A 72,089-nucleotide genomic window follows, 5' to 3' on the forward strand; every position below is an offset into this window, starting at 1 on the left:
CTTCTACTCTCACTGGCAGCAATTTATATCGCCTCCTTAGCTCAGAGGCAGAGCACTGGTCTTGTAAACCAGGGGTCGTGAGTTCGATTCTCACAGGGGGCAAATTTTTTATAGCTATGGATACTTAAGAATGAATTTTTGTTGTGGGAACTGAAGTAAATAAATTTTTTGTAAATGTATAATACCGTCCAATGGGCTATAGCCTAAGTGTGTCCTTCATGAACAGCCAATATAAGCTAGCCTAGCCCAACCATAATACCGCCCACAGGAATGCTCAATTTGATTTATATATAAAAAAAGTGTGTTCATGATTGTTCAGTATTAATTAAGTAGCAATATTGAACTCAGTTATGACTTATTAGTCTTATCAATGAATGCTTTTACTCCTAAGTCCTCAATAACAGCTCCGATTTTGATGATTTTTTTTCTAAATGACTCTTTTTATATATTACTAGCAGAAACCCGCCCGCTCTGCGGGGCAATTTCTACTTTTTAAAACAAAGACTATCACGTTATAGCCCTTACTTATCCTCCATTTGTTCACAATTTTATGAATTTTAATTTTTCGGTGGGAAACTTTTTTGAAAATTTTACAAAAAATCGAAAAAATTTTTATATCTCCAATTTCGATAAAACTCAGTATATAGGGAAAATTTGACCCAAAAAGTACAAAAATCGGGTGCATTTGTTGACTGGTCGAATAGTTTTTGAGATACGGACTAAAATCGATCCAAATATTGCGATATCTCAGAAACTCTGCATCCAATCATTAAATTAACCCGATTTTTATAATTTTAGGGTCAAAATTAAGCCTTCCACCGAGTTTCATCAAAATCCAAAACGAAATTTTTTTTTCGATTTTCTCGATTTTTTCAAAGGGGTTAAACCCCTTAAAAAATTGCAAAAAATCGAAAAGAATTTTTTTTCCAATTTCGATAAAACTCAGTATATAAGGTAATTTTGACCCAAAAAGTACGAAACTCGGCATGCTTGGGTAAGCTCATGAAATCATAATTACATTTCAAAAAAATAAGTTTCGCAATCTTCCACAAGTGCGACTGTAAATTGACCAAAATAAAGCTTTTTGCACTGACCACAATTTACGTATTGTTGGGCACTCAAATTCAACTTAAATAAATGAAAATATCCCCGTCAAAAATATATTTTATAATCGTAGTATAGCAAAGTAGTGCTACAAATTTTATGTTTTGAGTCTTATTAGGGGAGAGCGCTTGCTGGTCGAATATACAGTTTAATTCCAAAGAAAGTGATTTCTTGCTCTTTAGGCTTTTACATAAGCATGCTTCCCCTGAACTGATTTTCTGAGTAATTTAACAAAAGGTATCATTCTTTTAATCTTTTTTAATAAATATATTCACAAAATTCCAAAATTGACGCTTTTCCCATAGCACCTAAATTAAAGTTTTCCCAGAGAATGATTCTGTACTTCTAGTTTTAATATTTAATATTATAAATAATTTTAAAATTAATGAAAATTTTACTATATTATAAAAAAATATAATTTATTCTTATTTAAAATTAAATTTTTTAAATGAAAATTTAATTATAAATTAACGATCATTTTTACTTTTTACTACTTGTTATATAACAAATCCCATAAATATAATATTATCTTTCTCATTTACTTAGGCAAGTCCTTGTTTTCTGTAATATGTTAACTGATAAATGTAAGTTGACTGGCTGCTTGCTTCAAGCTCTATTCCAATTAATAGAGAGCTTATCTGTGTACTCGACTAGATAGCTGCTCTTCTCCTAGTTAACTCTTGTGCCGCTCAATGAACATTGTACCGCTGCCAATGAGGCTACTTTATGTCGACTATAACTAGGCCTCAGTCTATATAATAAATATTATTGTCTGACATTTGGTATCATTTTATGTTATAGAGAAATGTGAAGTAAGGATTTCGTATTTTAATTTCAACTTTTAATTATCATAGTTTATAAAACATTTTGAATTTATTCCAAAATTATTTGAATAATGCATTTTTAATTTCTAAATCAAAGAAATGCACGCGAAATTGGCGATTTCGTTGTTAGAAGTAAAACTTGCAGATTTCAGTTTTTATTAATCTCGATATATTATCGAAAATAAAAATGATTTTTCAAAATATAAAACCGACTTAACAAAATACACAAACAAGTGAAATTTACAAAATTTGAAAAACTCCCAAGAAATTGTTCGAGTACGAAAACCTAAACTCACACTTGTACGTATCTAAAAACTCTCTCCATTAAATTTCCTTTTTCTTTAGAGCCTTCTCCAAACTGAACCGATTTTTTAGCTAAGAACACTCCCCATTAAATTACCTTCCAAAAGAAACAAAAACAATCCAAATCAGTTCAACCGTTTACGCACTACGATGCCACAAACAGACACACATAGCGTTCAAATTTATAACACCCCCTTTTTTGGTTCGGGGGTTAAAAAGGACAAAATAATTTTAAAATAAATTGATCTATCAAAAATTTTCTGGTAAGCAATTACTTTTGTAAATCGATGCCAATTGGCAATTTATGAATGCCATGTCATTAATGAATCAATCTAAGCAGCTCACAAGAAAATGATTTCAGAAATTTGTATTTTTTTTTATCTTGAACCCCTAAGGAGAAAAATTTATAGTTCAGCAAAAAATTTCATCTCTAAATTTTGGAATCCGCTTCCCATTGGTTTTTCAAATTTAAATATGGATGAACTGGAGTCCTTCATGTACGTAAAAGAGAGCACTTTGGAAGTATAACCTATCTAATTAAAAATGAATCGTCGAAATCAAAAATAAAATCACTCTGCCGAATCCCGTTTGAACTCGAAGTAGGATTTAAAATAACATCTAACTCGAATCTATAGGTAACTACCATGCAACCGTGTTTTTCATTAAATTTGATCAAAACGATTTTATGATTTTTGATCAAGGAAGTTCCAATTGAATCAGAAATTCTAAAAATTCAGAAAACCTCAAAAAATTTTTAAATCATAAAATCTCAGAAACATTTGCCTCAGTAAATTATGTCTGCTACATTAATTACAAAAAAGTAACACGGCTACTCCTCTAAATCTAATAATGACGTGGTGTATGGTTCTGCTATTGACAACTGAAACATTTTTTTCGAAAAATTATGTATAATCCATGGGTAACGTTAAATTTACTAATATTAGTTGATTTGATAATAATTGTATCCACAAAGTTTTGCAATATATTCACAATTAATGGATGTCAAATAAATATGATAAACCATTATTTAAAATATAATATTTTTCATATATTTATTTATAATAATAGTGTTTTAAATTAGAAAATATTGCTAATCCTGTGTGTCATAACAAAGTAAAGAATCTACACCCCTGGTGTTACAAACATTTATAAGTAGGTGATTCGTATGCAAGTGAAGATTTTCCATCTGAGCATGCCAGGATCTGTCAGTCAAAATGGCTTCTCACTCACAACAGATTTCTCTCCAGGGAGCTACATAGACAAGTTGAGAAGTGTATAATATATACCATTCCAGTGACTATCTCTTTATAGAAAGATATTACGTAGATACATACATACATATTATGTATACAGAGTGGACCATTTTAATCTATACACCTAAATATCTCGTTTTGTAGTTAACCAACCAAAAAACAAACAAAAGTTGCAGAGTTTGACGGGAGACATCATGTTCTGACATCAGAGTAGACCTAGTTCTTCGAGCTTCTTTAATAGCCAATTTAGATCAGAATAGCCAATTTTTGTTTAAAACATTTTTTCCAAAAACATAAGCTTTCTGAGGAAGTGCGACTTAATAATATGTCATTATTGCATAATCGAAAGAAAATCCACATCAAATTTATCGATAATTGTCGTTCAAAGTCATGGACACAGGCGAATGTCCTCTATTGCCCTTGTCAACTTTTGGCTAAAGCATTTTTCCGTAGTAAGCGTGTTTTCTTTCGATTAAATGCAATAATTATATATTTTTAAGTAGCATTTCCTTCGAAAGCTAACGTTTTTTGAAAAAATGATTTAAACAAAAATTGTTAGTTTCTTTATGAGGATCAACTTTCTAATTTAAAGTGTTATTCTACCTCTTACCGTTTAGAATATAAATTAGCTAATAAGGAAACCCGAAGTCCTAACATTAAGGCCCAATCTGATATCAAAACGGGATATTTAGGTGTATATATCAAAATGGTCTACCTTGTATATATACATGCAGTGTTTTACCGTCCGTTTGCTTCATACATATAAAAGCAGTGTAGGTTTCCCATTGTTTTATATGCATTATGTCGTTTTGCGCTTACCAAACACAATGTAGTTAAGATGTGTTATCCTGTTGAAATATTATAGTCCGTGTTGTGTTATTCTTTCAAGGGAACACATAATTATTATTATTCCTGTTTTAATTAGAAATTATTATCCTATTATCACATTAAGTAAAATTGAGTAGACAACTTTGTTATAAATTTTAAAAATAAATGCATATTACAGACATTTTCATTATAAATTATTCGAAAATATCAAAGATTATATTTTAACCTACCCACTTACCTACCTATCATCAAAAAATCTAACGTGGACACCATATGACTTATATTTGACTCACTTGGATTCACGGATAGTCAAAATGATTATTTGAGGTATATAACATTCGTATTCGTACGTATCAACAAAATTATATCAGTTCTTCATTTATTACGCAGGTAGCAGAACTTTTTTTGCTTGCAAAACATATTTCCACACTTCTTTTAAGGTGTCTAAATAACATACCAAAAAAGCAGCTTTACATCAGGTTTGGCATCTTTAATTTCAGCCACCAAATTCTTGGCCACTATCTCCCTTTGAACTTGAAAACTTTACCCAATTATTTTCTAACAAGTATTCAACTGAAAAAAGACCCAACATTTTCCTTGTAAAAAAATGCTTTTGGTCTAACTTTTTAAAATTATGAATTCTAGTAGTCGTCTTTGATAGGTATTTATCAAATATCAAAAGTTTCTACAAAGTACGAAACATTCGGCTTTTTGGATATGGTACACGTGGCATAATATTCGCCTGAATAGAAAAGTTATTGGAAGATTTATATAATTTTGAAGTAACATGTCCAACGCAAAGAGCATAGGATAGAGGAGAAGCAGCCCATATGAGCTAATGTAAAATCGTAGTATACGAGTTTCAGCGCCTCTACCGAGTCAGGCTTTCAAACTTAATAGTTAATAGTCACCCCCGCAAAGTAGTCAAACTTAATAGTCATACCCGCAAAGGCCTACAAACTTAATAGTTGATCGCCTCAGACTCCAGATGTCACTTACAATTACTCTTCTGCTTCTTGTCTATCCTATAGTCTTTGGTCCAACGAAACTTCATACAATTACTTATGCCAAAAAAACGACTTTTCCATTTGTCCCAAAATTTTTAGGGTTTTGTGTCTACAGTATACCATCACCAAACCATAAAACTTTTCAATATTTCTAACTGAAATTAACAACTTTGTTCAAAAACACAAATCTTTAAAATGATTTAACTTAGGTAAAATAAATAATACACATAAGTTTTCTGAACATCAATTTATTGTTGAATATCCTAGACAAAAATTAATTCAGCTGCGGCCGAAGTTTTGGACATATATTACCTAAGTTATAAGGTCATCTCAAAGAATATGATCAAATACAATCAATAATACATTTAAAGACGGAAAATTAATAAATAAATAAAAAACCACCTCAAAATAAAATTGCTTCCTCAACCTACCAAAACAGTACTTGAGCTTGAGCTGCAAGTGTCTTCAAGATACGAGATACATTTATAAACTGTTCGATCTTGAATTTCATTCATTGCTGACAGGAAAATTCAGATCATATTCTTTTACAAATTTGCTAAAAGCTTGAATATTCTCTTTCTTGAGACGCAAAAAAATTGTGGAATAAAATTTCATTTGTTCTATTTTTGAATTTTCATCCATTATCTCTTCTTTTAAAACCTTTTTAAACAAACGAAAATACATTAGAATTCTATTTTTTATTTGTTTTTTCTTTTCTTCTTACTTAAAATATACAAATTAATTAAAAATTCATGTCTACGTAAATACAACTGCATATGCAAATTTTAAGTATTAAATTAAATCGGTAACTTATATTTTAAAATTTTTTATTGAAATTTGGTAAATTCCAGGGGGCATTTAAATTTTATTTGCAAAATATTCAAGTATTGAAATAAACCAAATTAATCAATAAAATAACAGGAGTATTCTGTTATTATGATTTGTTTATAAATAGCCTAAAAATTATTTAATTCACATAATTTAATTTTAAATCAAAAACAGAGTAATCCTGTGTTTTAACAAAGAAGTATGCTGAAGTTTAAAAGTTTGTGTTTTGGGCCGTTGAATTGAAGCCCATGAATGAACGGTTCCGGATCTGTCACTTAATAACGACCTGAAATTATGAGGATAACAAAAGAAACCAATTAACATTAAATTTTATAAATATTTAAAAAACATAAATTATTATTCAACTCGAAAATAACATCAAAAAATGATTGTGCATGAAGTGTTAAAATAATCGAAAGCAACTCGTTTCAATTAAGTTATGAAATAAAAAACGATGATAGAGATCTTCTTAATATATCCCAACATTATTCAAAATAAGTTGGAAAAAATTTCTAGAAAGCTTAAAATTAGAAAAAAAAAGATAATGAATTTTTTCCAATATATAAAACACGCTTGTCTGCGATCTTTCTACATTTTGATTGCAAAGCTGAAGCTCACCGGGTAGGATTTATATGAAATTATTATTTTGCTAATAAAAGTGTACTGTTTAAAACGGAGAAGGATGTATTTTGACATCGCCACAAAGCTCTACATCGTTAAATTAAATCATTAAATCTACGTCCATTTTCATTTATTACACTGTTATATTTTCATTACAGTTTCTTACTTAATTTACTCAAAATTATTGTAAAACAAATTAAAAATATATTCTTCGTAAATCGTAACCACATCAATAATTTCGATAATAAAACACATTTATTTTCGAAAAATTCACACTGAAACGTACACAACAGTGTTGATTTTATTCGAAGAATCTATGAGGTAAAATCATAACTAAAATTTACATTCTAAATAGCACCTCTCTCCATTTTAATCAGGAAAAAATGTATAGATATACTTTGTAGATTCATCAGCAAAATGAATTCTTTCATTTTCACCTAATTTTATTATAAGCTTATGGAGTAGAATTATGCATCTGCGCTAAAAGTTCACTGACAATTCATGGATTAAAAATATTTTTTGAACGATTTCATGATGAAATATCTATAAATATCTCAGCTAAATAACATTAAAATTATTTAAAAAAAAATACTAACGGTACTTGTGTGGAGAATAAGATCGAGAACGTGATCTTTCATAGCGCCGACTTTTGTGTTTAGGTGACGGTGAACGTCTATCTCTATACGACCCTCTTTCTCTGTAACGATCGCTGTAGTAATCACTGTAAATAAACAAATTTATTTAAAAAACTTGCTATATGTTCATTTTATTTCAATATTAAAAACGAAATTTTAAACAGTTATTCATGTAAAATGAAGTATTATCAATGCGTTTCGTTGTTTATTTACAATTTAAAAATACTTACTCGCCCTTGTCTCTTCCACGTCTATCGTTGTGCCGATCATGGACATAAACGCTAAAAAATTTCAATGATTTTGAGTTCAAAATTTGGAAATCGTATTCAAACACGTTTATCATAGACGAAAAATTTATAAAATGGTTCGAAATTACTCACTATGTTGGTTTTCCCATATAAATTCCAGGTGTTGGTGTATGAGCTCTTTGTGTAATTGAAAAATCAACTCTAATAAATTTTCCATCAATTTCCATACCAGAGCATGTTTCTTTAGCTACTTTCGCATCATCACTATTTTTATAATATACAAATCCGAAACCTCTAGATCGTCCAGTCTAGTAAAAAGAAAATAAATTCAATGAATTTAAAATTCGATAAGAAAATAATTTTAGCAATTTATTCACTAGACAACAATTGACTTGCGACGAAGCTCATATGAACCCAGCATAATCAGCGAAGGCGAGAAACTTATATTTAACAACGTTGCCTGCCTCTTAATTATACCTTGGTTTGTAATTTTGATATATAGACCGAACAAGACTCGTAAAAAGAAAAATTAGATGACTGAACAATTTTGGTACCAGAAATTTTTTTTTTAAAAGGCTTAAATAAGGGGGATTGATGGGGACTTTTCACAATTCATTTATAATAGTATTCTAAACATTCATACCAATTTTTAGCTCTATGGGAATTTTTGTAACCTTCAAAGTGTAATTTGATTGGATAAGGGCTTAATTTCAGAAAGCAGAAGATATAGACAGAATTTAGAAGTTATAATCTATATTTAAATTGACTAGGAATCATTCTTTAAGATAAAATTTTATTTTTCGATTAATCCTCAGTTTAAACATCTATTATAAAAATTTTATATCGATTCTGCGTACGGTTAATGAGAAATTAACTATCAAAATAAAAGCTCTTTCGTTTATTATATATGAAAGCTTATAATATAATTGTTATAAACAAAACATTATACCTTTTTGTCAATAACAACCTGCACCGTGTCAATTGGTCCATATTTAGCAAATAGATTATACAACTGATTTTCTGAAGTAGATGTACTTAATCCAAAAACTCCCACACATCTTGATTCTTTAGGATTCTCTCGAGTTCCAATATGTCTCCTCCGTGAAGACATCGGGCTATGAGATCTAGATCTACCATAACGTCCTCGTGAGTGGGATCTTGAACGGCTATATGAGTATCGAGCTCTACGCCTAGAAGAACGAGATCTACTACGGGATCTATACCTTGGCCTCTCTCCTCGTCTTTCGCTATGTTCTCTCTCAGACCTCTCTCTATCACGATACGAAACTTTTCTTGAATGTCTACTTGGGCTCCTATAATTAAGAATTGAATAAACATGACATTTATTATTACATTTAACAATCCAAAATGAAAATAATAAATGTTTACCTTGAATAACTTTTTTTAACTCTATGATCTGTGGGTGATCGACTTCTACTATGTCCTCTTGGATGGTTGCTTGGAGACAAAGACTCTTCTCGTTTTACGGAACCTTCCTTCTTTATATCACTGTCTACATTTGATGGAGATGCGCTCCTTGACCTCGCATTCGTCTATAAACAATATTTACAGTCACCGGCAATGAGTTATATCTCTTTTATCATAATTATTGGTTAAAAAATACATTTTTTTAATAAAATTAATACTTACATCCCTATCACTCATTTTGAAGAAATAGTATTTTAAAGTTGTGAATACTTGAAATACATAAAGTATGCTTTGCTCAAGTTATAAAAATAGAAACTAGTGAATACTTATGTTTGTGTATGAGTTTCAATGGTAAAAAAATATCTTTAATAAATACGTATTTTTATTTTTTATACAACTGCGACACTGCTGGACACCACTAAAACTTAACATGTACTTCCTATGTAGAATAATCTCTATTAAATATAATAATTTCAACTACTGAGAAACCAGGTAGGTATATATCACTGATTCAAAAGTCTATTAAGATCCAAACTCTAAAGATGCATATTTACTTTGTCCGCCTGTCAATGGCCGCGCCCAGCAGAAAATACGAGGTGTAAAAAAGCTGTCAATTTAATAATTTAAACAGCCGTTCAGGGGAATTGAATACGAAATATACCAAAGAATATGGTAAAATAAGATAATGAGCAGGCGGAAATGTGTAAATGTTAGTATAAAATTAATCTTAGTATGGATGCTACTGATAAAAAAACCCTATGTCAAGGTTGGTGATCTAATAGCAACCAAAAGGGGTGTCGAAAATTTATGTCTAACAGCACTTAGATCAAGGAATCCTCTGTGTCTCTTAAAAAATATTCGAAAACTTTTGCAAAAAAATGATAGATTGTAGGAATGTTATAAAATTTCCTGGTTTTAAATGTTTTATATGGTCTTTAAAGCGGTTCCTCCATGTTTTTTTCACAAAAACTATTGAACATTAAGAATATAATTATCTCTCTTCTCTGCCTGAATTACTGATGTGTAGCGATGGCACAAAGACTTTTTAAACAGTCATATATACTAATATTGTACGTCGTATTTATTCCTTTTAGATTTTGAGCGGTAAATAAAAATACATCGTCCGTCGTGCATGTGCTGTTAACAAGCTGTTAACCATTTCTTTTTATTTCGTCAATTCATTTCAAACAATTCACACGTGTGGTACTGGTTTTATAGATCTAGTAAAGATCGTGGAAGATTAAGATTTAAGAAAAAATTTTAATCATTCAACATCCACTTCTTCCTACGTAAGTATTGAATTATTTATTGAAATTATAATTTCTACATGTTAACTTAAAAATAATTCAAATTAATTTTTTTGTTTCAAATAAGTTATGATGACAATTTTCACCGTGGATGAGCTCTTGATGATTAATAAACTTACATGCACTTCCAACTGAATCAAAAACATTATCCTGTTTTTATACTAATTATTTATGTAATAGCTAAATATAATTTTTTTTAAAATTTCAGTTAAATGTTCATTATGCCGAATCAATATCAATCACTCGCTAAAATGATTTGCAGTTATCACATTCATCTGTTTACAAGTAAGCTTTAATTTTAGTGTAATAACTTCTGTAAAATAAATTACATATTTTATAAACATTTGCTATTTAAATTTATTATATGATGACAATTTTCACCAAGGATGAGCTCTTTATGATTAATAAACTTACATGCACTTCCAACTGAATTCTTTACATTTTTCAAGCTTTTAATTTGATTATTCTAATAGCTATTTTCATATGGGATTTTTATTTTAGCGAAAACGGACCTGAAACAGCTAGATTCGTGGACGCTGAAATAAAGTAAAACGAAGTTGGAGCAATCTGGAATTTGAATCATGTACGTATAATTTCAATTTATGTTTTACTTATTACGAAATTCATTTTATGATGAATATTACACCGTGTATGAGCTCCTTATGATTAACAAACTTACATGCACTTCCAACTGAACAAAATTTTAATATTATTTTTTTATTTTATTTAAATACCCATCTAAAGATATTTATTTTTTATTTTAGTTAATATGAAAATGGAATGGTCAAAATTAGTCCACGTAATTCTTGAAGAAAAAACAATTTGAAGAAAAAGATCACTGTATTAATAACGTACGTATAATTTACATATTAAAATCCTTTTTCATTTCAAAATTACGATTCATTTTTCTTTCGGGATAAATTATTGATACCCATTACGATATAAAAAAAATATCTTCTTAGCCTTATTCTTCCGAAATAACAAGGGCCACAGATTATAATTTATTGCATAAATAGATAGGCAACTCTACTGTACATGAAATGTTGTCCATAAAGCCCACTGGAGTAAGGCACTTAAGTGTACTACTAAAAAAAAAAAATGGCGGAATAAGGTACTATTTGAATTATTTCTATTCAGTTTATCTTCTTTTTTTTTAAATTTTTTTGTCTTCTAATGAATAAAATAAAGTGAAGTTTTTTAAATAAAATAACAAAACACACCTACAACGACTAAATTACACTAATTAGTAAAAATTTTACAGGGAGTTGCAGATCTGTTTTAAAAAATTAAAACCTATAATCTGTGACAAGGACCTAAGTCTCGATTACTTTTATTTTGGTAACATTTACAATTAAGATAAGAAATTTTATGATGACAATTTTCACCGTGGATGAGCTCTTTATGATTAATAAACTTACATGCACTTCCAACTGAATTCATAATATTTTATTAGTTTTGAATTTAATTATTTTAATGGTATTTTTCATATGAATTTTTTATTCCAGCTTAAATTAATTTTGAAGAATGGTGGCATGGTAATATCTTAATTTAAATGAAGAAATTTTCTGTTATTTATATATTTATACTTAGACTGGATTATCCAGTCATAAAGAACCTAAATATATGCATATCGACTTACTTGGATCGAAATTTCAATATTTTTTATAGTCATGGCACTCTTGATGGGAAATCACAAATTTAAAAAAAAAAAAAATTTCTAAAAAAAATTTGATCGTTTTTGGCTTATTAATACTTAATCCAGCCACAAAGGACCTAAATATATGCATATCGAAGAGTTCCACATGGTTTCTTAATGGAAACGCTAAAAAATTAGCGTAAGCGTATTTATCATGTATGTATAATTTTAATTCACTGAATTAATAAAATAATTTTATGATGTTTATTCTGACACCTCTTGGATGAACTTTTTGTGATTAAGAGCTAACATGCACTACCAACTGAAATTAAACTATCTTAATTATGTCTTTATTTAACTATTATCACTAGTTATTTTCATGTTTGTATTTATTTATTTCAGTTAACACGTCGTGTCTGCCGGCAGAAAAAATCTAACGCCAAAATGTTACAATGTTCATAAGAATGTGAAAAATTCCCGGATATTCTGGAACTCTACTGGTTTAAATCTGGTAATATCTCATTCCACGTGGCCTTAAACAAAAGCATCAAGGGGACAAACGAGAATGTCGTTTTAATAATCATGTACGTATAATTTCAATTTATCTTTTACTTATTATATCCTATATAAAAAATGAAATGAAAGCTGATTTCCCTTTTGTAACGCTTAGAAATATTGATGGCACACACAAACTTTGATACAGGTGTTCATAAAATCATCTAATTAGTCTATTTCTGTGTCGTTCCGCCCGTGTCTCACAACGATTACTCAAAAACGAATAGAGGTATCCAGCTGAAATTATTATATCTTGCTCAGGATGAGCAATTTTTTATAATTATTTTAATAATTTAACTATTACTGTTACAAATATTAATTATATCGACAGTCGCTATTAGCGATATGTACATTTTTATATTTAAATTAAAAAATAGTTTATTTTGAAATCCTTGGCCGTTATTGCTGGTAAATCATTGTGACGACAATTGATCCTTATAACCAATATGCCGTTTTAGTTGTGCTGTTGTCAGTACACTGAAATGTGAAGATGAACCTTCCGTTCCTAAATCGCGTTGGTTTAATGAGCATGTTATGAACAGCACTTTTAATAAAATTAGAATTACGTTCAAGTGATACCATACTTTGTATGTTCCTTTAAAATAAATTAATGATGAATATTTTCACCATGGATGAGCTTTTGTGATTAATAAACTTACATGCACTTCCAACTGAACTTTCATTTTTCTATTATTTTTTATTTGATTATTTAAATATTTAGCTGATAATATTTATCTTTTATTTTAGTTAAGTTAACAAAGAAGTTGTGGTCCAAGTAATTCTTAATGAGAAGTCGTTTATTTGAAAAAAAATATCACCAAATTTATCACGTATGTATAATTTGAATATCAATATTAAACCTTTTCGTTTTAAAATTACGATTAATTTATATTCTTGATTACCTTTATTTTGGTTAAATTTACTTTATTTTTTACATAGAAGGCGGTTTTTGGTAGTTTTTACAAATCTATCAAAATTATCCGATACTTGAATTTTTTCAAACAAATGCAACAATAAAACTTTAAAAAAAATCATTTTTTTCATGAAATTTGAGTCAAAATACTTATGATATATAATTTTATGATGACTATTTACACCGTGAATGAGCTCTTTATGATTATTGAACTTACATGCACTTCCAACTGATCTTTTAATTTTCTTTTATAATTTTAAATTATTTAAATATTTAAATAATAATAACTTTTTTTAAATTTCAGTGAATATATTATATACATAAATGATTATGGACCGGTCACAATATATCACGCTGTTCGATGGGAATGATTAATAACAATATCGGAGTAATAGCGGCATAAATTATCATGTGAGTATTCAACTCCAATTCATTCCTTACCTATACTAGTGTATTAAATTTAGTACGGCCCAATTGTATTTGCTACAGATGAGCTCAGAAATTCCCAAAGAGAGTTTGAATTAAATACAAGTGATTACAAAAGTAAACTCCAATTTTTAATCGTGCTCTCAGTAGGCTTACTATCTGGGCAGCAGCTACGATCAACAAATCTTTTAGTATTGCAAACTTTATGATGACATAAATTCACCGGTGTATGAAACATATGATTAAATTTAACATGCACTACCAACTGATTTTTTATGATTATTTGAATAAAATTTTTAAAATTAATTTTGTTTACTAATTTTTCAATATTTTTCTGTATATTTTCTTTAGAAGACGGAAGACCATATACGTTCCTGAATTATTTAATGGAGCAACATGGCATCAACTGTTGGATAATATGTTTGGCATCAATAAACATTCAATATCAAATAGAATCTCTCATGGCACCCTAATTGTGAAATCGTAATTTTTCAAAAATTTTTTGTTTGTTTATAAGTATAATGACAAATTTTTATTATTTTTGGCTATTTCTTTCATTTATAAGTTTTTAAATATGGACCATGGAACAAGCAAATATTTTTGTTCTCAGACAGTGTGTTGTTGTTATTCATTATGTATTTGTAAACAAAGCTAAATAAATTCTATTCAATTGTATTTTTTCAGTTATTCACATTCCAACTGTACAGACATGATATATTAACCCTTAAAAATTTATACAGTCATGTGTATTCCAAAACACTCTTAGATCGATCATTCAATAGATTATACTTTGTTTGTTTATAATGTGCTAATTTTTGGACAAAGTAGAAGGGGATAATGAAACAATTTGAGTAACCAAATAGAATATTTCGCGGAAATACAAGTGTTGTAAATTAAAAAAGTCTAGTCTCCCATTATTTTACCGAGCATTCATAAGGTCAGCATTTTATATTTATACACGACAGGGTTAAAAAAATAACTTGATTGTATGTAATACCATGGCAAAGAATAAAATCATGGACACTATACAAGGATACTCCAACGATGGAATTGAGAAAATTTGTTTACTAAAAACAGGAATTATAGCGTCGCTGGTGTTCCTTTTGCACCGAAGTGCATTGCACGAAATAAATGCGTCATATTTTAAAAATCAAACTCGCACCTTACTCTCGCTCCTATATCACGGTACAAAAGGAATCATTGACATTACATTACATTTATAATTAATAGCTACAAAATTTACATATATATTTTATACGTTTAGTGTTTGTGGAATTTCTGGCGACCACAATTTTACTAAACAACCAACAATTAAAGCAAGAAAACTTTTTATTATCTGACTTTTTTTGATTATTAATATAATGGATTCATCTACTAACGGGAGGACAGTTCAAAATTTGTTCTTGAAAGAAATTCATTTTTGTAGATCATGTAGCCTTATTTTTCGAGAAAAAAATTATAAAAAATCGGATTATTTCGTATTAAATGTTCCGTGTATAATTTTATAGACTAAATTGTGTGTAATTTTATCTATCAAGTGTCATTCATGAAGGTTATAAAGAAGGAGAACGATCACTATGTACTAAAGCATTAGCGCACCTTGTCCCTGAAAATTTGTAGAATTTATAGTTCATTTTCAGCCACCAGCCGCGCTGTCGTCGGTAAGTAGTATATTAGCGCACAACAGCCCGCATTTAATGATACAACTTAGCGATCCCAGCGCCTCACTTATTTTTTCAAAATATTGGGGACAATATTTTCTATTGCGATCGTTCTCCTTCTTTATAACCTTCATGGTGTCATTAGTCAGAGGCGTTATGAGTATCAGAAATAATAGCTGAAAAACTCAGATTAAAAGATGTTCAAGGTTTAAATCAAATAATTAAACATAATTTCAAACTAATGTATAATGTATAAAGTTTAATATTTATATAATGGTTTAATATACATATAAGACAAAAAATATTAGGCTACAATGTTTTCTTTACGTTAAGGCAGGTACAACTCAGAAACAAAAAATAAACTAACATAATAATCTAAAAATGGACTACTTTTAATACGCTTTGAACCAAATGTTAATTTGATGTCAACGGTATTAAGTTCTTATCCATCTTTAACAATTTTTTATAAAATATGTATTTTATTAGAAATATATTTCAAGCCTTTGTAAATTGGTATTAAGTAATAATCTTTTTGAAATATTTCGTTAGACACAAATATGCTAAGCACAAAGACCATACAATTATATAGTATCGATTAGGAAGCCAATCTTAAATGAAGCATGCGCTTCTTTTTAAACACCTGCGAAGTTTTCATATTGTATGCAGTTTATGAGTAACAAAGAACGGGCTTCGTGTACAAAAATATAATTTTTTAGAAGATACCAAAATGATTTTTCAAAACAATGAATGAAAACACTTCATGATTTTTATTTGTTAAGTTCTTCACAATTGAATTTAGAAAATTCTCATACTTTCAAACAATATCAAGAGTATTTATTAAAACAGTAATTATTTTAATTCAAAAAAATATCCAATGATTTATATCCAATGATATAAATATCCAATGATATATATATCCAATAAATTTAGTATTATAAATTTTCGTTATTTCCTTCTTTTACATAATAAATACAAACCCTAAATAAATATTACCTGCAACTTGCAGGTATAATAATTAACATATAAAAAATAGTTCTTAGAGTTACAAAGTTAACTTAAATTAATATTTCAGGCGATGGTAACTTTACAATCAAAACTATATTCAATAGTTACTAAACATAAATGCCTGTGAAAATTCATATAATAACCATGTATTTTAATGGCAGTACTACAACTAATGAATTCGAGTAAATTTACTAAAAAAAATTCTTACGTATACCACTGTTTACCTACGCATTTTGTAAATGTATTCGAAAATAACCTAGAAATTTGGATCCAATTCAGTGGATTCAATTTTAAAAGAGTCTGTTTTTCACTAATTTTAAATATCTGTAAACATAAAATTTTAAATATCACAGATTATGTTGATGTAAAAGAATTTTTAAGAAACGAATTTTTTCTATTATTATATTAGAGAGAATCATTTAATACAACCAAAGATATTTCTATCTCAAAATTATTATTGAAAACTTAAAACTGGAAATATTTATTCGGGCCATTTATTACTTGTCTCTTCTTCAATTTTAATATTTACAAAAAAGTGAAATAAAAATTAAATAGGCTATAAATACGTCAGTTGGAGATTCACTGATCAACTTATTCTCTTAAAATATATATTACATTAGTTTTGTAAATACGAATAAAATAATTTTTTACATTTAGTATTATAAATTCGCTATTGGATTGATGCAGTATATTATAGTTAAAATAACTTTAGCAGGCAATTTCATTATAAAGTATGATCCAAAATAATTGACGCAGCTACTTCTACATCCCAGTTTGATTGTTTTAGTACAGTTTCACATCTTTCACGTGTGTCAAGTCCCAATCTGCAAACAAACATTAATCAATATTTAATTATAAATAAAAAAAGTGTTTTTAAAATTAAAGAATAATAATTTAAGTGGCTAGATAAAACTTACTTGACAAGTTTATTTATTTTTAGATTTTTTAAAGCTGCACCATAATCCCACGATGTTGTTTGCAACGCGGAAACACATTCATCATGTAAAGCATCAGGCATTTCTTTTTGAAGCTGTGAAATGATTACTAATTTACTTTGTTGTGTATTTGCAGCACTACCAGCCATTGCTTGGTTTAATTTTCGTTGAAGTTGTTGAGCTGATTGAGGACGACTAAATAATCCATCAATAAGTGGCGACGGCGGTGCTGGTCTATGAGGTCTTAATACTGTTTCTTGAGGCACTTCTGAATATAAATTAGAGTCGGCTACATCACTATATATATTAGTGGGAGCAGGCAACACAGGGACGGGATTTCCATGTTGGGATAAATTATACGTTGAATTTGGAATATAAAGAGATTCATTTGTATAAGTATTGATATTAGTATTCAAATTTTTATTTAAATTAACTAATAAAAGATCACTTGAAGTATTTAATTTGGAATCGAAATCTGTATGGTTTAAATTTTTTTGTACAGTAATTGGTCTATTTGAAATTGCGACGAAATTATGACTTTGTTCCGGCGATTGTATCCAACTTGAATTTCCTTGATTTTTTAAATTTGTATTACTTTTTACGGCTGTATCATACCATATTTTGTTAAAAACTACTTGTGTATCTAATATATTTTGTTTTAAATTATCACTTTCACTTAATTGTCTAATATTGTCATGTATTGAACTTGTAGATCGAACACTTGTATTCGATTTTGTTTCATACGTTTGAGATTCTAAATTCACAGTTTTTGTTTGCCATGAATTCTGTACTTTAGTTGGTAATGTCGACACGTTGCACTTTTTAGGGCTTAACTTCGTTTTTGTTGATGGTGGCGGAGGGCTTATCATAGGAATATTTACAGGAGGGGGAGAATTTGTATTTAATAAAAGTGAATTATTAGTGTTAGGCGCATTGGGAAGGGTATTTGAGTTTGGATTTTTCACTATTTTCTTTTCTAATTCTGCTAAAAAATTCATATCTAATACACTAGGCCTTAAAATATTTATATCTTTCACAGCACAATTGAGATTCATTTTTTCCATGTCTGAAACTATATTTTGCGTTAAACTACTATCAGAAATTGAGGCATCTTGAGATAAATTAATGATAGCAGAAGTATTTAAAGAACCATCTGAAATTGTTGATAAATCTAATTGACTATGTGTTTGCCAGTGTGTTAACGAATTTCCTTGCAAATTTGGAGAGGGTATCTCGCTATAATGATCTTCAGAAATATCATTTACATTCAAATATGTGTTCCCCGGTGAGACTTGTGAATAATATCTGTGCTGATTACTTTGTTGTGGTGAATATACTTTAGACGTATCAAAGGGATCGTTTGTAGTTGTTGGTTCGTATTCGTTGTAAATTGATGCACTATATACAGGTGGCTGTTGATAAGGAGGTGGTTGAGCTGGAAGTTGTTTTGGAACATTTTCTATCATTTCTGGAGTCCATGCTATAACAAATAGTATTTTTCATTACACATTTGCACACCATTACACATTACAGATCAGGGTGTCCCAAAACTATTGCATTAGAGGAGCAGAGAAGTATAGAGGATAAAACCTAAAATTAATATCTAAAATACAAAATTTGATTATTTGTCGTTTACATCGGATCTCAAAGTAACTTTCTTCTTCAAATTTCATCCCGAAAATTATTCTGATTTTCTATTACGATTGTTTTGGGATACCTCATATGCATTGAAATGAATTATTGAGTTACTTACTTGGTACATCAATTGGCTCGTCCAATAATGATAAGCTCTTTGAGTCACGTTCATCAGATTCCAGATTTTTGTTTCGTAAAATTACAAAGTTTGAAGCTTCATTATTTTCTGGTGAAAAATCAATTAACGAACCTTCTGAAGGAGCTTGTGAAAGATTTAAACTTTCACCACTTGGTTGAGGTGGTCGTAGAGGTTTGGATTTTATGGGACTTACAAGATTGCCATTTTCATTTTTTAATTTATGATAATTATATTGTTTAGCTTGTGTATGCTTTTTTACTACGGAACTATAATGAGCAGGCTTTTTTCTGCGATCAGGTAGTTTTTGAGGAGACACAGATTCTGCTAAGTTAATTCCGATTACATCAGGAGGTTCCATTGGATTTTTTAAATACATTTCATCAATGTGAGAAGGACTACCCCATGATTTTCCAAACGCCGACCCATGGCCGGTATGAATAAATGAATGTTGAAGTGGCTTACTAATATCTTCACTAACTTTGGGTCTCATTGGATCCACAATACATCTAGGAAATTGACCAACAGCAAAAGTTCTTTGATTTTGACCTTTCCACCAATACAATTCTGCTCTTCCGTCAATTACTGCTATATGATCTCCTTCATCAATTTGCAGTTTATTGGGTTCATCATAACTTAATAGAGCTCGCATTACTGGAGGTGAGTTATTTTTTAAAAAGTCAACTATGGCTGCGAATGTTGGTCGGTCAGACGGTTCTTTGGACCAACATTGCAACAGTAATTGATAAATTGACATTGGACAAACGTCAGGATGATGTAAGCGTTCTCCATCTCTATCAATTTTCCTTAAAATTTGAGAACCATTCAATCCCATCCAAGGATCTTCACCAAAGGTAAGCATTTCCCAAACCGTTACACCATACATCCATGTATCAGATGCGTGACTAAATTGTCGACTACGTAACGATTCAGGCGCACACCATGGAAACGGAACTTTTTTATGCTCAGTCATTACATAACAATCTTCTTGTTGTGGAAGTGCACGCATTAAACCAAAATCGCCAATTTTTACCTATAATACACAGAAGTTAACGTATTTATTTTGAAGTTTTCCATAAAATACGTCATGAGAACAGATCATGATGCAAGGATATTGCTTAGCGTGACGAAGTGGGGCGTAAGATAAGGTTATAGCTTCAAGAAAACGTGATGTTTGTTACCGATTTCATTTTTAATTTTTGTCCTCGCATGTTCGTTTTTTGAAAATTCTTAATTATTTATAGAAAATGCGGCGAATGGAGAGTGAGGGGTTCAAAAATATGAAATTTTTCGAGAGGTATTTTATGGATAGCCCTTTTAAGACTAAAGATAACTTTACAATTAAAGCAGCATATAATCAGATGGTGGATGTTGGATGCATAGGAATCCTTTTCTATAATTAAAGCTGTTTATTATTTTATTTGCGTTTGCGCCTGCCATTCGCCATTTGGTATTATCATGTACGATTTTAATTGTAGAACATGCTAAAAAATTTAAAAAGTTTACCTTATCCTGTGACGTCAGCAATACATTTCGACAAGCTAGATCTCTATGTAAGAAGCGTTTTGATTCTAAATATGCCATTCCAGTAGCTACTTGATAAGCAAAAAGCCATAATGTTGAAACGGGAGTACGTTGGCATTGTTTTCGAAGCCAGTCTAAAAGAGATCCTAAAGGAGCTAATTCTGTAACCATCATTAAAGGCTGTGACAACACGACACCATATAGTCTAAAAATATCATTGTGATGTTTTATTATATATTGTAGACAAAAATTATTATCATAAAATTATAAATACCTTATTAAATTGTGATGATCTAAAACATGCATTGCTTGTACTTCCTTAATAAAATCTTCAAACACACCCGGTTGATTCAATGCTTCGGCTTTTAATACTTTAACTGCAACCGGTAATGTTCGTCCTGTTGGAGTGCTCCATTCTCCCCTACGAACCACTCCAAAAGAACCATCTCCAAGTTTTACAGATAGACTAACATCCTTTTCTTGTATTAAACAAGTTAAACTTAGTGCTACAGTATCACCAACTGTATTTGAATTTGATATACTTTTTTTCTGCGAGGAACTAGGCTTTGTTGATGTTCCTGATTTTAATTTGGTTAATATTTGTTTTTTCCATTGATGTGATTTTCGTTTCTTTACGGCATCCAATAATCGCCGAGCTGCTGGTTTACCGAGTCCGATTTTTTCTAAATCTTCAGCTTGTACATAATCAAAATGATGAAATCGAGTAATTTGTAGATCATCTCTAATGCGTGCTAGAAACTGCGTTAATTGAACATCCTCAAGAAGTTCAAATAACCATTCTAGACCTTCTTCTTCGGCCATAATTACATTTTACTGTTAAACCTAGAACAATAAATTTAATTTTTACTATCAACTTTAGGATGGCTAAAAAGTACTTAGTTTAGTGTTAAAATATAAAAATGGTCCCCACATCGATAGAATGGAGTATTTCTATTGACAATGTAATTAATAAACAAGATTCACTTTTTCTAGCCATTCTGTAATATTTACATGTATACGTGTTTTACAAACGATGGTGATAACAACAAACGATACGATTAAAAAAAAAATATATATATCTTGTGAAGCATGACTTTAATAAGGTGAAAACACTTAATTGAAATTCTTGAATCACGCTTATTGATTATAAATTTTATTAATGAATAATATTCTAATTAGTATATTAATTAATTTTTTTTAAATAGTTTATAAGTATATTATATAGGGTGCTCTAAAATAAAATTCTAAGAACGCTGATGTTTATCATTCATGGGTACTAACATGGACACTATACGTGTCCATGGGTACTAAAAAGAATTGACTTTTAAATACCTCTGAAAGTTATAGTGCAAGTATTTACCACAACGAAAGTTCAACCGAAGTAGCATATCGTTGACTTTTCAACTAGTTTTCAATATAAGACTCATTACATGAATAATATTAATAGTAATGGATAATATTGAAATAAAAATTATAATAAATAAAATTGATTAGCAATTAATTGTATTTTTTATTAATTACATTAATAATATTCTTTATTTAATTTTAGATAAGCGAGTTTGGTATTGCAGTCGTTACAAAGGGTCAACATTAATAATTTCAATGACATCGCCGATGGCCTTACTTAGAATTACAATGACTGAAACATGTTTTTAAATTTTACAAAATTTCCAACCTCCATATACAAACAAAATATTGGCATACAGGGATAGTCTATATATGTGGCAATTTCAAAAATATTTGTTGATGTCCGCTGTCATTTTAAAAACAGAAGTTGGTGGAATCTGAAATCTCTCCAATGGAGTATTGAAGTAAGAACTGCTCAAATCACATTTCTTTTACATATGTTTCAAAACAATAACAAATTTAAATTGATGGTAAATACTCAAAACAATCAACTACTTGGAATTAACAAAAAATCACATTTAAATTGATTTTGGAAATTTTCCACTTAAGTAAAAGATATGAAACCAGTCAAAATGGATTCAAGGATTTTACTTCTTGATAGCCCCTGATCTTCGTATTCAAAAACTTCAAACTACAAGAATTTGAATGAGATAATCCCGATAAGGCCATTTTTCTCGGAGATACAGATGTTTGAAATTTAACAAATACATATTTGAATTTTTCTAAAAGGGGCAATTTTTTTTATGTTGACTCTAAACCATTATTATTCATACAAACACACGCTTAATCTTGACTGTCAATCACATTGATCTTCATTCAAAACTGACCGTGAATGGGGTTCCATTATTCAAATGTCAATATCTATCTCTGAATTTAAGTTGCAGATTAAATTTTATAATTTATGTACACCTTTAATATTACCCGTTTTTTAAATTTGATACTTTTGAAAAGTAAACTAAAAACACCTATCATACGTTCGTCATTGGTTCATTTAGCAATTATTATTTCAAAGAGTTACAATATTCTTCTTTAAATAAAAATAAAAAGAAATTCATGTATCGTATGGAACATCTGTCTGCGATTGTGTACAGAAGCAACAAAGTATATAAATATTATACACACAATATGCACACACGTTACATTTTTTCTTTCTGTTTGTTCGTATAAAATACATTGCAAAAATAATTTCTTTTACACGCGTCACTATTGTGTTTAAATGGAACGCATGTCAATAGCCAGGTAAAAATTGAACTCAAATTATGTATTAATTTATATTCATCATTATTTTGTTTACCATATCTGAGAGCCATTTGTAATAAAACTACATATTATATTTTTCTACAGTATAAATAAAATTTGAAAATAAATAGGAAGCAAAAAGAAACAGCATATTGGGAATACAAAAATGGGCTGACAAATTTTATCCAAAATTGTTATCCCTATTCCCTATTATATTATAAATGTGAAAGTAAGGATTTTTGTTTGTTTGTTACGCTTTCGCACAAAAACTACCGAATGGATTTGAATGAAACTGCACAATAATATTGCTCATACATCAGAATAACACATGAGCTATAATTTATAAAGATGAATTTAAAAAAAATTAAATTTAATCTGACATTTTACTGCTCCATCTATGATAATCATTTTGAACCATAAATTAAAGATTTCTGTTTAAATTTAAAATATCAACTATTCATAGCCATCTTTTCTGATACTGAATTTCTACTCTTACTATTTCACACTTTAAAAAATTGAAAACTGTGTATATATTTAAGCTGTGTAAAACAATCCCTTCGAGTGGAAGGAGGATAAGTACGATCAAGAGAGGTGGAGGCAATAAAGCGGTAATTCTTACTTTTAAGTCCAATGAAGCGGGTGGGTATCAAGCTAGTGTCGTATAATTGTTTCTGCGAAATCTAGGCACTCTTCGAAAAAAATTTTCCAATAAATTCAATAAAAGTGGTTCGTTTATCTATAAATACAAATGGGTTAGTATTTGATTTAATTTAATTTTTCACTGTCAAAAATACAGCCTAAACTAAATATTTCTTATTTCTACCCAAAATACAAAAATTAACCTTTTTTAAATTCTGTACTAAAATAATTTTTTACTGTGAATATATTCATTATACGTTCTTAAGAATTGCTCGTTCTGCGATGTAATATCAGCCATAAAATTCTGAAAATGTATTTAATCTGATGAACTACATTTTTTTGTTATAATTATCAGTTTAGTGAATTTAATTATAATAAAACAAGCCATTCAATATGTATAAATTTTTCTCACAATTTATTCTCACATTAAACATTACCCATTATATGTTAATAGAATTAAAGACCTAAGATCGGAAAAGTAAATAACAATTTACAATAAACGCTGATAGACGGGGAAGTTAGATAGATAATCTCAAAATCTATTTGTTTGTTTATAACAATACCGGATTTAATATAAATCATTGAAATAAATAAGTTTTGAATTTCAACATTTTGTAATGATGAAAACGTAAATAACATTATCTTTGATGTGTCCATCAATTCAGAATTATATAATTGTCAAATTTTTCAAAATTATTGTTAGGTTATTTCCTGCATTTTTTAACCTGTTGAATCAATTTTTGATAATTACTCATCCACAAGAGATTTGCAAGGCATTCACCATCCATGTAACGCTTTTTTGTCGTGTTATTACTGTAATTGTAGTTAAGAAGGACAATCTAAAATAGCTATCAATGTAAAAAAGTGTTCCACTGAAAACAGCAAATAACAGTTCTAAAATTGACCAGAATGGGACTCGTGTAGCACAAGGATTTTGATGTGAACTTCTCTACCCTTCTCTAATAACTTGTTTAGATCTTTATCTTACTCTTATTATTATTTATGTTTTATTTACTAGATTTTGTATACAATTTTTTTAAACGTCAAAGTCTTTCGGCTACATTTCATGTTTACTTATGATACAAAGGCGTAAACATATGTAGACAATTCACTTGCACCAGGAATCGAACCCGGACCTCTTTGATTCATGCCAAGCGTCTTATTCAGTTCGTTCATACGATCTCTAGACTCAGAGTGTAACATTTTGAACTCATTGAATTTTTTTTATTTGTTTGCCAACCAACTTTTTTTTAAAACTTACACCTTTGCTTCAGAAGCGTAACTAATTTTCTGCTTTTCGTGGACTTTTTTCATATACAAAGATGATTCTCCTTGTCTCTACCCTCCATAGGTAACAGTATGTTAAAATTCAGATTAACACTCTCCCCAAATTGTTACGCGATAAACGACAATGATACTTAAGCAAGCATTCTTGTAACATGCAGACAAAAATAGTCATTTGATGATCACCCTAATACCTCCAAAAAGGATTTTATTTGGTATATATACGGGTCTGTATAAACTTTTTGCTGTTTCATATATTCGTTAAATTTCAAATATATAAAATTTGTATACATTTTTAATATAGATCAGTAATCTCGGTACTTACACGATAGTATATCATGTTAAAAACGATATTAATGTATTGACGCAGACAATAAAAAACAACAAAAAAGAATTAACGCCCACTATTGTCAACTGTAAACCTAATGTCGTTTTAGAAGGTCGAGGCATAATAAACATTAAACCTTGTACTAATTTCAATTTATCAAAACAATTTCGGGAATAAAATTTTTTGTTAAAAATTCACAAGCCTTGGTGAATTTGGTCTTTTGTCTTGGAAAATAAAAATACGATTTTGTCCCTTATTTGGGTGACGTACAAATTCAATTTATATAAGTTTCATAGAATTATTAAACAGGCGAAGTTTTAATACTCCGACCTTCGATTCAGTGCTAAAGTCTATATTTTCGGGAAAAAATATGACTAAAGAATGAATTGAAACAAGAAAATCTTATTTATTTTAGACGGTATATGAATGGCATGATTACATACAATAATGATAAATTGAAAACTGCATGTGTCACACATGTAATTTAATTAACATTTATATATGAATACAAATACTAAATATATACACAAAAATAATCAGAAAAGATAAACTAATAACAACGAGACTAAACATAGCACATAAATCAATTTAATAGCTCATCTGAATTGGAATATATGGGAAAGTTACAAAACATAACTTTTCTATCGCATTTTATCCGAATCCTGTGGAAAATACAATTTTGTTAAGAACTTTTTTGTAGAAAATTTTACGCTTTTTTTGATGATTAAAACTTTTTGCATAAGTATTTTTGGAGATATTTGTACTTTCTGTGTACAAAAGCACAATTAATCATACTTTAAAATAACTAGTCCATTTTGAAAATATAACGGCCAGGGGTTAATCGATTGCGTATTTAAATAAATTTATGTTTGTATGGCTGAATCATTGACTTGAGTTATACATAGACTACTAAGCAACGCCTATCTTTCCGTACAGTGAAAAACGAGCCAACATCTGAGGTAATTGCTTAGGTCAGCTAGGGATATTTATCAAAAAAGTACATTTATCAAAAGAATATAGGGACATTTATCCAAAAAAAAAAAACATACATTGAATGTTAAATTTTCATATCACAAAATTTCACTGAAATTTTCCGCTTTTTGACTAAAAAAAAATACTTATCACGCATCACTTTACATTTTTTCTTACGAATCTACAATGGATTTTACCTAAGCAATTACCTCAGATAGTGGCACGCTTACAATCGTTTGACACTCAGTCTATGTAGCTCTAACGTCAATGGGCTGAATAATATAATTTCGCTGTCATATTCATACCTTCAAATACAAAGAGAGCGCGCATTATGAATGACCTCGTCTGATTTAATTCAAGAGTAAACTATTATGTTTTCTTTTGTCCTTTTGTACTTGATTTTTTGCTACTCTAGCATTTTCATTATTCACTGTATATATATAGATAGTGCAGAAGGATCTTTTTAGCTTCCTTTCCTCTACATTGTTGATATTTTTAAAAAGCAATGAAGAGACTGTTACTAATTTCATCATCATAGAGTTAATTTAAACATGAATAGGTATTACACCATTGTCATTTGTATCGCATACAAATGAATAAATTATCTATTTAAAACATTTGTAGCTATATAAAGTAGTATACAAGAAAATTGGCTGCAAGCACAAATTATTTATTTGTAGATGAACACCGCCGAGGTAAATCTAATGGCAAATATCCACTCGATATTCCCATATAATACATACTATAAAATTTGAACCCAATTTGCATCCCTTGTGGGTAAACAGTGATGTTTATAAAAAAAATGTTTTAAACAAAAGTTGTAAAATTTTTTATGAGGAAAATTTTTTACACTTAAACTTTTGTTCTATCTCTAACGGTTTACAAGATGAGGCCTACGGATCCAAAACCCAATTGACCTATGTTGCTCATTTACGAACTCGACCTTACTTTTTACGTCCTAAGCATGCTATAAAAATTTCAGCTTGATATGTCTTTTCGTTTTTGAGTTATCGTGCTTACGGGCAGACATCCGGAAATGGACTAATTAGGTGATTTTATGAACACCTATACCAAAATTTTGTTGGTAGCATCAATATTTTTAAGCATTACAAACTTGGGACTAAACTTAATATACTATAACTTGGAGTCTACTAATCTATTGAGTTTCTCGACGCAACTGTGAATAATTGAATTACGTATACAGGTTGTTCCAAAATTATGACTAAAGAATTACAAGTTTAAAACGATAATAACTTGTTAAACTTAAACACAACGCGGTTTATGTCAACAGCAAATGTAAATTGTGACTGTTAACAATCGATTAATAGACTCAAAGTTAAATTTAGTTTAAAAAACTGATTTAAAAGTAGCAAAAAATCGGATACAAAAGGAAAATATAATAGTTTACTCTTGAATTCATTCAGACGAGGTCATTCATAATGCGTTCCTTGTATTTAAAGATATGAATGTGATACCGAAATTATATTATTCAGCCACAAACATTTTTATTAAATACTCAATTGATTAAACCTCGTCCGCCATATCTTTAGAATGGATTATTTTAGAAGATACAGGGTGATTTCTTTTCAAGTTTCACAAATCAGAAAGAAATTGTTAATTTTGACCCTTTTTTGTCAACAAACTGGTAAATAAATAGATCTCTTTAAATTCTCTCGTAAAAAAAGTTTGTTCTACTCAGCCAACTCTTTTGATAGTCTATTTTCCGTAGATCACTGCTATTTTTTAAAAGATTAAAGCCTGCTTATTACTGCCATAGTAACCGCTTGACGTTATTAGTCATTTGCCCAATACTGTATTTTTCAATTCATTGATGATAAATTTATATACCTATAAATATTGCCCCAAATTTTATTCATAACATACATGAATTCAAAATTATGAACATTTTCATAATTTCTCTCTGTCTTCTTATAATTATTTCCGTTAGAAAGCGAAATAGATAAATTTTAATTAAAACCATGTCATCTATAAGAAATTAAAATAACGCAATGTTTTAAGGATGTTCCAGCATGGTATTTGCAGTTTCTATGTTAAAGCAATGGTACAATTTTTTTTTCGACAGAATTTAACGAAAAATTAAATTTAAGAATTTAATAATGCTTACTATTAATTCCCAAAGTTTCAGAAATTTTGACCGTTTAAAATGGGAAATAATTATGCCAACGTCCCAATTTCGGTCAATTTACGTCAAAATTAATATCTCGAAAGTGAAAATTAATTTCTAAATTATTTTTTTTTAGAATTGTATTGTATAAACATTTTTTTCTACTTTTTCTTCCATATATAATAATATCATAAAAAATAGGAGAGAGACCGGACATTTTACATGCTTTAAATGGGACATGACCCTCAAAATCGCGAACTTTGTCTTTAAATATCTCGCGATCTAAACGGTCAAAAATTATGAAATTTTAGGAATTCATAAATAAAGCTATTATAAACCCGAGAAAAAAAATTCGGCCAAATCTGTCGAAAAGTGATTTCATGCTGGTACTACCTTAAACAGAAAACAACAAATTTTATTATTGAAACAATAAATAGTTGACTAATGTTGATAAACATAATTAAGATTTATAAATGAGTTTAATAAAATTGCAAATTGTGTTTTTTTGATTAAGTAATTCGATAAGTCACCAAACGAAATTTTCATATCGCAGTGAATCATACTGCGTTATCACTGTAAATATTTTGACGATTGCAGAATTTTAATTATCGTAATTACTAAATACCTATAATTTCAAATGGGTAGGTAATTGAAACGATAATATTGTGTCCGCCTACTAAATAGAGATTGCCTAATAGTATCCTTGATATCTTTCCAAAGGCACTTTTGTTTAATGTATATAAATATTCAATATTTTGCCTTAAGATAAGTATACAAGTATAAAATAATATCAATAATTCATAAATAATGCGAGTGCAATCGTACGAGTTAAATTTTTAATTAAAAAAATAAAGAAAAAGGATAATAAATTCTAAAAACAATAAAAAAAAGTAATTATTATAAAAAAAAAAAAAAAAATTAGAATTTGTAACTTGTAAATCATTAAAATTAGTAAATGTGGAACAAATTTAGAAAATTCATTTATTTTAATGACTCAAAAACTATGTATTGTAAATCACTTAAAAAACACCTGCTAAGGGCAGGTCTATTGTTTGCAAAAACTTAAGTTTACATACAGTAAACAAAAATACTTACATAACCTGTATGTTGATTTAAACCTATATCAGAAAACAATATATCAAAATAGTGCACAATTTTCATTATTTTTTAAATTTTTCACTTTACAAAATATTCTTTAGTAATGATTTTCTATTTAGGAAAATGCCTTTTAGCTTAACAATCATTCATGCAAAATCCTTCAAAAACTATCACAATTATTATTTTTAAACAAAATTTTCAAAGAATCACTTTAACACTTTTTACATTACTTAATATACTTTGAAATTTACACTCATAACTTCACCATATTTTATTCTTATAAAAATAACCAAAACACTAATTTCAAACATCTTGCTCAATACCAAAGGAGGCGGATTTATCTAAAGTTCTGTTTCTGTTCAATCTACTACACACAATAAACTATGCATGCAAGTGTTCTCCATCTATGTAGTAACTAGATACAAGATCTGCATGACGGATAAAATTAGAGCTAATTATATTTTTCGAAAAGTAACATGTTAAAATATTTAGAAAAATCCCCTATATACAATGAATGATTTTTTAATTAACTTTTTGACCGTGATGAGCCTATAAGTACTTACACATTTTTTCGGCAGTAAATTTACTATAATCAGCTATTTTAATCTTAATGAAGTTTAGGTTCATTGACATGAATACTTCAATATTTTCGTTTGTAATGGAGGTCATTTCGTAAACAAGAGCTAATGAACTAACGCCATCTGTTGGTGTCTAAGCGAACGAAGTTGGTAAATATGATATCTACTGTATGAACAATTGTAATCTGTTGGTACATAATTGAATGAAATTGGTAAGTATGAGATTTACTATATCGACAGTTAGCGGTGGGCGAAAAGACGTATCCATGTAAAACTTACGACTGTATCAAGAATACAGACAATCAGTGTTTTTTATGAGTTGTTAATAAGGTTTAGGTTTAGAGCATCTTAATTTTTGCTTGAGAAATTGTGAATAAATTGATTATTAACCATTTCAAACAGAGGTGGCTCCTAAGTGGGGCGGACCGTATCTCCAGGCTAACGCTGTCTTAATAACGCGTTGTAAACGATACAAATTTTTTAAATTTCATTATATTCATTCTAAAATATAAATGTATATATAAATTGTGTATAAAATAATAATCAATATTTTTTTTTAAACATATAAATCTTAGCTTTAATTAGTATTAAGCGAATATTATCGAAAGCCAACGAAAAATTTCGTTAGTTTGAAGTTTTTTTTATCATAGATCAAAATAAACATAGACCGCTATTATGTAAAATGTTTATTTAAAGAAATAAAAAAGAAGTTTAAAAACACTTATTTAATAAAAGTATCAATAAATAATGATCACTCAAAAACTGGTGTAAATCATTTTCAATTTAAAGTGAAAATATTATCTTTTTTTTTACAATTTACGAATATGCGGGCATTTTTTTATAAGACAGCACAAGCTTTATATTCTAATAAGTCTGTGGTTGTTTATGACTGGTATGTTTTGCTGATTATGTTTAAAAAATGTAAAGTGGTTTTTTAAATCAATAATTTATTAAGAAAACATAAAAAATATGAATTCATTATTCTTAGAGTTATTATTAATAAATTGATCTAATGCATATCGAATTTACGTTGTTGTTAATTTATAGAAAGTTGTATTAAAAAGCGCTAAATTTAAAAATTAAGATGGTGTCATATTTATCAGAAAAAGTACAATACCAAATTATCAATATTGGGAAAAATTTTTACAAAAACGCTTATCCACATTTAGATCGAAAATGTTACGTTGATACAAACAATGTAATAAAATGGAATATGATTGAACCAATATTTGAAGATTGTTTTGGTAAGAAATTTAATAACTTAGGCTATATTTGCTTAAATATAATAGTGGTAAATTTAAAATATAGGTGATAATTTTGTGATAATATTCAAAGGTTCACCTCAGATTGGTTTGATGAGAAAATTAGAAATTTATTTCCTGTATTTGCGGATATAGATTTTCATTTGGAAAAGATCGATGTGGAGAATTTTTCGACCTCTTTTAAATATTTAGAATGGACAAATCGTTTAGAAGACATTGTATACTTTTTCGCGAACACTACTAAAAATGATTCAACATATTGTTTGGAAGGACTATTATTGCTGTCTTCTATTTTTGAAAGAGCCGTAGGAAATGTAATATTTAGTAAATTTAATATCAATTAAGGGCTCTTTTTAATTATAAGTCTATTTTTATAGGTTTATCTTCTAAGAGGAGTTACTGTTCCGTTTTTGTTAAGAGATCTATTAAACACATCAGAAATTGCTTCAATATTTGGAAAAGTGCCGGTAAATAAAATAAAAATGTACGATTTGCTTTATTATTAAAGCCTTGTTTGTATTTATTTTTAGGTCCTGTTTGCACAGATACTGTTAGGAACACCTAAATCTTTAAACTTAAGGAATTTACTATGGCATGGATTTCCAAAAAATGAAGAATTGTATCCTTGTTATGTCTCAACTTTAGTTTTACTGTTGAATTCTTTTGGTTATATTTTGTTTCAAAATAATATATCCAAAGAAAAGATACCATCACGACCACAGATGACCAATTTGAAAGAATTTTCGCATCTTCTTTTAACTCATAATAATCTTCCTGAAAATCTCAACATTTCACTAATTAAGAAAAGATTACATGAAAATCCTTATTTAGACAATCAGCTAAAAACTTTTGATGAAATTCTTGCACACTACGAAACAAAACAAAATGGAAGATTTATTTTATTATTTTTACCTCAGTTTGAACATTTTATGCGTAAATACTTTTGTGACAAAAATGGTATGCCTGATCGTGTAAAAAGTGCTGAAAGCGACGCTTTTTACATAACGTTAGATGATATTTTTGAATTCAGATTGAAAAATAATGATATAAACGAAATTTATACAGAATTTGAAGAAGATATTTTGGTATTTTATCATGATTTATTTGCATTTCAAGATGGTCCTAGAATTCGAGATAAGTTTAGTCATGGTGAAGTCAATTTTGAAGATGTTCCTGATGAATTTGTAACTATTTTATTTACATTATTCGTTTTGATTTTATACAACACACAAATAAAAAGAGAACCGAATATTTTGTGTACAGAATTCATCCCAAATTTTAAGAGCTACAATCCCGTATTTCATTCAAATGCTATATTAAAATGTAACATTTTAAGTTTAAAACAGCAACTTGAAATAGTTCCGGAATATGATAACTCTAGTGTCACAAACACAGTAGATTTTTCAAATATAGGAAATTTAATCGAACAACTTGAAAACCATTCAAAAACGATGTTAAAAAATTTTAGATCAGACTTGCATGAAACATTCGCTTTTCAAAAAGTACCATCCTTAAATCGTCCAAAAATTGAAGTACAGATTATGCATATATTTAACAGAATTATTAAAATTACAACTAATGTAAATAAAGGTCTCCGTAATAATTTATCAGCAAAATTGGATTTGTTTCTCAAACAACAATTACATGCACGGCAAAGAAAAAGCTATTACCGAATGCTAACATTTGTTCCACTTTTAATTAAAACCTTTAAGTTTATAAATTGTATTATTACGTTTTATACTTTGAAAATTTTCCAGTACGAAGAAATAGTTGATGAAAACTTAACTTTAAGGTAATATCAACTTATGTAATACATTAAATGTAAATACTTAATCTTAAATTTTTGTGTACAGGTTCTTTAAAAAAGTACTTCAGTGCATGGAGAAATTAGAATCAAATATTATTTTGGATAAAAATCATTGGGATATAATAAATGCGTTAATTGAAGAAATTGTTACACTTTATGAAAAAAATTTTCATGATTTATTTTTAAAATAACACAGGTCTGCAAAAAAAATTTTTTGTCAGCTGCATGAGATATTTTTACTAAATTATATGTTTTAGAATGCGCTGATTTCAGAAATGATGATAAATTTGTAACTAAATTATTTTTATATTTATTAATATGTTTTTTAAATTTAAATAAAGGTTTTAAACAAAGATATTGTAATAGTAGTTTTAAAACAAAAGTTATTTGTCTTATTCACTTGGATGTGTCGAAATCTCTTGAATTGCATTATGCGAGTTTAAATTTGTTTGCAAGAAGATTCGAAATGAAATTTTGATTACTCGGAGAAAAGTTCCATTGCCGTAACAAATAATATAAATGGGATTTGTGAACTATTGGAGGTGGAAAGATTAACATTTATTACCAAAAAAGCCAATTAACAATGTTACAATTTCTACAATATTAAGAACTAATTAACAATACTAGGGTTTACTAAAAATTTTATTTCCTAATCCCATAAACCTGACTAAACTAACATGAACAACCCGTATGAATTTCGAATTTGGGTTTAAAAGAAATACAAATTGTTTGACAATTGGACTGCGCAAGTAGTTTATAAGATATCGAACAAAATCGTACCAGGGCTGATATTTCCCGGAGAAATTTCTACAATCAATACAATATATCAAAAACATCGATTTGTTTAAAAACCAATTTCTACTGTAACTTTGAGCCAGAAAATACAAATGCCATTTAAAATATCGGGCGAGAATTTTTTTAGACATTGATAAAAATTATATATGAGAAAAGTAGTAGAAAAGTATGAATCATTTACTTATAAAAATGGAAAGTTCATATTGCATATATTTCTTGAATCCACGCTTTAGGAGTCCAAGCAATCTCTGCAGTCTTTTCGAGCTTTGTTTTTGTTATATTTTATGTTTCTTTCATTTTGTTTGATTAAATGTAAAACAGAAGCTCTAATACCATATAATTTAGCAACAAAAGAAAGTTTCCAAATGCAAATATATTTCATAATTTATTGGTAATATTTGTTTGACTTTCTTTGCACGTTTGTATTAATATTTAAAGTTATTGAATGTTAAAACAAGTTCAATGTTAACATACCTGTAGAACGTAAGTATATTTGCATCTCTATATTAAATTTTGTTTCTTTTGCATACACTATTTACAATCGGTATAAAAAGAAGAGAATAATGCTATATAATGAAAAATAAGATTTCCTATTCCTTTTCTATTTAGATTGAGAGTAAAAAGTGCAAGCAAAAAAAAACAGATTTATAAATGTATCATGGTCTCATTATAATAGTATGAGTATTTGTTTTAATGGGCGTATTCAGCTTTATCCAGCCTTAGGCGTGGGGCTAGTAAAACAGTAATTTCGGGAGCAATGTAACAGTATTTTAGCGTTAACGCATACTTTAAAAAAAATAAAAAGGTACTTAAGGTAATTTTGACCCAAAAAGTACCAAAATCGGGTACATTTGTTGACTGGTCGAATAGTTTCTGAGGTACGGGCCAAAATCGATCCAAATATTGCGATATCTCAGAAACTCTGCAGCCAATCATTAAATTAACATGATTTTTGTAATTTTTGGATCAAAATTACCCCTTCCACCAAGTTTCATCAAATTCAAAACAAAATTTTTTTTGAGTTTTTCTCGATTTTTTTAACTCGTACCCCTTAAAAAAATTTTTTTTACTCTTCAATTTTGATAAAACTCAGTATATAAGGTAAATTTGACCCAAAAAGTACAAAAATCGGGTGCATTTGTTGACTGGGCGAATAGTTTTTGAGATACGGACTAAAATCGATCCAAATACCCCATCCACAGGATTTTACAATGCTCCAGTATGTATGCAAAAATTTTTTTCAATTGATTGCTGGAGACGTTATTAATAGTAATAATTTAAATTTTAGCTGATGAACAGCAGTTTTTTCTGTTTAGTATAGAATTATTATTTTTTCATTATTGTTTTTCCATTTCATACCTTTTCCAATATTTCATTTCTTTTACTATAAATCAAAAAGTGAAGGCAATAAATTTGTGAAGGTTGTAGCCTTACATTATATATACGATTTTGGTATTGGAAATTAGTGAAGCGTGATAGCTGTATTATTTTGTATGTGAATTTCTTGTTATTACATTTTCTAACGATGTAATAAGGTAGGTATATACCATACATACATACATACATAACTATTGCTATATAATGTAAATGTTTCATTTGCATTTTATACTAGATATGAGATATTAATAATTTTGAAATTTAATAAACGTAAAAATTCGGTTATATTTATAGACTAGAGAAACCCAAGCAAAAAATGTGATACCTAGAAAAAAAAGTGACATTGGAATTAATAATAAGCTTTTCATATATTCTTGTTACCCAACTGTCAAGGAGTGGTTATGTTTTTTCGCGCGTAACTTGTATGTTTGTGAATTTCTATTTAACCTTGTATCTTCCAAACGGCTCGAAGAATTTTGAGAGTTCCTCGACACACCTATTTGAGTGTCCTTAGATGGATGTTTAAAAAACAATAAAATGGTGTATTTTAGACGCGAAATAGTAACACGTTCAGATCCGTAACTAGGGCGTGGCAAAGGAGGCATTCGCCACCGGTGTAACGGAAATAAGAATCATGTAAAAGGCGCTCATTAAGTAAAGAATCATGTAAAAGGCGCTCGTTAATTATAAATATTGTAATTTTAAAATCATAATTTGGTGATAGAGGAAAATTAATTTTTTTGAATTCTGAATACGTCATAGGTAAAGCTAAAAAATTCGATTCCATTTTTTTTGATAACACAGGCAAGTTTGATCCGATCTTAATGGAATTTTTTTTGAATCCCACTAATTTTGGGTCATTATTTTCAGCTGCGATGCCAGTTTTTCGCCAGCAATCACTTATGCGCCTAATTCCGGGACCAGGTCTCTATATTGTTGAAACCTAATAGAGCTAGGTTAATTTTGACCACAAATTTGAAAAGTATGGCACAAATTTAGTATGATTACATACTTGGTTTACCAAAATTGGATAAAATTTGAATGTGATAGAGAAAAATTAAATTTTTTGGATTTTGATGACGTCATAAAGTTAAAAAATTCGATTTTCTTGATAAAACACAGGCAAATTTGATCTTATTTTATTGGAATTTTTTTTGAATCCCACTAATTTTGGGTCATTCCATTCAGCTGCGATGCCAGTTTTTCGCTAGCTATGACTGATGTGCCTAATTCCGGGACCAGGTCTCTATATTGTTGAAACCTAATAGAGCTAGGTTAAATTTGACCACAAATTTGAAAAGTATGGCCCAAATTTAGTATGATTACATACTTGGTTTACCAAAATTGGAAAAAATTTGAATGTGATAGAGCAAAATTAAATTTTTTGGATTTTGATGACGTCATAAAGTTAAAAAATTCGATTTTCTTGATAAAACACAGGCAAATTTGATCTTATTTTATTGGAATTTTTTTTGAATCCCACTAATTTTGGGTCATTCCATTCAGCTGCGATGCCAGTTTTTCGCTAGCTATTACTTATGTGCCTAATTCCGGGACCAGGTCTCTATATTGTTGAAACCTAATAGAGCTAGGTTAATTTTGACCACAAATTTGAAAAGTATGGCTCTAATTTAGTAGGATTACATACTTGGTTTACCAAAATTGTATAAAATTTGGATGTGATAGAGCAAAATTAAATTTTTTGGATTCTGATGACGTTATTCAAAATTGACTGACTAGTTTTGTTTTTTCTATTTGATTTGAAATATAAAACAATACACAAACATATTTCGTTTTCGTATATAACGAATATTTATTATATGCAAAACAAAATACAGCCTATATAGTCACACGTACCTTGTATGACAAAAATGTAAAGGAAATATTTGCCTTAACAAAAAATTATTGATTATACATTACATATGTAAAATTACCTATAATTAGCTAAAGCCAGTTTTAAAAATTACCTATAATAGTTGCTTGGTGTTTTCACTTAAAATACAAATACTCGCCATCCGCAGTAAAGTCGCACCCCTACATTGTAATAATAATATTATCCTCTGAATCCTGCTGTAAGCCAAACAGAAATTATGTACCAAAATAATAAAAATTTTATGGTGTTATGTAATTGGGTTTTATAAAAAGGAAACAGTAGAGTTGGTTTTATACTTGAATGAAATAGAATGGATACAAAAATAAAATTTTTTATAATTCTTGCATTTAATATCCGGATATAATTTGCTGTATAACAGAATTGTGACATAAAAAATAATTGCAACTAAACCTAGCGACATGATAAATAATTGATTAAAGTAAAAGATTAGGTAAATAATTAAAAAAAAAACACACACATTCATTATTTTTTTAAATAAATAATTATTATACATTTATAATAAATTTTTAATATTTTTTTATTCTGAAGGTGCCACGTAAACGCAATACACGGACATCTTCATGTTTTACATTTACTATTAAATTATTAAAAATGCTTCATAAGAACTTAAGGTAAGTATTTGAAATAAAATCTCAAAATAAAGTTTCAAGAATGTGGAGTCCTGGTCTCGGAATTAAGTACATAAGTGATAGCTAGCGAAAAATTGACATCCTAGCTGAAAAGAATGACCCAAAATTAGTGGGTTTCAACAAAAATTTCAATAAGATCGGATAAAATTTGCCTGTGTTATCAAAAGAAATCGAATTTTTATCTTTATGACGTGTCATCAGAATCCAAAAAATTAAATTTTGTTCTATCACATCCAAATTTTATCCAATTTTGATAAACCAAGTATATAATCCTACCAAATTTGGGTATAGTAGTATATAATCCTACCAAATAATCCTACCATACTTATCAAATTTGTGATCATAATTAATCTAGCTCTAATAAGTTTCAAGAACGCGAAACCCTGGTTCCGGAATTAAGCACATAAGTTATAGCTAGCGAAAAATTGACATCACAGTTCTAACGAATGACCCAAAATTAGTTCGTTTCAACAAAAATTCCAATAAGATCGGATCAAATTTGCCTGTGTTATCAAAAAAATTGAATTTTTTACTTAATGACGTCATCAGAATCCAAAAAATTTAATTTTGCTCTATCATATGCAAATTTTATTCAATTTTGAAATACCAAGTATGTAATCTTACTAAATTTGGGCCATAATTTTCAAATTTGTGGTCAAAATTAACCTAGCTTTAATAGGTTTCAAGAATATGGAGTCCTGGTATCGGAATTAGGCACATAAGTGATAGGTAGCGAAAAACTGACATCGCAGCTGAAAAGAACGACCCAAAATTAGTGGGCTTCAAAAAAAATTCCAATAAGATAGGATCAAATTTGCCTGTGTTACCAAAAAATAGAATTTTTTAACTTAATGACGTCATCAGAATCCAAAAAATTTAATTTTGCTCTATCACATTCAAATTTTATCCAATTTTGGTAAACCAAGTATGTAATCATACTAAATTTAGGCCATACTTTTCAAATTTGTGGCCAAAATTAACCTAGCTCTATTAGGTTTCAACAATAAAGAGACCTGGTCCCGTAAGGAACGACCCAAAATTAGTGGGATTCAAAAAAAATTTCAGTAAGATAGGATCAAATTTGCCTGTGTTATCAAGAAAATAGAATTTTTTAACTTAATGACGTCATCAGAATCCAAAAAATTTAATTTTGCTCTATGATATGTAAATTTTATCCAATTTTGATATACTAATTATGTAATCCTACTAAATTTGGGCCATACTTTTCAAATTTGTGATCAAAATTAACCTAGCTCTAATAGGTTTCCAGAATGTGGAATCCTTGTTCCGGAATTCATCAAAATTTTATCCATATTTTAGTTTTATTCTATTATCTTCATTAAGAACTATTGAGCTCCTAATCTATATAAAAATAAAAAAAATCCTTTAGAACATAAATTAATATAGTAATAAAAATAACTATTATTTTTTAATACACTAAGTTTTAGCTTTGTGAAGATGGCACCCCCATGACCGAATTTTACGTTCTTTGTGAGCTTAATCGTTTGACCATCGTAGGACCACTTTTGACCACCCTCAATTTTCGTTTGACCACCCTCCGTTCGGAAAATATTCACAATTCAAAATTTTATTTCTCGTAGCCTCCACCATAACCAGCATAGGGAAAATAACATGGTAGCACCCCCATGAACGAAATTTAATTTAATTGTGAGCTCAATCGATTCTAAATCGTAGGACCACTTTTGACCACTCACAATTTTCGTTTGAGCACCCTTCGTTCGAAAAATATTTAGAAAAAACAATTTTTTTTTTTAACGAACAACAAAAAAGGCTCGATTCTAATGAATTACTACAAATTCTGGGGTGTTTTTGTGCTCAATCGTTGGAGAATCGTAGGACCACCTGGGAATATTAACAAAAAACGTTAGACCACCCTCCGCTCGAAAAATATTTAGAAAAAACAAATTCTTTTTTAACGAAAAAACGTTCCCTCCACCATCCAAAGATTGTAATAACGACAAAAACAAAAAAATCGATTTTCTACTAAAGGAGTGAAAAATTTATAGATTTTTTCATCCAAATCCATTCTAAATCGTAGGACCACTTTTGACCACCCACAATTTTCGTTTGACCACCCTCAGTTCGAAAAATATTTACAAAAAACGAATTTTTTTTTAACGAAAAAAAATGAAAAATGAATTTTTATATAAGCAGCAGGAATTCTGGCGTGTTTTTGATGTCAATTGTTAGCGAATCGTAGGACCACCCCAAAATATTCACAAAAATCGTTTGACCACCCTTCGTTCGAAAAATATTTAGAAAAAACAATTTTTTTTTTAACGAACAACAAAAAAGGATCGATTCTAATGAATTACTACAAATTCTGGGGTGTTTTTGTGCTCAATCGTTGGAGAATCGTAGGACCACCTGGGAATATTAACAAAAAACGTTAGACCACCCTCCGTTCGAAAAATATTTAGAAAAAACAAATTCTTTTTTAACGAAAAAACGTTCCCTCCACCATCCAAAGATTTTAATAACGACAAAAACAAAAAAATCGATTTTCTACTAAAGGAGTGAAAAATTTATAGATTTTTTCATCCAAATCCATTCTTAATCGTAGGACCACTTTTGACCACCCACAATTTTCGTTTGACCACCCTCAGTTCGAAAAATATTTACAAAAAACGAATTTTTTTTTAACGAAAAAAAATGAAAAATGAATTTTTATATAAGCAGCAGGAATTCTGGGGTGTTTTTGATGTCAATTGTTCGCGAATCGTAGGACCACCCCAAAATATTCACAAAAATCGTTTGACCACCTTTTGTTCGAAAAATATTTAGAAAAAACATTTTTTTTTTTAACGAAAAACGAATATCAGTGTTGCACTATTTCTAATAAATTAGAGAAGTTTAAAAAATCGAACACATTTATCAAGTTCCAGTATTAAAAAATTTAAAAACTTTTAAAATATTTGCTAGAAAACCGTACACCACTATGTTAAGTGTACGCACAATAAATTAAAATTTTTTTAAGTTTTTTAACATGTGTGCAATAATAGGCCAAAAAATGAAAATTTGTTCAACAAAGAAATTTTTATTTAAACCAGAAAATGACAAATCTAAAACACATTCTCAAAATCCGCTTTTTAAATAAGATTCAGACATTTATTTAAAATTTTAAATAAGAACGCTAACTAACAGAATAACATTTCAGAAAAACAAAACGTTGTTATGGGCAACAAAGGATCTAATTTGATTCTATTAGTCTTAAAAACTCATTATCTTAGATTCATTTGGAATAGGCCTATTGGGGATACCACATTAAAAAAAAGTCTACCTCGAAGGTGGTGTGGAAATGACTAACAAACTGGAACCTTCTTTTTAAAATTTTTTTAAAGAAATAATTCATAAATTCTTGCGTTTATAAAGCATTTTTGATAATTTAATTGCAAAAGCTTATCTTTTTCCTGTTAACTTAATGGATTTTATAAAAAGTAATTCTTATAGTCTTTCGTTTATGAAATACATTGGTTGATTTAATTGTAAAAAGTAATAAAAAAAACCACCATAAAACCAAATTTTTAATACTAATTATCGCTGTTACTTAACTTTTATCGTAATATAGATAATAAGTGTAAAAAAGTATAACTAGTTTTTCCGAACATTATTTTTTCACTAATTAATGAATCTAAACTGTATTCATTAACATCCCTGCATATGATATAAATAAAATATAAGAATATAAAGTATCAATTTTCACTACCAGAATTCTTCAAACTAAGAGTGGTCCAATAAAGTTTGTCGTTTGTGGTAACGAATTTTCAGGTTTTTCTACACTGGTCCAACGATGGTCAAACGATTAGACGATTATGAATTTAATATTTATATATCTTTCGAACTGAGGGTGGTCAAACAAAAATTGTGAGTGGTCAAAAGTGGTCCTACAATTTTGAATGGATTTAGATGAAAAAATCTATAAATTATTCACTTCTTTAGTAGAAAATCGATTTTTTTGTTTTTGTCGTTATTACAATCTTTGGATGGTGGAGGGAACGTTTTTTCGTTAAAAAAGAATTTGTTTTTTCTAAATATTTTTCGAACGGAGGGTGGTCTAACGTTTTTAGTTAATATTCCAAGGTGGTCCTACGATTCTCCAACGATTGAGCACAAAAACACCCCAGAATTTGTAGTAATTCATTAGAATCGAGCCTTTTTTGTTTTTCGTTAAAAAAAAAATTGTTTTTTCTAAATATTTTTCGAACGAAGGGTGGTCAAACGATTTTTGTGAATATTTTGGGGTGGTCCTACGATTCGCTATTAATTGACATCAAAAACACCCCAGAATTCCTGCTGCTTATATAAAAATTCATTTTTCATTTTTTTTCGTTAAAAAAAAATTCGTTTTTTGTAAATATTTTTCGAACTGAGGGTGGTCAAACGAAAATTGTGGGTGGTCAAAAGTGGTCCTACGATTTAGAATGGATTTGGATGAATAAATCTATAAATTTTTCACTCCTTTAGTAGAAAATCGATTTTTTTGTTTTTGTCGTTATTACAATCTTTGGATGGTGGAGGGAACGTTTTTTCGTTAAAAAAAAATTTGTTTTTTCTAAATATTTTTCGAACGGAGGGTGGTCTAACGTTTTTTGTTAATATTCCCAGGTGGTCCTACGATTCTCCAACGATTGAGCACAAAAACACCCCAGAATTTGTAGTAATTCATTAGAATCGAGCCTTTTTTGTTGTTCGTTAAAAAAAAAATTGTTTTTTCTAAATATTTTTCGAACGAAGGGTGGTCAAACGATTTTTGTGAATATTTTGGGGTGGTCCTACGATTCGCTAACAATTGACATCAAAAACACGCCAGAATTCCTGCTGCTTATATAAAAATTCATTTTTCATTTTTTTTCGTTAAAAAAAAATTCGTTTTTTGTAAATATTTTTCGAACTGAGGGTGGTCAAACGAAAATTGTGGGTGGTCAAAAGTGGTCCTACGATTTAGAATGCATTTGGATGAAAAAATCTATAAATTTTTCACTCCTTTAGTAGAAAATCGATTTTTTTGTTTTTGTCGTTATTACAATCTTTGGATGGTGGAGGGAACGTTTTTTCGTTAAAAAAAATTTGTTTTTTTTAAATATTTTTCGAACGGAGGGTGGTCTAACGTTTTTTGTTAATATTCCCAGGTGGTCCTACGATTCTCCAACGATTGAGCACAAAAACACCCCAGAATTTGTAGTAATTCATTAGAATCGAGCCTTTTTTGTTTTTCGTTAAAAAAAAATTGTTTTTTCTAAATATTTTTCGAACGAAGGGTGGTCAAACGAAAATTGTGAGTGGTCAAAAGTGGTCCTACGATTTAGAATCGATTGAGCTCACAATTAAATTAAATTTCGTTCATGGGGGTGCTACCATGTTATTTTCCCTATGCTGGTTATGGTGGAGGCTACGAGAAATAAAATTTTTAATCGTGAATATTTTCCGAACGGAGGGTGGTCAAACGAAAATTGAGGGTGGTCAAAAGTGGTCCTACGATGGTCAAACGATTAAGCTCACAAAGAACGTAAAATTCGGTCATGGGGGTGCCATCTTCACAAACCTCTAAGTTTTAATTAACTAATTTAATTAACACAACTTCAACACTATTGAAATTTTAACTTCGATGCAGATGTCTAACCTAAGCACTCATATAAAATAAAATTTAGTTTTAACATATTATTATTAATATTTTATTCTTAACAAGTCATTTCGTTGTTTCAATTAAGCTTTGCAAGTACAACTACATTCATTGCTTTTCGCACTGACATGCTGATAAGTAAAATAATTAAATACAAGAATTTATTTTGTCGGGATTTACTGTTGTAATTATTTTTTTTTTCCTTTTACGTTTTCAAATATCTTTCGTTCTAATTAAGTCAAATAGGAATTGAAATAAGCGTCTACATTTAATTATTTTTTTATTTTGTTTTTTTTTATAATTTATCATTTTATATGTATGTACGCAGATCACAGGTAGAATTTTTCTCAGTATTTTTATTTTAGGAAAAACGATTTTAATGAGTTCTTTCTTCTATTATAATAAAATTTAATGATTTTCCTTAAAACTTATTGACGTAGGCCGGTAAACGTGTATAAGGATAGCTAGTACATTTTTTTCAGCAAGTCAAAAATTTAATTCAATTTACTAGGGTCCCCATTTAGAAAGCGTGGATCTCTCAATAGCACAGAAAAACTCCTCAGATCTTAAGCTTTGACTGACTATTTTTTAGCACGCTGAAAATGAATTTTTACTTAAAAAGAGAAAATTTATGGAAAATGGTGAAAATTTTTGAAAAAACGTGAAAGTTTTCCGAAAAATGTGATTGCTTTACGAAATGAAACTAATTTTTTTCCACATGCATTCACTATTTTGTCTTTGCTTGTTCTGTTTTGATATTTTACTCCAAACATTGTATTCTTCATTGTATCATTCACCGCGCTATTATATTCATCAGCATCCGTCTTCATCTGCAATTTATTTCGTCTTTTATAATTTTTTTTAATATGTATATAGTTACAGGAAGGGTTAAAATAGAGTGTTCCTTGCCTAATAATTGTAAAAATATACTAGAGGTATTTAGAAAAATAGATAGTAAAATTGTAAATTAAGGTTATTATGTCATATATTTATTTTTCTTCGGCCGAATTCGTAACCTGATTTAAAGGTTTTTTAAAACTGCTTGAATTTTGAAATATATTGTGAAAAAATTTAAAACACGTTTGTTAAAAAAATTGCATATAATTTTTCCATTTTCGACAAAACGTACTAACTCAACTCAATTGTATTTACTTCTTCAAAATCAGTTTTTTTGAATTCGTATAATATACCAACTAAACATTTTATATGTACCTATATAATCCAATTCGTCATAATCGTATTATAGGGATATAGAAAATATAAAATTAAAGGCTCATTAATTTTTTATTGAAATTGTAGATACAAATTCATTTATATGTTCAATCAAATGGATTACGCATTCTAGGAAATATAAATTAACCGTATAATAAATGTAGTCAGTAGAAATATAGGTTTATGATAATTTACATCTATATGTACTTTCCCGTTTATTGCATTTTTTCATCTAGCGTATACGTACTATAAAATGTACATAAATATATAATTATTTATATTTTAATAACGAAAAATTTAGTTATGTATACATTAAGGTGGATCAAAAAATCGAAATGTTTTTACTGGCGATACTAAAGAAATTGTTGCAAACACCTCTAGAATTCTCACCAAAAATAAGCTATAACAGTTTTCAATTTTTTCCTCAAGTCAAAAGAAAAAAAATTCATATCTCACTCATTTATTGACCGTGCAGCAAAAATTTATTTACTATTTTGTTGGAAATTGAATGCTATTCGTGAGAATTTTCTAGAGGTATCCAGCAACCAATTTTTGAGTGTCGCGGGTAAAAAAATATAGTCAATTTTCTAGACTCACTCTATATATATTAATTTTATTATATTTATTTATTTATACATATTTATACACGTACTCCATATTATATATTTCGAGTGTATAGATGTTATTCACTGTAATCCTGCTAAACGGACGGACCGATTTTGATAAAATTTTGTGTGTGTGTATTCAAGTGGATACCACTGTTTTAAAAATTAAATTTCATTAAATGGTGGGAGCGCATATAAATCATATATTACACTATATTACAACTAACTCTGCATGTATTTTTTTTTTATAGTATTGAGGTATAATTAATTGTTATTCAGGTATTGTGAGTAGGTATTTATTAGAGCTATATGCGAACGCAGCGAGCTTTACTCGTGAAGGCTCCAGCCAGACCGAAGGTTTTTACGGGAAGGCTAAGCATAGTATAGATATTAATGAACTGGAGTTACGTTTCCACAGGATAACGAATTCACTTGTATATTTATATATTTACCTGTTCTTTACTTTACCCGTCATGAAATTCATATACTTATTTGAAAAATAATTTTGGACTCCTATGAAGTATTTAAAATATTCAAATGGGATCGGAGTAAAGCTTGAGGTTCATAACAAGGTAGTTGCGGACATAAAAATATTTTGTGTCAGATTTCATACAAAATTTGTTATTTGATAAAATATTTTATTTTATAAAAGTGAATATAATTAACATGCATCCATGCATCCATGATAAGGTATAAAAAAAGACATAGTTTTGTGTATGTAAAAACCCGTTTTTAGAAACGATTAAAGAAACTTATATTATATTTAATAAAAAAAACAAAATGAATTGGGAAAATTTAGAAATGAAAATAAATTTTTAAATATTTTTTTTTGTAAAAAATAAACAACAACAAAAAACTTAAAAAATGTACAGTTGTGAGTATATGTATACACTGTACGTCTAAGTATTATGTTTAGTAACTTGACTGTTGTCATACATAGTGCACGTATATATAAGCATATTTGTATGAAGTTGACTATAATGGCCAAACTACGTTAAATAAAATGACTCGTAGTAAGTGTGTAGTTTTTGTATCTGAGAAAAAACAATATAGTCACGAGATAATGTAATGAAGTTGCATTTTGTGTTTTCGTTTTCCTATACATAACAACTGATTTTGTAATGTAAACATGTTAAATGTGTGACACAATCAGTGCCGCATTTACAACTGTTGTTGCCCGTTGGCGGATATTTTTGGTAGAGCCCCACTTAAGGGAATTGAAATTCTTATAAATTTATAAAGAGGAAAATTTGTAAATTAGAAAACTTAGTTTTAAATATTGACTTATTTTATCAAAATAAGTGCTTTTTACAAGCTTTTATTTAGTTTCATCTGCCAGTTGTTTGTAATCAAATTTTGCAAGTTTCACCCCCTTCTCTGTTTCTGATTTGAACTTTTTCGATGAACTTTTGCATGCATACATAAATCGGATGACAATGCATTTTTATTCAAGGTATGGCTTGACTTTACCATATTCAAAAATACTTTTTTAGGGACAAATTTTTATTGTACTAAAAATTTTTCTTATGAGTCATTCGTACACCACTACTTATAAAAGCTTTAGGTCCTATGAATCATTCTTACATTTGTACGTTACGTTTTAATGTAAAGCAGCTTTTTTGGTATCTCATTTCTACCTCTTCGGAAAGTTTTTTCAAGAAAAAAAAAGTTGTGCCACCTGCGCAATACGTGAAAATACTTTTTCACTCAAGACGCAGGTAGGACAACCTTCCTTGCAAAACGAATTCGAAAATCAGCTTTACATCGCGTTTTGCGATTTTAATGTAGAATTAGACTGGCGTATAAAAATGAACTTTTTTTTTGTTTTTTGTGTACTTAAATTTAATTAGGAAAAATTAATTGGTTTAAAAAGTTTTAATACAGTATAATAAGAAAGGTTTTTTAGTGCCAAGACATTGAAAAGTTTTAAATAAATAATTAAAAAAATAAATACCCGACTGCGTTAAATAAAATCTGCGAAGAAGACCAGTAGTTTACATAGCGATTTTAATAGTCGGGGCTCATCAAAATCTTGTTGTTTTCTTCTCAGATTTTATTTAACGCAGCCGGGTTTTTATTTTTTAATTATTTATTTTATTGATGGAGGCTCTTAGGCGGCTGCCTAGACTGTCTAAATGATTGCGCCACTGGCGCAGTTCTTTTAAATATAAAAAACATATCGGAATAAAAACCAATCACAGTGAAACTAAAAACAAAAAACATAGGTACTAATTTACTATCATCCCCATTATGTTGATCACGTAATAATAAATTTATGATTTTCACGAATGAATTGTTGTAAGGGGCATCTAATGAATGTAATGTGAATTTATTTAAGGGTGGTATGAACTGTAACCTAATTGGAATGAGAATTTTTATTTACATACATACATATTTACTGTCTCTGATAGAGAGTTTTATCTACAAAATTATTATTTTTGCCAGATCTACATATTTTCTGTAAAACAGAAAGTTTTAGAAAATCTATTTTCATAATTTAATAGATTGCCTATGAGATATTTCTAATTAAAAATTAGTTTATAAATGACATATTGAATGACGTCAGGTGGATAATTTCAAATTTACTTTATATATGCATTAGTAAAAGTTTGAATTATGATCATAGTTTATACATTTATAGACCGTGAGCTCATAATGAAGCGAAATTTATATGAATATTTTTTGTTTGCTATTTATAGAATTGAAAATGGTAAGTTTGTTAATATAAATTTTGGCATAAGGTCTGCTAATGGTCTGGAATATGTATATATCAATATTTTATACAACTCTTTGTATGATAAACAGCTCGGGAGATGCATGGTTAAGAGATGATAACGTGTAGATTATAATAACCAAAGATATCGGAGCTCTAATTGGCGAAGGGATTTAATTAAATTCGAAAATGCTTTTCTATGAATACAAAATTACCCCGAAAAATGAAAAAATATGACCCAAATTAAGTGAAATTAAAAATAAAATCATGAAAATACGAAAAAATTTGCCTTAAAAACACCGAAAATTGATTTTTTTTAACTTTATGACGTCATGATAATCCAAAAAATTTGATTTGAAAATTTGATTAATCAAGCATGTAATCCCACTAATTTGGGGTCAAAATTTTCAAATATTTGGCTAAATTTAACGTATCTTCAATAAATTTCGAAAATGCAGCATCGTGGTTTCCACATTTGGTGTAAGCGCTAATATAAACGAACATCGGCTAATATTCCCCTAATATCGGCTATCCGATTTTAGACTTCTCCCTTATATCGTGTTCCGATATAAGAATGCAAAGAAGTCACATTTTGTCTCTAAATGATTTAAAAGTTTAAAATATCATATTTTCATTGCAAATCTTCGGAAATTTGGAATAATACCCGCCCTTCTATTGTTATAAATAAAAGGGAATGTTTGAAGTTTGAAAAAATTAGCATCCGAAATACTTTTAGTATAAATCTTAAAAAGTAGAAATATATAGAAATAGAAATATATGAACATAGAATAAATAAATAGACTTTGCATTCAGAATTTAATGAAACTTGGCATAGTTGTCCATTATTATATCATAATTAACCATTTAAATTTTTAGGGGCCTTCAGAGAACTGAAAAAAAGATATTTTAAAGATATTTTAACATTGATCCTTATGGGAAATCACAGATTTTATTATATTTCACAAAAATGGACGTTCAGATTTTCAGTTCTCCGAAGGCCACTAAAAATTTAACTGGTTAATTATGATATAATAATTGACACCTATGACAAGTTTTATTAAATTCTGAATGCAAAGTCTATTACCGATATTACTACCTTAAGTAAGAAAATTGTTCAGTAGAAATATATACTTTGCAGTAGAAAAATGAAAAGTAAAATTTGTTCTTCTTCTGACAAAAATGATGTGTGTCAGGCATAAATAAATAAATATAACACGCATATATAAATGTTATGTTCGTTATATTTAGATACTCTCATTTAATATTGTACCGGGTACCGTTCATATACGTAACTTGATGTTTGTGTAACTGTAATGGTAAAGCAATAGTCATGTTGTCGACATTCACTTTGGGTGTTATACGCATGAATTAATAATGTCCAGTTAGCAAGCTCATCATCCTCATATAAATAAACTCAATTTAACTTTGACAGATAACATAATGTATATGTTTTAGTTAACTTTATGTTGTTATCATGTTCAACATATTACATATAGATACATACATTAGGTATATGTATGTATTAGTGATGGGACGGATACTTAATTATTTACATTTCGCGAATGCGAATTTTAACTTTTACATGAAGCGCTCACAAATTCTAATGTATTTACTAAGCCTTATATATTATTTCTCCAGCATGTTATTTTCTGCCCATACCTTATCTTCCTTATTTTTTTATCAAATTCATATTAGCTTCTGACGAAAAATATACTTACAGGCTAAAATTGTATCGCTTAGAAAAAACCAGGCAAAAATATGTCTATATTTTAAATGAGTTAAATAATTCTTTTCAGCTGCGATGTCAATTTTTCGCTAGCCATCAATTATGTGCTTAATTCCGGGGCCAGTACTCCATATTGTTGAAACCTAGTAAAGCTTGGTTAATTTTAACCACAAATTTGAAAAGTATGGCCCAAATTTAGTAGGATTACATACTTGGTTTATCAAAATTGGATAAAATTTGGATGTGATAGAGCAAAATTAAATTTTTTGGATCCTGATGACGTCATAAAGTTAAAAAATTCGATTTTCTTGATAACACAGGCAAATTTGATCCTATTTTATTGGAATTTTTTTTGAAATCCACTAATTTTGGGTCATTATTTTCAGGTACGATGTCAGTTTTACGCTAGCTATCAATTATGTGCTTAATTCCAGGACCAGGACTCCATGTTATTGAAACCTATTAGAGTTAGGTGAATTTTGACCACATATTTGAAAAGTATGACCCAAATTTAGTAGGATTACATACTTGGTTGACAAAAATAATTCAAATGTAACAGTTTTTATAGATGTTTTCCTAACTGAAGACCTCATTAAGAAGTGAATCAGCAACAGTAAAGATATTTCAAAGGAAACTATTTTTAAAACATGTTTTCCTAATATATTAGTTGAATAATTTTTGATATTTTGTACGAAATTTGTTGTTGTTTTTTAGTCATGAGCACAGGGTAGCTAAGGGTTATGGTAGCCACGGAAGCGGAATACCGCACGGATCGAGTATACGCATCATTTTTTGCGAATGCGAATATTCGCCGCATCACTAGTATGTATTATAATACTTACATAAAGAAACACATGCATACGTGTAGGTTAAGTTACCTGGACCTGGTTACCTGGAAAAAGAGATAAAGCTCACTATCCTGTAACAAAATTGGAGAAGTTACTAAAGCTGTTATTCTTGGATATAATTTAAATTGTTTCTTGGAAAAACCCTCAAACGTTATTTATTCAATCAAATCAATTCAATTTTATTTTTTCTTTTTTTTTTTAACAGTAGTGAACAAACCTAGAATAGAATTATTATTATCATATACCTACGTATTTTATTACCACATATACCACCAAATAAATCAGAAAAATACAGTGCGTCGCATTTAAGATGAAGACACCCTCATATTTTCCTTATTTATAGCAATATCGATTTGAAATTTCTGCACAGTCTTGCAGAATGACGGGTCACATTTTGTTAAGATACTTTAATCTCAGCCTGTTACAAATTGATAAATTCCGATTCTTAATATTTTGCTTAGCGTCAGAGATGAACAGAGATATCGAAAGAAACTATTCGAAAAAGTTTTATAGAATATTTTTTTATATCCACATACCCATTTTTGTGAGGAAATCAGCATTTTTAATTTGTTGATTATTTTGATCTTTTCCCAAAATTATTACAAGTTTATTGTAATATTTGAATACATTGCTAAATATTTGAATTCACTATTAAATTATTAATTTGTACAGTTTTTACATTCCATAGCACACAAGTGATAAAATTAAACAATAAACTTTTACAATTAGCGTGCTCTGGAATGTAAAACTGGACAGATTGATAATTAATTAAATTGTTATGTATTCAAATATTTCAATAAAATTTCAATTTTTATGAGTGTAGACCTAACTAATGGAAAAATATAAAATGCTTTCTTTTCTGTATTTAGGTATAAAAAAAAATATTCTAAGCAACTATTTTCAATAGTTCTAAGTAACTATTTCCAGTTTTTTTTCGATATCTCTAACCATATTTGACGCTAGGCAAAATATTAGGAAACAGCCCTATTTGTCAATTTGTATTAGGCTGATTTCAGTTAAGTATCATTAAAATTGCAAAATATCTGATTTTTTTTTTAATCTCTAATTTTGATAAAATCTAGTATATAAGGTAATTTTGACCCAAAAAGTACAAAAATCGGATGCATTTGTTGGCTGGTCGCATTGTTTTTGAGATACAGACTAAAATCGATCCAAAAATTCTCAGAAACTCTGTATCCAATCATTAAATTAGCCTGATTTTGAAATATTGAGTAACGCAGATGGTTTTTAATAGCTGCACCCTACAAAGAAACTGCAGAAAATTTAAGTTTGATGACCATGTGCATAATTTCATGTGGAATAATTTTTTCTTCAGATGATAAAAAAGCATATTTTCTATATTTATAGAAAGAAGTACCAATAATTTTAGTGAGGAAACGTATAACTTTAAAACTCCACAATGACTTTTTTATTTCACTGTACCACACTTTTCCATACCTTCCAAATATAGTTACTCTTGTTGATACGGAAAACGATGAAAAACACATGCACTTTCAACTTATGCTATTCAACCACTGTATAGGTACATCAAACGTTATAACATTTCATGTTCATCTCTGTATAGTCTGTCTGTATGGGGATGATAGTGAGTATAATAATTAAATTTGTAAACTAATATTAAATCAGATTTTGCAAAATTATAAAAACCATCAGTTTTTGTCAAATATGAAACATCAATTATAATTTTATGATTTAATTTGTGATTTATACTGCAATAGAGTAGCAAATTACAACTAACTGTGTAAATTATTTAAATATAAATAAACAGAATTCTCAAATTAATTTCAATATTAATATATTAAGCCTTTTAGTTGGGTTGACAATCCGACTTGAAATAAGTGAATTTTATTTTGGGGAAAATATTATAGGCTGAGTTTTATGTCAAGACGGATGAGGCCAAACCGTTTTTTATGTATATATGTAATATATATCAAGGTATACTAAGTTTAGCCCTCCAAGTGTGTAACGCTTAGAAATATTGATGTTACTAACGAAATTTTGTTATAGGTGTTTTTAAAATTATCTTATTAGTCCATTTTGGGTTGCCTGTCTGTCCCTCTGTGGACACGATAACTCAAAAACGAAAAGAGATATCAAGCTGAAATTTTTATAGCGTGCTCAGGACGTGAAAAATGAGTCTAAGTTCGTAAATGAGCAACAATCGGTCAATTGAGTCCGTAGGACCCATCTTGTAAATCGTTAGAGATAGGACAAAAGCTTAAATATAAAAAATGTTAGAAAAAATTTATTATATTAAAATTTTTACATATTTACCGATGAAAAGGTGTGACTCGAACATGTTATCAGTTACTAAAATACATGTATTTTTTATATTTGTATCAAAAATTATAAAATTCGTTATAAATTTATATTTAGCGGTTCTGAGTATAAATGACTAGACATCCGAGACATTTTTTTTAGGACAAAACGATTAATTTAAGTTGATATTAAAATCAATCATCTATACAAGTGGGGGTTTTCATCTTCAGCTACGGGAAGGTTTTGAGGAGTTTAAGCACGTGTGAAAAGATCCCGACTAATAATCATAGACCTTTTGGTATAAAATTCATAAAATTTTATCCAAAAGCTTTAACTATATTAAATGTAATAAGAGGTGTTGTTTATACAGTTTGAAAGGTATTTATAAACGTCGTCACGCAAAACAATTACGCTATTACATCATACATATAACACTATGAAGGAGAATATTGTATTTTATTGGTTTTTTTATAGCCTTTAGCAAAAATTATTTCAAGAAATTTTGTAAAACACATGGAACAAGAAAAAAAATAAAAAAAATACTTGAAGAATATGAAAAGGCCTCCCATACGATAAAAGGATAGCAGCTAGATTTTCGAAGACTAAATAAAAAAAGGACAAAGTGTATAAATCTAAGAAACTTAAAAGTAAGTAGACAAATTGCTTATCAATGGGCTTTCGTGTGAGGTCCTAGGAAGAAAAAAATTTCGCCAGTATCAACCGTGGTGTAGGGGCTGAAAAAAAGTAAGCCCTCGTCTTATTTCTTTGATTTATATGAGAAGAAATCATCCTGTTTGATTTCCTAATAAGTAAACATGCATAAAACTTTCAATGTAATTGAAGAAAGCAAATAAATTTTATATTAACTTATAACTATGATATGTACCAGATAAGTATCTACGTAGCGTAAGGAGAAATTAATTTAATAATAACTGAAGGTAGGAATAGTGAAAATATTTTAAGATAATGTTCTCTAATGAAATATAATCCTATTTTTATACAGTTGAACGTTTATAAATAATTATAATATATTATCCTGAATAACTAAAAGCTGATAGGCGTAGTTCAGCATTTTTTTTTTGAAATTAATAACACTGTTGGAGACAAATTGGAATTTTTTGGAGTACCCATGATCAACATAGCTATTTTCTATCAAATTGAACTTGCTCATCACTAAAAACCCGATTTGTTTTTAAGGTATGAATATTTTTAAAACTATTTTCATATACTCTCGTGTTGACAGACAGACGGACAGACGACCGAAAATGGACTAACTAGGTGATTTTGTGAACACCTATACCAAAATTTTTTTGTTAGCATCAATATTTTTAAGCGTTATAAAATTGGGACTAAACTTAGTATACCTGGATATATTTTATATATACATGGTATAATAAGTTACATTTAGAAAAATTATAAATTCGAACCAATTAAAGAGTACAGCGTGGAAGTTCCCAAGGTTGGCAATTCTAAAATGGCTCGGGTATATATAATATAATTCATACTGACGATAGCTACTATATAATCGAATACGTATTTAATATATAAGGCGAAAAAATTCATCTGCGTACAGATTAGCTTGCGTAAGTACTATATTGCGTAATGACTATATCGCCAATTTAATTTTAACGATCTAATGACCAACAAACTTGCAGTTATCGCCACCGAAGCGACAAAATCAGTTGATTTTTTACTAAGGTAACTATAGATTTAACTATTATTATCATTCGCTTAATTATACGAAGCCCTATCGGTTGTAACGTCTTTATTGGTAGCACTTTATACATATTCAGATTGTCTATTGGGGCGAATTATAAAGGATCACGTAATATAAGATGGCTTTCTGTGAAACTTTTTCTAACCCACCCTAAAATTTTCTTTGGATCATTCTGATCTAAAGCTCTCACGGCCACAAATCTTTTTAACGAGTAGTTTTCGATCTATAGACGATCAAAGCTACACTTATATTTATAGTAGATAGTTCTACCAATATGACTAGGAAAATGACATTCAGTAAAACCTTTTCGAACCGGCCCCAAAATGTTGATCGAATCGATCCGATCAAAAGTTTTCAAAGCCACCAAATTTTTTAAAGGGTAGTTTACGAGCTACGTTGCTCGAAAACTACTAAACTTAAATGTATGTAGCCGCGAGAGCTTTTGATCAGAATGATCAAAGGAATGATCAGAAAGCCATTTTCCATTTCTATTAATGCGGGGTCCTTTCAAAAAAATTTTTTTCTCTGTATTATAATAATCATTCTGTATGAAGAATAAATATGTTCTGACGTATAATTCTAATCAAATATATAAAGTTGGGTGAGCAGATTTGATGAGCAAATAAAAATCATTTTCTGCATGTCTGTGTATATGAAGTTCGTTCAGTCGTTTTACTGCTGTTAGTCAGTACTTGATGCTTATTCGTTGATTAATATTTCAATCAGAAATATATACACACATATAGTATGTATATGCATAGGTAGATGCTACCTGCCTGCATCATATGTTGTCATAGTATATACTACGTATTAGTCCGTAGACACACGAATAAAAAAATTGGCAGTCATATGGACTGCCGATAGAAGTAAAAACTTAGAACTTTTAATGTAAAAATTTGAAATTTCATAATATTTGAATTAAAATTATCAAAATCAATCTGGTTTTCACATCTATTGACACTCCGAGCAACAATTATATGCATGTTTATATGGTTTTTTATTATGTAAATATATTACGAGCTGTACAAGATAATGACAAAATATAAATACAATTTAAATGAAATAACAATATAACATAATGCCCATATATACAAAATCGCAACTTTAGTCGTTAAGGCGTTGTTCTGCGGACTATAGCTCCCGTGAAATAAATTATACCACGTAGGTAGATAATAAATTTATAATTTTATATTGAATTTTCTTTCATATGACATATTGTGTGTACGGGTAAATTATTAATACAAATATTATATTTCATTTTTGCAGTTGCATTTTCTGTTTAATTCTGTTCAGTCATTGTTTCCATTTAATAAATACAATTATCGCAAGCTGTGATGTATATGGCTTAGAGCGATCATGTTAATATATTCCTGATTATGTAAATTATTATGTACGTTGATAATATTTATTTCCTCAAACTTTGTACAAATGATAGATAAATATTTCCATTTTACAAGGTTTTTTATTTATCGCTTTTTTTCTGTATTGTTTCTTCTCAAAGGTTGTGGTTGGAAATGACGGTAGATATCTTAATATTGCAGAGATGATGGACGAAATACGAACTGTATAATAATTTAACAAAAGAAATAATAATAGAAATATGATAAGCCTTGTTACACTAAATTGAACCAATCAAACTTTTTGAATGGTTACATAGTTTGTAAAAAGTGTGACACCTTTTTTATATTTGTTTTGTGCAAATTTTGTGTCGCAGAGTGTAAGTCACAAACACGAAAATCTACGAACACGAATTGGATACACGAGCTAAAATTAAAATCTAAATTTTTTAAATTACAAAACTAATACTGGAGTAAATCTAAGCAAAAAAAGGCTGTTATATGGATTAAAAGTTCGAGCAGTGAAACTTTGGGGTTTTTCTTTTCACATCAAAATAAGTATTTTTTGAAATTTTTTACTTTCCCGGAGTGGTGCAACATGTTTAAAAAACAAAATGGCGTCAAAAATGAAATTTTTTTCAGAAATTTTATCATTTTTATTTTATATTCGCAAAAGGAGACATCGGTGCATATCCAAATTTGGTAGGTTTGTAGTCAATGTTAAGAACTACTCCTCATATTTTTTTGGTGGGGTTTCGTCCCTTCCCCTCCCAGTTATATATATATGTATACATACATATGGTAAAACAGTTCATTTGACTGTAACTTGAAAAATATTCGATTGATTTTAATGAAACTAATATCAATAGTAGGTTTTATTACTTACAACTTTCGGTTAAAATTTTAGCGAAATCCGTTAAATAGTTCCGCCAAAATTTCCAATTTAGGGAATTGTTTAAAATGGCTGCCATTTTATGCCATTTTGTCCTACGAGGTTAAATTTTTTTTAAATTGTAGCATTTTTTATTATCTTTCGATTTTATAATAAGTGACTTACCCGTAAAATGACTCCTTGATCCATATTTTTGCGAAAAACGGAAAATTTAACACTTTCTGGAAATAATTGTTTGGGGGGTGTATGGACTGGCTTTGGGGGGTGTTTTTTGCTTCGGCATGAGAAAACTATTTTTAAAAGAGGTCTATATGGTTTAAAGCAAAATTTTTAAGTTTTAACCCCCGCGCTGTAAGGGGGAAGGGGTGTATGAAATAAATGTATCTTAAAAGATTTTAAAAAGAGGTCAAAATAGTTTAAAATGCTAAAGTAACCCAAAATTTTAGCTGTTTATATTAATATAGCACTTTTTACAACATCCACCCCTTCCCCTCCCGCTTTCATATTTTTTGCAAATTCAAAATTTTTAAGATGTATAAAGGGGTTTTGGGGGTCGCTGATCTCGAATTTTGCAATAGATTATCAAAAACAGTTGTAATATTTTTAAGGGGTGTACTTATTTGGGCCAAAAGTTCGAGATCAGCGACCCCCAAAACCCCTTTATACATCTTAAAAATTTTGAATTTGCAAAAAATATGAAAGCGGGAGGGGAAGGGGTGGATGTTGTAAAAAGTGCTACATTAATATAAACAGCTAAAATTTTGGGTTACTTTAGCATTTTAAACTATTTTGACCTCTTTTTAAAATCTTTTAAGATACATTTATTTCATACACCCCTTCCCCCTTACAGCGCGGGGGTTAAAACTTAAAAATTTTGCTTTAAACCATATAGACCTCTTTTAAAAATAGTTTTCTCATGCCGAAGCAAAAAACACCCCCCAAAGCCAGTCCATACACCCCCCAAACAATTATTTCCAGAAAGTGTTAAATTTTCCGTTTTTCGCAAAAATATGGATCAAGGAGTCATTTTACGGGTAAGTCACTTATTATAAAATCGAAAGATAATAAAAAATGCTACAATTTAAAAAAAATTTAACCTCGTAGGACAAAATGGCATAAAATGGCAGCCATTTTAAACAATTCCCTAAATTGGAAATTTTGGCGGAACTATTTAACGGATTTCGCTAAAATTTTAACCGAAAGTTTTAAGTAATAAAACCTACTATTGATATTAGTTTCATTAAAATCAATCGAATATTTTTCAAGTTACAGTCAAATGAACTGTTTTACCATATGTATGTATACATATATATATAACTGGGAGGGGAAGGGACGAAACCCCACCAAAAAAATATGAGGAGTAGTTCTTAACATTGACTACAAACCTACCAAATTTGGATATGCACCGATGTCTCCTTTTGCGAATATAAAATAAAAATGATAAAATTTCTGAAAAAAATTTCATTTTTGACGCCATTTTGTTTTTTAAACATGTTGCACCACTCCGGGAAAGTAAAAAATTTCAAAAAATACTTATTTTGATGTGAAAAGAAAAACCCCAAAGTTTCACTGCTCGAACTTTTAATCCATACACAAGGCGTAATTTCACTCTACTATAACCTTTGTCTTCAAATGGCAGACAAAATGAATCTTAGAAATATCGATTAAGAATGATGGTTTATTCAAACGCCATTGAGTGATATTCATATGTTTTATATTTTATAATAAAATGAATATCAGCCAAAATGTTGAATGAATAGTAATTCGAGAATCACATAAATATTATCAATTTGATTTATGAATATAAAATTGTTTCCGGTGAATCATTACAAAGAATAGAACATTAAAATAATATGAACGATATAATAATAAATGTTGTTTGTGACGTCAAAGATTTTGTGATATTTTTAAGAACACATAGAGAAAAATATTAAATGTGTTGGAAATGTTTTCTTTTCATTTTACTTTATAATACAATAAAAATAAAATATTAATTTCCTCTTGTTCATTATTTTACATTACATTCAATGATTCTGTTAAATTGTTTCATGGAAATCAAAAACTAAAAGTATTCGCTTTGCATAAAAAGCGGAAATAAATAGGGATAAATTATTATTAAATCAAATCAAATTGTTCGTATTTATTATCAGTTAAAAGTTGTAATTTTGATTATATTTGTATCAAATATGTAAAAAAAGAAACAAGAAATATTACTAAAAGTAGTTTTACAATGTATTATTGTACATTGCTAAAACACAATTTTTGACAAAACACTAAAATTCTTTAACTCGAGAACAAACACGAGGTTCGAGTAGAACCGTGAAAATTGCACCCGCAAATGCAAATTTTCATAAAATGCTAATTAGATTCGTTTGTCCATCATTTATCCACATTTGTCCACTCAATCTTTTACTTTTTCTACCATCTAAATAAATATTGTTATTCCCAGATGTTATTCGTTTGACAATGGTATGTACATCCAAAATGTATGTTTGCCCATAAATTTATTACCAAAATAAAATTTATCCATAATTTCCTTTGATTGTTATCCTTTTAGCAATATTTGTATGCAGTCCTATGAACTATTTATTGATCAAAAATGGATTAATAAATATATTTAGTTCGCTTAGGTATTCAATATTTTAGTTATTAGGACTGCTAACATGAAGATTAATCAATAGAACCCTATTACAGAGACTCTGCTGTACGTTCGTCCATCTATATCTCATGAACCGTAGCGGACTGTATCTCAAGAACCGCAATAGTTAAGTAGTTGAAATTTTTAAATAAAATATATCAAGGTATCCTTAGTTTAGTCGATAGTTTGTAACGCTTAAAAATATTGATACTACGAACAAAATTTTGTCGGAAAAATGCATATTTGCCCACTCGCAAAATAATGTTATTACAAAAATAAAATTTTACTCCAGTATTCCCAAATGTAAAGTTTCGTTCACAAAATATTATTAAAATATTTTTGTTTTGTCGTTTTTGTCGTATGCTGTACTATCATGTTGTCATTTATTTTATTGAATAGAAATTTCAAGGAATTAAAACTATGTCAAATTCAGATAATGTAAAATTGTTAATTAATAAAATACCTCTTATAGTGCACAATAAATTGTAAATTTCCATGATAACCCTATTTCCTGGAAGTACACTACGCTATTCTTTCATGAGAACTATATGTACGGTCAATTATTAATTTGCATTTTTTAACTTTATGACGCCATCAGAATCCAAAAAATTTAATTTTGCTCTATCACACCCAAATATTATCCAATTTTGATAAACCAAGTATGTAATCCTACTAAATTTGGGTCATACTTCTCGAATTTGTGATCAAAATTAAACTGGCTCTAATATATTTCAAGATTGTGGAGTCCCGGTGCCGGAATTAAGCCCATAAGTGATAGATAGCGAAAAATTTACATCACAACTGAAAAGAATGACCCAAAATTAGTAGATTTCAATAAAAATTCCAATAAAATCAGATCAAATTTGCCTGTGTTATTAAAAAAGTCGAATTTATTAACTTTATGGCGTCATCAGAAACTAAAATATTTTATTTTGCTCTATCACATCCAAATTTTATTCAATTTTGATAAACAAAGTATGTAATCCTACTAAATTTGGGCCATACTTTTCAAATCTGTGATTAAAATTTACCTAGCTCTAATGGGTTTCCAGAATGTGGAATCCTGGTCCCGGAATTAAGCACATAAGTGATAGCTAGCGGTTAATCAACATCACAGTTGATGAATGATTCAAAATTAGTGGGTTTCAAAAAAAAATTCCACTTAGATTAGATTAAATTTGCCTGGATTAAATTTTTTTACTTTATGACTTTATGCAAATTAATGATCACCTTTTACATGATTCTTTACTAACTTTTTGTTTTACGTATGAAACATACGTTTTGTTTTGCGCCTCTATATCTTAAGCGCCGGTGGCGCGTGCCCTTTTTACCACCCCCTACTTACGGACCTGAATATTGGTGTCATTTCATATAACATTTTTATTTCGATATGCGATTATAATTTTCCAACTGAGAGATTAAAAATACTTATCAATCCACTATGGGACAGAGTGATTAAATAAGTCACCCAAACATTGATCGAAAGAAACCTCAACTTACATCTCATGTAATAATTTTGTATTTGCAACGAGTAAAAATTATTGGCGCTTACATGATTACTAACAATAAGATTATTGTTATAATATTGTAATTGTCAATAAATAAATTTATAATGAATAAGTAAGACATTATAAATGTCGTAAAGTGTATAAATAAAATATCCATATTCTACATTCTATATAATAGAAACTAGCAGAGGCCCGTCACATCTTTCGCGAATTCCAACTCAGTAGATTTTGGGAAGTGTTAAAAATTAGGCATTTAGCGCATCAGTGAAAGACTGTATAATTTATTTCATATTCAATAAACCAATAAAATGAATTTAAACGGTATTAAATATGAGAACAAGTGAAATTGACAAAATTTATACAACTCCCGACAAATTTATTACTTTTAAACCGATATTTGGAAACTTAGCTATAAAATATTCTCAATGAAGTCGGTTCGACCGTTTAGGGACTGCGATGCCATTAAGAAACACACAGACGCATAGATAAACACTTTAAACTTATGATACTCCTTCTTAAATCAATATCAGATGGTCAACATCAGATGAGATGAAAAGGATACTTAGAGAACCATCATTTTTTGGGACAAATTTTTGGAAATTTTTTAATTGAAATTGAAATATTTGAGTTGATTTTGTTCTTTTAAATTATTGTTATGAATTACCTAATTATTTTACCATTTCATTTTCATATAGTACACATAGCGGTCAAACTTATAACACCCCTTTTTTAATTCGGGGGTTAAAAAATAATATTCCTGCTATGTGAGTAAATTTTCGTACCTTTCCGTTGTTCTTTCTTAATGAAATTCAGGATTATAAGTCAATGATAATTATAAAGAAAATATGAAATGCTCGATTTTGATTTGCTCGCACATATAACAATTGTCGACGATTTTACAACAATATTAGATAGATAGATTGTAAAACATTTCTAAGTACAATTTAAATACATAAATTATGTTTCACTATAACTTGTGTTAGTATATGTATTATGTTATGTTGTTATGTTTGTATGTTATGATAACAGAATGGCAGATACAAAACATAAAGTTCCCTAAAAGTAATTCTATGTATTTTAATAACTGTTTGTTGTTATATTTGTGTACTGATAATAAAGTAAACATAACGATACTTGTTTTAAAGCTTCATATATTATACAGATTTTCTCCAAAGACTTACAAATATGTAAGTAACTAAGTTACTCTATGTACTACTTTGAATACATACATGTAGCTACATTACATATTATATGTGCATATTAGTCTGAGTGCTCACCAGCATATACACTCTTTCATAAGTGGTGTGTGGATTAATTATGCTTAGCGACGAATTATCTTTAGCGACGTTGAGCACTTTTTGGTAGGGGAAAATGTTATAGGTTCGCGTTACCGACATGCTGTGTGTGCGCTGACATGCTTATAGCAGTATATCTGTAGCTATACAGCTGACGTATTGTGTAACATTAGTGCTGCGAATGTAACAAGTACATTGAAATTTATGTAAATACAAATACTATCCACAAATCATATGATTGTATATTAATTGTTATTTCAATTGAATTGTATTTATATTTTGCCTTAATCTTGTACAGCCCGTAATATATTTAAATAATAAAAAACCATATAAACATGCATATAATTGTTGCTCGGCAAGTCAATAGATGTGGAAACCAGATTCATTTTGATAATTTTAATTCATATATTATGAAATTTCACTTCTATGAGGCGGAATTGATACGTTCTTGGTTTCTCCCGCATTACAATAATTTCGATCCACTTACAATAATTTTCGTAGGTAAAGTTAAGCATAAAAGCAACACACCAATTTCTAGAGGTGTAAAGGACTGAAGCACAATTCAAAACGGGACATAATGGAACAATCATAATATTTGTACTTTATTCCAAGAAAATTTCAGACAAATTACATACAATTATTAAGTCTGATTAACTTAATAATTCTGTGTAATTTGTTCCAAAAATTTCTTGAAATAAGGTATAAACATAACGATTGTTTCACTATGTCCCGTGTTTCACTATATGTCTCCACCTCCCTATATGTCTCAACAACCATGTATTCTGATGGGCTCCAGGACAATACCTATGTATATAAACTTAGTAATGTCATAGTATTGTTACGACTTGAAATTTTATAAATTCCTTTGTTTGCCTAGATTTCTATTCTTTTGTACTTGCACAAAAATTTGTATAACTTTCAAATTTAATATTTAAATTACTTGATGATTAATGCTTTTCTTTCTGAGTCCGACAGGAAAAAAACTAAATAAAAATTTTTAAATTTAGTTTTCGTTATTTTAGAAAAATAAAACTTGAAACTTTTGGGGAATATTGACTAAATTGAATTTCTTGATATCAGTAAATTTTATCATCAACACGCTTTTATGTAACGAAATGTTTGAACGTGATTTTCACGAGTTTCAAAACGTCGAATTGAATTGAAACATTGCACACTTACCAAGAAGCGAATACAAAAGAATTATTTAATAAGTTTTCCCCATTACCCTGATCAGGATCTTCAGGATTAACGATTTCCATATCTGAAAATATGTACATTTATCTGCGCTCCCACCATATTTATACAAAATTATTGATAAATAGTTTAAAAAACTAAAAAAATACCAAATAAATAGCAGTTTAAACAAACAAAAAAAAAACACACTTTTTTAACTAGCTCAACTAGAAAGAAGAAAATAATTTCTATTAGTTAATTTTAACGTATAAATAATTACTATGGAAATAAATGCTCAAATAAACCTGGCTCAATTCATTTCGAAAAGTGAAATGGTAAAATAATTAGATAATTCAAAACAATAATTCAAAAGAACAAAGTCAACTCAATTATTTCAATTAAAATTTAAATGTTTCCAAAAATTGTTCCCAAAAATGATAGCTCTCTAAGTATCCTTTTTATCTCATCTGCTATCCTTGACCATCACTTTGATATTGATTTAAGAAGGAGTGTTATAAGTTTAAAGTGTTTATCTGTGCATCCGTGTGTTTCTCAGTGACATCGTAGCCCTAAAGCGTTCGAACCGACTTGATTGAGAACATTTTATAGCTAAGTTTCCAAAAATCGGTTTACAAGAATTAAATCGCATTTTTCGGGGGTTTTTAAAATTTTGTAGATTTCACTTGTGATAAAACTTGATATACGGATATTTATATGAATAATAATTATGTCCTATTTGCGACTTTTGTGCCCCTTGTGCCCCATCATTGACTTTTCAATGATTTTCTTGTTTCATGTATGCTATCTACCACTATGGAAAGTAATATACATTGTTGCTACTTGTATATACTATGGTAAATTATATTTTCAAGTATATTTTATTCATTGCATGTTTTATGGATCTATCTAGTCTACATACGGGAAGGAAACAAGAAGTTATTAGGAAATAAATGATATTGTTTTGTAATATAATGGTTTTAATATTTCTAATATATTTTATGATTTTATATTATATGAATGATGAACATAATTTTAGTGTTATTGTGCTAACACAAAGTACTATTGAAAATAATTTGTGCTTTGGTTGGAGTTTATCAAGAGACGTAATTCTGATGGCCAATAGAAGTTTAGTTTTTGGAAAAACAAGTTGGAATCTCGAGGTTTTTTGAATAACATCATTTAGCTTTAAATCAAAAGGCGATATTAACTCGTTGCGAATAAAAAATTAAAAAAAAAAAAAACAAATGAAAAAAAACAAACTGAGTTAATTGTTGAAATACCATGTATAGATAGTGTTGATATTACTCTGTCACATTACACATACATACATGTCACACATATATAACTGATATTCAAATATAATACATAGTATACAATATGCGCATAATTTGCGCTCTCTCGCGTAAACAGTGATGTTTACGAAAAAATGTTTCAAACAAAAGTTGTTTATTTTTTTGTAAGGAACATTTTATTTAAACTTTTATTCTATCTCTAACGGTTTACGAGATGGGTCCTACCCAAGACCCAATTGACCTATGTTGATTATTTACGAACTTGACATCACTTTTTACGTCCTCTGCATGCTATAAAAATTTCATCTTGATATCTTTTTTCGTTTTTGAGTAACCGTGATGACAGACAGACAACCGGAAATGGACTAATTAAGTGATTTTATGAACACCTATACCAAAATTTTGTTCATAGCATCAATATTTTTAAGCGTTTTAAACTTGGGACTAAACTTAGTATACCTTGGTATATTTCATACACATGGTATAAAAGTATATACATTGGTTTGTTATACCTAATTTTGCAGGCCAATGAACGGCTAAACAGTAGAAACAAATGATGGAAACGGCTAATTAGCTCCGACAGTTTTATTTGACATAAGCAGGTGGTATGATTCTTGCATACACCAACATACGTATAAGGCCACAAAGACCAATAATATTTTGAAATTTGTTGAAACTTTTAAACTTTAAACATAGAAATAATAGTAATAACAATCGTAATCATATGATTTATATATTAGGTAATAAAGCTTTAGATAGATTTTGAAGCCTAGCCTTGCCACGACAATTTTATGTTCTATGCTTTTATTTTTAGTCCAGTCTGTGAAAGAAATACAACAAAAACAATAAATAGTAAAAAGAATGCTTTTTGGTACTTTAACCGCCAACTGTAAGAAAACACAAATAAAACTGATTTCGTGAGGTCTCATTTTTTCCCTTACAAATTTACGCTCTTACCTTTTTTCTGATATTTTATTCTGGTTACTCTTTTTTACAATTTTGTTCAGTTTCAACCAATTACTCTCCAAAATTCTTGATTTACTTATTTCTTCCATCTTGCAAATAAAAAATTTATTAAAAATACGTTCATAAAAAAAATTGTTTAAATAAAGTTAAAATGAAAATTTTGTCAATGGCTAGGTATTTTTCTACAACAAAGACACATATGTAAATAATGCGATTTTATTTATATTTGATGTTGTACAGAAACAAAAAATTATTTAAAATAAAATAATATTAAATAATGTTGACAGTATAAAACGAGACGAATGATTTGTAACGTCTGCTATATGTTTTATCAATTGTATGATCTCTTTTTGTGCGTATTTTAATTTATTAGATTCTCAAACTTCACTTATTCAAATACATCACCTACCTTCCAATTGAAATATCTACATTTAAAAAAATGCTTACATAGGTGAGCATTAAGTATTTTAAATTGTACTATCGATAACATAAACAGAATTGGATTAACCATTAGACAGAATAGGCAACTGTCAAAAGTCATTAATTTGGTCCCATACCTTCGGCAAGAGGACATTGGAATTGGGTATTGAATATTTAACGAAATTATATTTCTGATATAAATATCGATTGAAAAAAATTTCAGAAAATATCATCTTAGAGATAGAAGCTTTAACAGAATAAGAGGACAAATATTTTATTAGATTGGAAAAAGTAAATTTTTCATTTTCCTAGATCAAAAGTAATCATGGCGGAGAGGTATGAGTTTTAAAATATTTAGATGATGATTTTAATTAATTTCTATGTAAGAATTGAAGTAATTGATAAACTTGAAATATAAAGCTTTTTATACCATGTATATGCAATATATCAAGGTATACTAAGTTAAGTCCCAAGTTTGTAACGCTTAAAAATATTGATGCTACGAGCAAAATTTTGGTATAGGTGTTCATAAAATCACCTAATTAGTCCATTTCTGGCTGTCTGTCCGTCAGTCCGTCTGTCCGTCAACACGATAACTCAAAAACAAAAAATGATATCAAGCTGAAATTTTTACAGCGTGCTTAGGACTTAAAAAGTGAGATCGAGTTCGTAAATGAGCAACATAGGTCAATTTTTTCTTGGGTCCGTAGGACTCATCTTGTAAACCGTTAGAGATAGAACAAAAGTTTAAATAATATCATTCCTTATATAAAAATAGTTGTAAGTTGAAAAAATATCATTCCTTATATAAAAATAAACAACTTTTTCTTGAAACATTTTTTTGCAAACATAAGTGTTTACCCACGAGGGCGCAAATCAGGTGCAAATTTTATAGTTAGTATTAATAAGGGAAGTTTAGTTATCAATGTGAAATATCTAAGAGTGGATATCTTTCTTTACAAACGATATCGTAATCAACACTGTCTATACATAGTATTTAAACAATTAACTCAGTCAGTTGTTTGTTTTTATTTGTTATAGGACTAGGGTAACTAATCAGAAGTAAACTGATCAAATCTTATCTTAAATAAATCAAACAATATATCGTTCACAGAAAATGAAATTTTAAAACACATTTCGATCTAATTAAATATTTTAGAATCGTCGATACATGTGTATGGTACAACAATAAAAAATTTTTAGTACTATGTGTCTTGAATGAACTCGGTAGATAAATATGGGTAATTTTGCGACTGTTTACGTCTAGACGCATGGGAAAGGTATAAATGTTTGACTTTTTTTTTTTTATTAAAATGTACTAAATATGTAAATTTCGTATACCTATAAGTGGGTCATAAACTGAGTATAATATGTATGAATGAATGAGTCTGGATATTGATAATATAACGTCTTGATTATAACTAGTTGAGAATTTATCCTTTGAAAAAAAGATCGAGAAGAGTCGTGGGACACTATATTCTTTTCGTACCTTGGTACATCATAAATATAGCGCTTACCTTTTTATTTACTAGATATTTTTCTGAAAATTTAAAGTATTAGTTTTAGAAGTCAAATACTCGTTTGATTCTTTAAAGAATTTAATTTTATAGCTAGTTTTAGTTTCTACTATATGAAATAATCGTAATATTTGTTTAGAAAAGACATACTTCTGACTCAGTAGTCAATCGAATATGTGAGTACATTATATTTGGTTTGATTAGGATATTTATTATGACATAAAATAACAAAATTGCATAGTCCTTACTTTTAATAATCTCTGTTTTCTTTAACTTCTGATAACTTTCACAACAATATTTTTTAAATAATAAAACATAAATTCTAAATTTTAATTATTAATTTAAATTTTTGATTGCAACTAGACAAGAGTTATCAAGAAAGATATATTATAGAACAAAATTATACTAAATCTCGCTAAAATTATTATAAATTATAAGTTGTATTTCCACATATTTCAATTAAAATTGTCTTAAGTAAGAAAATCATTTCTATGGGTCATTATGTTCATCACACAAAGATTAACAGAAGACAATTATTATATATACGTTCGTGTGTGTGTGTGTGTGTGTGTGTGTGTGTGTGTGTGTGTGTGTGTGTGTGTGTGTGTGTGGTTTACAAAAATAAATTATCATGTTGACTTTCTTCCACGCTTGTATTATATTGTTATCTATCTCTTTATATACGGAACAACAGCTGATGATATAATGAGAAGAAAATCTTGTTGGTTTTGAAAACATGAAGTGTTTTCTCTGAAGTATCTGAACTTCTGTATTCGTATAATCGTATTTAAATAAAGTTAGCCCACATATAATTATTATTATCCAAAAGTGTCCTCATTCATTGTCTTAGAAAAAGACTTTTTCGTTTTGAATAAAGTACAGTTTATGTTTTAGAGACTCGTGTATTGTGAAATAAGAATCAATTAAAAGTTACTCAAGTAAGTTGGAACCATTGACATGACATAAAAATATTTTTCTTATTGCAATATATGTATTTAGTAATATTTTGTGTAGGAATACTTTTTAAATTACTTGTTATCATTTGTTTCCGGTGGTAAAATGAAGTAGGTTTATATTAAAGTATATTTTTGTATCAAAAGGAACCCAAAAGTTCGAATATAATTATTTTCGTAGGAACCCCATTTGATTATATTTTATTCCTGCGCGTTTATTTTGTTGCGTTTTAACTGATTTCAGTGAAAAATAAAAAACTTTTGTGAAGAAAATTCTGAAAATTTTAATGTTCCGAATTTTATTGAATTCCAATAATAAATTTGTGAAAACAATCAATTGACTGAGTTAATTAATGAAATACCATGTATAGACAGTGTTGATTACTCTATCATGTCACACAAACATAACGGATAATCCCATATTATGTATTACATTCTATAAAAATTGCATCTAACGTGTGCCCTCGTGAATAAACAGTGATGTTTACAAAAAAATGTTTCAAACAAAAGTTATTCATTTTTTGGTAAGGAATATTTTTTACATTTAAACTTTTGTTCTATCTCTAGAGGTTTACAAGATGGGACCTATGGATCCAAGACCCAAATGACATATGTTGCTCATTAACGAACTCGAGCTCACTTTTTATGTCCTGAGTGCGCTGTAAAAATATCTTTTTTTGAGTTATCGTGTTCACAGACGGACGGATGTACGGACGGACAACCGAAAATGGACTAATTAGATGATTTTATGAACACCTATACCAAAATTTCGTTCGTAGCATCAGTATTTTTAAGCGTTACAAACTTGGGACTAAACTTAATATACTATGATATATTTCATATATACATGGTATAAAAAGTGCATGTTTTAACTTCACCCAGCAGTTTGTTTGTATTTTGTCAGTGATTGCATGAATAAACTGTTTTAAACGACTATAGTGATAGGTTTGCTGACAGAAAAAGTCAAGTGAAGCTCGAAATTTACTTTCGAGAATAATGGTGTAATAGAAAGGCAATGTTAAAAACATAGATTTACATTTTTTTTTCATGAAAGCATTGGATAATATTACCATTTTTATTTCATTTTTATATTAAATTAGATTCGAGTTTTCTGATCAAAAGAGTAAATAAAATATTATATATAAAGAAGTTATGCTTCACAGAAAGTTTGTTGTTTCATCATTAACTTGTCTGTTTGATGGGTGTATGACGTAAATCCTGATGAACTTTTTGCATATTTTACGCTATCGTAATTTTGTATTCCATATTTATATAATATTAACTTACTTTACGAACTATTTATGTAGGTAATGTTATTTGGAAAAGAACGTTGAAAATGATTTTACGATAGCTTATTTTTATATTCAACTAAATACTTCTCTTAGTCCTGAAGAAATTATTAACCTTTTTAAAGACTTATAAATTTCATAAGTTTATAAGTGTTAAGTCAAAACGATTATTTTGGGAACTCTATATGTAGTGACTTTTTCGGATACAAAAATTACAGTATTTTTATAGAAAATTTTGAATTTCTTGTGAGTATTCGATTAAAAATTAGATAAATAGTCAGAATAATTTGTTTATATTTGCCTATAGGTGGGTTTTTGGAATGTAATTATGGTGTTTCACAATCCAGAAACATAAATAAAGCATAATAAATTCTTATCATAACTAAATGTAATATAATTATAATTAATTGTTTAAATTATTTGTTTAAATGTAAACCTTCTGGAATCAAGAAATAAAAATTATCCTCCTGGAATCACTAAAATGGATTGTATTTGAATCGTCGTGCTCATTGAGACTTTTGATCAGGATACCAAGATCTACAAAAGCTCGCGCACGTTAAGATTTGTTTTTGTGGATATCATTGTCTTAGTAGCGAAGTGAACGCCATACTGTATACTGTATTAGGGGAATAGTGACATAAGTCAATGAAGAAAGGGCGTAAGGTGATGTCCACAATACTTCTGGTAGATAACCCTATGCAATACTGTAATATTAATTATGCTTTCATAGATACTATATCTATCTGTATCTATACCATACCAGCCTTGTAGTAAACGATATGTATTTCTTACCACACATTAAGAGCAATTTTGTCCAATACCAAATATCCCCATAAGATTTGTGGAGGATAAAAAATTGATTTGTTGAGTATCAAGGCCAATACATTTTTAGAACTGCGGAAATCCAGCATTTGTGGTTGCGGGTATACGCCCCAAACTTTTGTTTAGTAATGAGATAAAAAATACGACTCCCATATATATATTATTTCTATGTGTTTAATTTGGATTTATACGTTTTAAAAAAAACACACGTTACTTGGTTTTGACATGAACATTTTAAAGTTAACTTGAAGATTGCAAATTTAAATTACTTTCAATATTAAAGTATATCTTGAATAAAAATTATTATTTTGTGTATTAAGAAACACTGTGAAAGTATATCTTTATAATATCATATTAACTTCTTTCAAATATAGAGCAGATCAAGATGGCGAACCCATTTGAAAAATCAATGAATTTTCTTTTTGTTTCCTTATAGAGGATTGCGTGGTAAAAATCTTTTAAACATCATCGTAGTTGCTATGGGTATACTAATAACGTAGTCGAAGAAAAACATTTAAATTATTATACCATGTATATATGTAATATACAAGGTATACTAAGTTTAGTCCCAAGTTTGTAACGCTTAAAATATTGATGCTGCTAACAAAATGTTGGTATATGTGTTCATAAAATCACCTAATTAGTCCATTTTCAGTTGTCTGTCTGTCCGTCTGTGTACACGATAACTCAAAAACAAAAAAAGATATATAGTTGAAATTTTTATGGCGTGTTCAGGATATAAAAAGTGAGGTCGAGTTCGTAAATGAGTAACATAGGTCAATTGGGTCTTGGATCCGTGGGGCCCATCTTGTAAACCGTTAGAGATAGAACAAAAGTATAAATGTAAAAAATGTTCGTTATAAAAATATAAACAATTTTTGTCTGAAAATTTTTTTTGTAATCATCATTGTTTACCCACGAAGGCGCAAATTAGGTGCAAATTTTGTAGTAGGTATGGAAATATCATTTATGAATGTGTGTCATCAACATTGTCAATAC

At 28.7% G+C, this 72,089-nt stretch overlaps 3 protein-coding genes, 1 long non-coding RNA gene and 1 other non-coding gene across 9 annotated transcripts; 3 read left to right on the top strand and 2 right to left on the bottom strand.

The window, feature by feature from the left end:
- Positions 1–30: 30 nt before the first annotated feature.
- Trnat-ugu lies at positions 31–102 on the top strand. Its single transcript has one exon. It is a non-coding gene; the product is annotated as a tRNA-Thr (tRNA).
- Positions 103–5,551: 5,449 nt separating this feature from the next.
- LOC123296962 (transformer-2 protein homolog beta-like) lies at positions 5,552–9,501 on the bottom strand. Of its 2 annotated transcripts, none has more exons than XM_044878698.1 (7): positions 9,302–9,501; positions 9,041–9,204; positions 8,601–8,964; positions 7,784–7,959; positions 7,634–7,684; positions 7,365–7,489; positions 5,552–5,979 (listed from the first exon to the last, which is right to left on the bottom strand). In XM_044878698.1, the coding sequence occupies exons 1-7, from the start codon at positions 9,314–9,316 to the stop codon at positions 5,954–5,956; spliced, it is 921 nt and encodes a 306-aa protein (XP_044734633.1). In that variant the 5' UTR covers positions 9,317–9,501; the 3' UTR covers positions 5,552–5,953. The 2 variants fall into 2 exon arrangements, with proteins under 2 accessions (XP_044734633.1, XP_044734634.1); XM_044878699.1 differs by lacking the exon at positions 5,552–5,979 and adding an exon at positions 6,262–6,433.
- Positions 9,502–10,231: 730 nt separating this feature from the next.
- LOC123295646 lies at positions 10,232–14,591 on the top strand. Of its 4 annotated transcripts, none has more exons than XR_006535159.1 (9): positions 10,232–10,368; positions 10,595–10,671; positions 10,888–10,969; positions 11,151–11,237; positions 11,892–11,921; positions 12,425–12,606; positions 13,325–13,407; positions 13,795–13,901; positions 14,268–14,591. It is a non-coding gene; the product is annotated as an uncharacterized LOC123295646 (long non-coding RNA). The 4 variants fall into 4 exon arrangements; XR_006535162.1 differs by having other exon boundaries at positions 13,330–13,407; XR_006535161.1 differs by lacking the exon at positions 11,892–11,921.
- Positions 14,592–16,968: 2,377 nt separating this feature from the next.
- LOC123295568 lies at positions 16,969–30,055 on the bottom strand. The gene is made up of 6 exons (XM_044876969.1): positions 29,902–30,055; positions 21,087–21,655; positions 20,795–21,017; positions 19,271–20,321; positions 17,500–18,997; positions 16,969–17,406 (listed from the first exon to the last, which is right to left on the bottom strand). The coding sequence occupies exons 2-6, from the start codon at positions 21,632–21,634 to the stop codon at positions 17,307–17,309; spliced, it is 3,420 nt and encodes a 1,139-aa protein (XP_044732904.1). The 5' UTR covers positions 21,635–21,655; positions 29,902–30,055; the 3' UTR covers positions 16,969–17,306.
- A 1,251-nt stretch (positions 30,056–31,306) lies between these two features.
- On the top strand, positions 31,307–34,997 carry LOC123295923 (endoplasmic reticulum membrane-associated RNA degradation protein-like). Its single transcript, XM_044877385.1, has 6 exons — positions 31,307–31,374; positions 31,818–32,058; positions 32,122–32,211; positions 32,275–33,536; positions 33,598–33,697; positions 34,956–34,997. The coding sequence occupies exons 1-6, from the start codon at positions 31,307–31,309 to the stop codon at positions 34,995–34,997; spliced, it is 1,803 nt and encodes a 600-aa protein (XP_044733320.1).
- The last annotated feature ends 37,092 nt before the right edge of the window (positions 34,998–72,089 follow it).

The sequence above is a fragment of the Chrysoperla carnea genome, chromosome 3 (genome assembly GCF_905475395.1).
Source record: "Chrysoperla carnea chromosome 3, inChrCarn1.1, whole genome shotgun sequence".
Taxonomy (NCBI): domain Eukaryota; kingdom Metazoa; phylum Arthropoda; class Insecta; order Neuroptera; family Chrysopidae; genus Chrysoperla; species Chrysoperla carnea.

Excerpts from the sequence above, each read along its gene's own strand:
- LOC123295568 (XM_044876969.1), bottom strand. The coding sequence starts at position 21,634 with ATGGCCGAAGAAGAAGGTCTAGAATGGTTATTTGAACTTCTTGAGGAT. Across the intron at positions 21,018-21,086 it reads GATCATCACAATTTAATAAG|ACTATATGGTGTCGTGTTGT; the intron begins GTATTTATAATT and ends TGATATTTTTAG. Across the intron at positions 20,322-20,794 it reads TGCTGACGTCACAGGATAAG|GTAAAAATTGGCGATTTTGG; the intron begins GTAAACTTTTTA and ends TGTGTATTATAG.
- LOC123296962 (XM_044878698.1), bottom strand. Across the intron at positions 7,960-8,600 it reads AGGTTGTTATTGACAAAAAG|ACTGGACGATCTAGAGGTTT; the intron begins GTATAATGTTTT and ends TCTTTTTACTAG. Across the intron at positions 5,980-7,364 it reads TTATTCTCCACACAAGTACC|GTTTTAAAAGAAGAGATAAT; the intron begins GTTAGTATTTTT and ends TTGTTTAAAAAG.
- LOC123295923 (XM_044877385.1), top strand. The coding sequence starts at position 31,307 with ATGCGGGCATTTTTTTATAAGACAGCACAAGCTTTATATTCTAATAAG. Across the intron at positions 32,059-32,121 it reads TTGAAAGAGCCGTAGGAAAT|GTTTATCTTCTAAGAGGAGT; the intron begins GTAATATTTAGT and ends CTATTTTTATAG. Across the intron at positions 33,698-34,955 it reads ATGCGTTAATTGAAGAAATT|ATTGAGAGTAAAAAGTGCAA; the intron begins GTTACACTTTAT and ends TTTTCTATTTAG.